We start from the raw sequence: 71500 nt of genomic DNA, 5'->3' as shown, positions 1-71500 counted from the left end.
TTTTTACCGGTTAGGAGTTCATAGGATGTCTTATTGAGGATTCAGTGTAGGTACAACCGGTTGATGGCGTAGCAGGCGGTGTTGACCGCCTCGGCCCAAAACCGATCCGACGTCTTGTACTCATCAAGCATGGTCCTTGCCATGTCCAATAGAGTTCGATTCTTCCTCTCCACTACACCATTTTGTTGTGGGGTGTAGGGAGAAGAGAACTCATGCTTGATGCCCTCCTCCTCAAGGAAGCCTTCAATTTGAGAATTCTTGAACTCCGTCCCATTGTCGCTTCTTATTTTCTTGATCCTTAAGCCGAACTCATTTTGAGTCCGTCTCAAGAATCCCTTTAAGGTCTCTTGGGTTTGTGATTTTTCCTGCAAAAAGAACACCCAAGTGAAGCGAGAATAATCATCCACAATAACTAGACAGTACTTACTCCCACCGATGCTTATGTAAGCAATCGGGCCGAATAAATCCATGTGTAGGAGCTCCAATGGCCTGTTAGTCGTCATGATGTTCTTGTGTGGATGATGAACACCATCTTGCTTCCCGGCTTGGCATGCGCTACAAATCCTGTCTTTCTCAAAATGAACATTTGTTAATCCTAAAATGTGCTCTCCCTTTAGAAGCTTATGAAGATTCTTCATTCCAACATGGGCTAGTCGGCGGTGCCAGAGCCAACCCATGTTAGTCTTAGCAATTAAGCAAGTGTCGAGTTCAGCTCTGTCAAAATCTACCAAGTATAGCTGACCCTCTAACACTCCCTTAAATGCTATTGAATCATCACTTCTTCTAAAGACAGTGACACCTACATCAGTAAATAGACAGTTGTAGCCCATTTGACATAATTGTGAAATGGAAAGCAAATTGTAATCTAAAGAATCTACAAGAAAAACATTGGAAATGGTATGGTCAGGAGATATAGCAATTTTACCCAACCCTTTGACCAAACCTTGATTTCCATCCCCGAATGTGATAGCTCGTTGGGGATCTTGGTTTTTCTCGTAGAAGGAGAACATCTTCTTCTCCCCTGTCATGTGGTTTGTGCACCCGCTGTCGATGATCCAACTTGAGCCCCTGGATGCATAAACCTACAAAACAAGTTTAGTTCTTGACTTTAGGTACCCAAACGGTTTTGGGTCCTTTGGCATTAGAAACAAGAACTTTGGGTACCCAAACACAAGTCTTGGAGCCCTTGTGTTTGCCCCCAACAAACTTGGAAACTACCTTGCCGGATTTATTAGTCAAAACATAAGATGCATCAAAAGTTTTAAATGAAATGTCATGATCATTTGATGCACTAGGAGTTTTCTTCTTAGGCAAATTAGCACGGGTTGGTTTCCTAGAGCTAGATGCCTCACCCTTATATATGAAAGCATGATTAGGGCCAGAGTGAGACTTCCTAGAGTGAATTTTCCTAATCTTGCTCTCGGGATAACTGACAGGGTACAAAATGTAACCCTCGTTATCCTGAGGCATGGGAGCCTTGCCCTTAACAAAATTAGACAATCTTTTAGGAGGGGCATTAAGTTTGACATTGTCTCCCCTTTGGAAGCCAATGCCATCCTTGATGCCAGGGTGTCTCCCACTATAGAGCATACTTCTAGCAAATTTAAACTTTTCATTCTCTAAGTTATGCTCGGCAATTTTAGCATCTAATTTTGCTATATGATCATTTTGTTGTTTAATTAAGACCATATGATCATGAATAGCATCAATATCAACATCTCTACATCTAGCACAAATAGACACATGCTCAATGGTAGATGTAGAGGGTTTGCAAGATTTTAATTCTATAACCTTAGCATGTAATATATCATTTTCACTTCTAAGGTTAGAAATAGTAACATTGCAAACATCAAAATCTTTAGCCTTAGCAACCAATTTTTTCATTTTCACATCTAAGGCTATCAAGAGAATTATTCAATTCTTCAATCTTAGCAAGTAAATCAACATTATCATCTCTAAGATTGGGAATTGAAACATTAGAAGCATGGGAATCAACCTTAGCATTTAAACTAGCATTTCCATTTCTAAGGTTGTCAATAGTCTCATGGCAAGTGCTTAGCTCCTTAGATAATTTTTCACATTTTTCTACTTCTAGAGCATAAGCATTTTTAACCTTAACATGCTTTTTGTTTTCTTTAATAAGGAAGTCCTCTTGGGAGTCCAAGAGATCATCCTTCTCATGAATAGCACTAATTAATTCATTTAACTTTTCTTTTTGTTGCATGTTTAGGTTGGCAAAAAGAATGCGCAAGTTATTCTCCTCATTACTAGCATTATCCTCATCACTAGAGGTTTCATGTTTAGTGGAGGATCTTGATTTTACCTTCTTCCTTTTGTCGTCCTTTGCCATGAGGCACTTGTGGCCGACGTTGGGGAAGAGAAGTCCCTTGGTGACGGCGATGTTTGCGGCGTCCTCGTCGGAGGAGGAGTCGGTGGAGCTCTCGTCGGAGTCCCATTCCCGGCAAACATGGGCATCGCCGCCCTTCTTCTTGTAGTACTTCTTTTTCTCCTTTCTTCTCCCCTTCTTGTCGTTGCCCCTGTCACTGTCACTTGAAATAGGACATTTTGCTATAAAGTGACCGGGCTTACCACACTTGTAGCAAACTCTTTTGGAGCGGGGCTTGTAATCTTTCCCCCTCCTTTGCTTGAGGATTTGACGGAAGCTCTTGATGATGAGCGTCATCTCCTCGTTGTCGAGCTTGGAGGCGTCGATGGGTGTTCGACTTGGAGTAGATTCCTCCTTCTTTTCTTCCGTCGCCTTGAATGCGACCGGTTGTGCTTCGGACGTGGAGGGGCCATCAAGCTCGTTGATCTTCTTTGAGCCTTTGATCATCAACTCAAAGCTCACAAAATTACCTATAACTTCCTCGGGGGTCATTTGTGTATATCTAGGATTACCACGAATTAATTGAACTTGAGTAGGGTTAAGGAAAACAAGTGATCTAAGAATAACCTTAACCACTTCGTGGTCATCCCATTTTTTGCTCCCGAGGTTGCGCACTTGATTCACCAAGGTTTTGAGCCGGTTGTACATGTCTTGTGGCTCCTCCCCTTGGCGAAGACGGAAGCGACCGAGCTCCCCCTCGATCGTTTCCCGCTTGGTGATCTTGGTCACCTCATCTCCTTCGTGCGCGGTCTTTAGCACGTCCCAAATTTCCTTAGCACTCTTCAACCCTTGCACCTTGTTATACTCCTCTCGACTTAAAGAGGCGAGGAGTATAGTTGTGGCTTGGGAGTTGAAGTGTTGGATTTGGGCCACTTCGTCCTCATCATAATCCTCATCCCCTACGGATGGTACCTGTACACCAAACTCAACAATATCCCATATACTTTTGTGGAGTGAGGTTAGTTGATATCGCATCATATCACTCCACCTAGCATAATCTTCACCATCAAATGTTGGTGGTTTGCCTAATGGGACGGAAAGTAAAGGTGTATGTTTAGGAATGCGAGGATAGCGTAGAGGGATCTTACTAAACTTCTTACGCTCATGGCGCTTAGAAGTTACGGACGGCGCGTCGGAGCCGGAGGTGGAATGTGATGAAGTATCGGTCTCGTAGACCTGGGCATCTAGAGACGACATAAGTAGTATACCGCTAGATACATATAGGGAGAGAGCACGCAAGCGGAGAAAAAAGCTCAGCTGGAGTAGCTCCAAACTGAGAGGCACCCGCACCAGGTGTCGTTCCGAGAAGGGCGAGAGAATGCGAGTGCCTTCCTAGCCCTAGACCCGCCGAGGCGACACACCACCAACTCCATAGCATATGCCGATTACTGCTGCGCCATGGGCTTTGGTTGTCCAATATCTCAGACAGGGACTGAAAGGGAAATGTGCCTTTGGGCCATTTCTAAGTATTTTGGTGATAGAGTGCAAACACAAGTGCTTAAATGTGAAAATATGCCCAAGGATGAACAAAGTGCAAATCACAAGTTAAGGTATGTTTCTAAGCCTTAGTACATTGGTTTTGTGTACTAATATATTTGTCTAAGTGTTAGAAACAGATAGAAGAAGAGAAGACTTGGCTGTGTACAGCCAAGGGGCTGCTTCGGTCTGGGGCACCGGACTGTCCGGTGGTGCACCGGACAGTGTCCGGTGGTGCACCGGACAGTGTCCGGTGCGCCAGGCTGCCTCGGCCGAAGAGGCCGCTCTCGGGTTTTTCTCCGGCGACTTCGGCTAAAATTCACCGGACTGTCCGGTGTGCACCGGACTGTCCGGTGAGCTAACGGTCGGCCGGGCCAACGGTCGGCCGCGCGATCGGCGCGCGACACGTGGCCGAGCCAACGGTCGGAAGGAAGCACCGGACTGTCCGGTGTGCACCGGACTGTCCGGTGCGCCAGATCTGCAACGGTCGGCAACGGTCGGCTTCGCCATTTAAGGAAACAAATCGGGCACCGGACAGTGTCCGGTGTGCACCGGACTGTCCGGTGCGCCACGAGACAGAAGGCAAAGATGGCCTTCCAGATTTGTTCCCAACGGCTCCTAGCTGCCTTGGGGCTATAAAAGGGACCCCTTGGCGCATGGAGGAATACACCAAGCATTCCTTGAGCACTCTTGATCACTCACACATCAATCTCGCGCACTTGTTCGACATTCTAGTGATTTGAGCTCCGTTCTAGTGTGCTAGTCTTTTGAGCTCAAGTCTGGGTCTTGTGTGTGCGTATTCGCTGTGGTCTTTGTGTCGTGTGTGAGTTGCTAATCCCTCCCTTGCTCTGTGATTCTCTGTGAACATCTTTTGTAAGGGCGAGAGGCTCCAAGTTGTGGAGATTCCTCGCAAACGGGATTGAGAAAAGAAAAGCAAGAACACCGTGGTATTCAAGTTGATCATTGGATCACTTGAGAGGAGTTGAGTGCAACTCTCGTCCGTTGGGACGCCACAACGTGGAGTAGGCAAGTTTTGTACTTGGCCGAACCACGGGATAACCACTGTGTCATCTCTGTGATTGGATTCTTGTGGTTATTGTGTTTTGACTCCTCTCTAGCCACTTGGCATAAACTGTGCTAACACCTAATCAAGTTTTGTGGCTATAAGTTTAAGTTTTTACAGGATCACCTATTCACCCCCCCCCCTCTAGGTGCTCTCAATTGGTATCAGAGGCGTTCTCTTCAAGAAAGGGACTAACCGCCCGAAGAGATGGATCCTAAGGGGAAGGGAATTGTGATCAACGACAAGGAGAAGGAGTCCTTCGTCAACGAGCCAAGGGATGACAAGTCCAATGACTCGGGCTCGGGCCACAAGCGAAGAGATGGGAAGAAGAAGAAGACAAGACGCATCAAGGAGATCGTCTACTACGACAGCGATGAGTCCTCTTCTTCCCAAAAGGACGACGACTACGACAAACAAAGGAAACCGGTTAATTCTAACTTTTCTTTTGACTACTCTCGTATTCCGCATAGTTCAAATTCACATTTGCTTTCCATTCCACTCGGCAAGCCCCCACACTTTGATGGGGAGGACTACGGATTTTGGAGCCACAAAATGCGTAGTCACCTATTCTCTCTCCATCCTAGCATATGGGAGATTGTAGATAGTGGAATGCACTTTAATAGTTCGGATAGTCCTATATTCATTAATGAGCAAATCCATAAGAATGCACAAGCTACTACTGTTCTTCTAGCCTCATTGTGCAGGGATGAATATAATAAAGTGAGTGGCTTGGATAACGCCAAGCAAATCTGGGATACCCTCAAGATCTCTCATGAGGGAAATGACGCTACCTTGCTCACCAAAATGGAGTTGGTGGAGGGCGAGCTTGGACGGTTCGCGATGATAAGGGGCGAGGAGCCAACTCAAACATACAACCGGCTCAAGACCCTTGTCAACAAAATAAGGAGCTACGGAAGCACGCGATGGACGGACCACGACGTCGTCCGACTAATGCTCAGGTCCTTTACCGTTCTTGATCCTCATTTGGTGAATAATATTCGTGAGAATCCCAGGTACACCAAAATGTCGCCCGAAGAAGTACTAGGAAAATTCGTCAGCGGGCGAATGATGATCAAGGAGGCAAGGTATGTGGACGACGCCTTGAATGGACCGATCAACGAGCCGCAACCTTTTGCTCTCAAAGCCACAGGGAACAAGGAGGCGCTACCCAGCAAGGTGGCGCAAATTGAGGCGGCCGGTCTTAATGAAGAAGAAATGGCCCTCATTATCAAGAGATTCAAGACGGTGCTAAAGGGTCGCAATGGACAGCCGAGCAAGACTAAGACCAAGGGGAAGCGATCATGCTTCAAATGCGGTAAGCTTGGTCATTTTATTGCTAACTGTCCTGATAATGATAGTGACCAGGAAAAGGGGAACAAGAGGGAAAAGAAGAAGCATTACAAGAAGGCAAAGGGCGAGGCGCATCTAGGCAAGGAGTGGGACTCGGATTGCTCCTCGTCCGACTCCGACAATGAAGGACTCGCCGCCACCGCCTTCAACAAATCAACCCTCTTCCCCAACGAGCGTCACACATGCCTTATGGCAAGAGAGAAGAAGGTATGTACTCGCAACTCTACCTATGCTTCTTCAAGTGAGGACGAATCTAGTGATGAGGATGAAGTAGATTATTCATGTTTGTTCAAGGGCTTAGATAGATCTAAGATAGACAAAATTAATGAATTAATTGATGCCTTGAATGAAAAGAATATACTTTTAGAAAAGCAAGAGGATTTGTTGTATGAAGAGCATGATAAATTTGTTGAGGCACAAAAATCCTATGCTTTAGAAGTTAAGAGAAATGAAATGCTTTCTTTTGAACTATCTACTTGTCATGAAACCATTTCTACTTTGAAAGGTGTCAACAATGATTTAAATGCTAAATTAGAAGTAGCAAACAAATCCCATTCTTGTGTAGAACATGTTGAAATTTGTACTAGGTGTAAAGACTTTGACATTAATGCTTGTAGTGAACACCTAGTTTCAATTTCCAAGCTTAATGATGAACTGGCTAGTCTTAATGCTCAACTTAAGACTAGCAAGAATGATTTCGATAAGCTAAAATTTGCAAGGGATGCCTACACAATTGGCAGACACCCCTCAATTAAGGATGGACTTGGCTTCAAGAGAGAAGCTAAGAACTTAACAAGCCATAAGGCTCCCATTCCCGCCAAGGAGAAAGGGAAGGCCCCTATGGCTACTAGTGCTAAAAGGAACCATGCATTTTTGTATCATGATAGAAGACAAACTAGAAATGTAAGTCATGATGCTTATGATTCATATGTTTATGATTCTCATGCCATGTTTGCTCCTAGTTCCTCTTATGTGTATGATAGAAATGTTACTAGGAGAAATGTTGTTCCTAAAAGAAATGCTATTCATCATGTGCCTAGAAGGAATGTTATTCATGCTCCTAGGAAAATAGCAAATGAACCTTCTACAATTTATTGTGCTTTGAATGCTTCATTTGCAATTTGTAGAAAGGATAGAAAAGTAATTGCTAGGAAGTTAGGGGCAAAATGCAAAGGTGATAAAACTTGCATTTGGGTCCCTAAGGAAATTGTGACTAACCTTGTAGGACCCAACAAGAGTTGGGTACCTAAGTCCCAAGCCTAAATTTGCCTTGCAGGTTTATGCATCCGGGGGTTCAAGCTGGATTATCGACAGCGGATGCACAAACCATATGACGGGGGAAAAGAAGATGTTCACCTCCTACGTCAAAAATAAGGATTCCCAAGATTCAATTGTATTCGGTGATGGGAATCAAGGCAAGGTAAAAGGGTTAGGTAAAATTGCGATTTCTAATGAGCATTCTATCTCTAATGTATTTTTAGTAGAGAGTCTTGGATATAATTTGCTATCTGTTAGTCAATTATGTCATATGGGGTATAACTGTCTATTTACAAACGTAGATGTGTCTGTCTTTAGAAGGAGTGATGGTTCACTAGCTTTTAAGGGTGTATTAGACGGCAAACTTTATTTAGTTGATTTTGCAAAAGAAGAGGCCGGTCTAGATGCATGCTTAATAGCTAAGACTAGCATGGGCTGGCTGTGGCATCGCCGCTTAGCACATGTGGGGATGAAGAACCTTCACAAGCTTCTAAAGGGAGAACACGTGATAGGTTTGACTAACGTTCAATTCGAAAAAGATAGACCTTGTGCAGCTTGTCAAGCAGGGAAACAGGTGGGAGGAGCACATCACAGCAAGAATGCGATGACCACTTCAAGACCCCTGGAGCTGCTGCATATGGACCTCTTCGGACCCGTCGCCTATCTAAGCATAGGGGGAAGTAAGTATGGTTTAGTTATTGTTGATGATTTTTCCCGCTTCACTTGGGTGTTCTTTTTGCAGGATAAGTCTGAAACCCAAGGGACCCTCAAGCGCTTCCTCAGGAGAGCTCAAAATGAGTTTGAGCTCAAAGTGAAAAAGATAAGGAGCGACAACGGGTCCGAGTTCAAGAACCTTCAAGTGGAGGAGTTCCTTGAAGAGGAAGGGATCAAGCACGAGTTCTCCGCTCCCTACACACCACAGCAAAATGGTGTGGTAGAGAGGAAGAACAGGACGCTCATTGACATGGCGAGGACGATGCTAGGAGAGTTCAAGACCCCCGAGTGCTTTTGGACGGAAGCCGTGAACACTGCTTGCCACGCCATCAACAGGGTCTACCTTCATCGCCTCCTCAAGAAGACGTCGTATGAGCTTCTAACCGGTAACAAACCCAATGTATCTTACTTTCGTGTATTTGGGAGCAAGTGCTACATTCTAGTGAAGAAAGGTAGAAATTCTAAGTTTGCTCCCAAAGCTGTAGAAGGGTTTTTGTTAGGTTATGACTCAAATACAAAGGCGTATAGAGTCTTCAACAAATCATCGGGTTTGGTTGAAGTCTCTAGCGACGTTGTATTTGATGAGACTAATGGCTCTCCAAGAGAGCAAGTTGTTGATTGTGATGATGTAGATGAAGAAGATGTTCCAACGGCCGCTATACGGACCATGGCGATTGGAGAAGTACGGCCACATGAACAAGATGAACGAGATCAACCTTCTTCCTCAACTATGGTGCATCCCCCAACCAAAGATGACGAACAGGTACCTCAAGTGGAGGCGCTTGATCAAGGGGGAGCACAAGATAATCAAGTGATGGAGGAAGAAGTGCAACCGGCACCTCCAACCCAAGTTCGAGCGATGATTCAAAGGGATCATCCCGTCGACCAAATTCTGGGTGACATTAGCAAGGGAGTAACTACTCGATCTCGATTAGTTAATTTTTGTGAGCATTACTCCTTTGTCTCTTCTATTGAGCCTTTCAGGGTAGAAGAGGCCTTGCTAGATCCGGACTGGGTGTTGGCCATGCAAGAGGAGTTAAACAACTTCAAACGCAATGAAGTTTGGACACTGGTGCCTCGTCCGAAGCAAAATGTTGTGGGAACCAAGTGGGTGTTCCGCAACAAACAGGACGAGCACGGGGTGGTGACGAGAAACAAGGCTCGACTTGTGGCAAAAGGTTATGCCCAAGTCGCAGGTTTGGATTTCGAGGAGACTTTTGCTCCTGTGGCTAGGCTAGAGTCAATTCGAATCTTGCTAGCATATGCCGCTCACCATTCTTTCAGGTTGTACCAAATGGATGTGAAGAGCGCTTTTCTCAACGGGCCAATCAAGGAGGAAGTGTACGTGGAGCAACCCCCTGGCTTCGAGGATGAACGGTTCCCCGACCATGTGTGTAAGCTCTCTAAGGCGCTCTATGGACTTAAGCAAGCCCCAAGAGCATGGTATGAATGCCTTAGAGACTTTTTACTTGCTAATACTTTCAAGGTTGGGAAGGCCGATCCAACTCTTTTTACAAAGACATGTGATGGTGATTTGTTTGTGTGCCAAATTTATGTCGATGACATAATATTTGGTTCTACTAACCAAAAGTCTTGTGAAGAGTTTAGCAGAGTGATGACGCAGAAATTCGAGATGTCGATGATGGGCGAGTTGAACTACTTCCTTGGGTTCCAAGTGAAGCAACTCAAGGACGGCACCTTCATCTCCCAAACGAAGTACACGCAAGATCTGCTAAAGCGGTTTGGGATGAAGGACGCCAAGCCCGCAAAGACTCCGATGGGGACCGACGGACACACCGACCTCAACAAAGGAGGTAAGTCCGTTGATCAAAAAGCATACCGGTCAATGATAGGTTCTTTGCTTTACTTATGTGCTAGTAGACCGGATATTATGCTTAGCGTATGCATGTGTGCTAGATTTCAATCCGATCCTAAGGAATGTCACTTAGTGGCAGTGAAGCGAATTCTTAGATATTTAGTTGCTACGCCTTGCTTCGGACTCTGGTATCCAAAGGGGTCTACCTTTGACTTAGTTGGATACTCAGACTCCGACTATGCTGGATGTAAGGTCGATAGGAAGAGTACATCGGGGACGTGCCAATTCTTAGGAAGGTCCCTGGTGTCATGGAACTCTAAGAAACAAACCTCTGTTGCCCTATCCACCGCTGAGGCCGAGTATGTTGCCGCAGGATAGTGTTGCGCGCAACTACTTTGGATGAGGCAAACCCTCAGGGACTTTGGCTACAATCTGAGCAAAGTCCCACTCCTATGTGACAATGAGAGTGCTATCCGCATGGCGGAAAATCCTGTTGAACACAGCCGCACAAAGCACATAGACATCCGGCATCACTTTTTGAGAGACCACCAGCAAAAGGGAGATATCGAAGTGTTTCATGTTAGCACCGAGAACCAGCTAGCCGATATCTTTACCAAGCCTCTAGATGAGAAGACCTTTTGCAGGCTGCGTAGTGAGCTAAATGTCTTAGATTCGCGGAACTTGGATTGAATTGTAGCATACATGTGTTTATGCATTTGATCAGGTTCATTCTGCATTTTGTTGCTTATTGTGGTGCTCAAGTTGTACCAACACTCCCTGGACCTCACAAGTCCGTTGCAAAGTGATGCACATGTTTAGGGGGAGATGTGTTACAACTTGACCCTTTGAGACTAACCATTTGCTTGAGTTTGCTTGATTTAGTCTCGAAGGAGGATTGAAAGGGAAAAGGTGGACTTGGACCATGAAAGACTTCCACTGCACTCCGATGAGAAGGTAACTAATTCCAAGTTCATCTCATGAAATCTTATTGCCATTTGCTCTTAATTGAAGACTTTGGTGAGGCAATGGGGTTAAAAGGCCAAGATTGATCCCGTTTTGGTGCTTGATGCCAAAGGGGGAGAAAATAAAGGCCAAAGCGATAAATGGATCAGCTACCACTTGAGAGATTTTGAAAATAGTAGGATAGAGTTTTTGTTTTGTCAAAAGCTTTTATTGTCTCTTATTGTCTCTATTGTCAAAAGTTGGCTTCTTGTGGGGAAAAGTATTGAGTATGGGAAATAGGGGGAGTTTTTGAAATCTTTGATCAATCTCTTTTGGAATGACTCTCTTTATACTTCAACATATGTGTTTGACTTAGAGATAGAGATTTGAGTTTGATTTGCAAAAACAAACCAAGTGGTGGCAAAGGATGATCCATATATGTCAAAATTGAATAAAACCAATTTGAGTTTTTATTTGAAGTGATTTTGCACTTGTGCTATCTACTTTATGTTGTGTTGGCATAAATCACCAAAAAGGGGGAGATTGAAAGGGAAATGTGCCTTTGGGCCATTTCTAAGTATTTTGGTGATAGAGTGCAAACACAAGTGCTTAAATGTGAAAATATGCCCAAGGATGAACAAAGTGCAAATCACAAGTTAAGGTATGTTTCTAAGCCTTAGTACATTGGTTTTGTGTACTAATATATTTGTCTAAGTGTTAGAAACAGATAGAAGAAGAGAAGAGAAGACTTGGCTGTGTACAGCCAAGGGGCTGCTTCGGTCTGGGGCACCGGACTGTCCGGTGGTGCACCGGACAGTGTCCGGTGGTGCACCGGACAGTGTCCGGTGCGCCAGGCTGCCTCGGCCGAAGAGGCCGCTCTCGGGTTTTTCTCCGGCGACTTCGGCTAAAATTCACCGGACTGTCCGGTGTGCACCGGACTGTCTGGTGAGCTAACGGTCGGCCGGGCCAACGGTCGGCCGCGCGATCGGCGCGCGACACGTGGCCGAGCCAACGGTCGGAAGGAAGCACCGGACTGTCCGGTGTGCACCGGACTGTCCGGTGCGCCAGATCTGCAACGGTCGGCAACGGTCGGCTTCGCCATTTAAGGAAACAAATCGGGCACCGGACAGTGTCCGGTGTGCACCGGACTGTCCGGTGCGCCACGAGACAGAAGGCAAAGATGGCCTTCCAGATTTGTTCCCAACGGCTCCTAGCTGCCTTGGGGCTATAAAAGGGACCCCTTGGCGCATGGAGGAATACACCAAGCATTCCTTGAGCACTCTTGATCACTCACACATCAATCTCGCGCACTTGTTCGACATTCTAGTGATTTGAGCTCCGTTCTAGTGTGCTAGTCTTTTGAGCTCAAGTCTGGGTCTTGTGTGTGCGTATTCGCTGTGGTCTTTGTGTCGTGTGTGAGTTGCTAATCCCTCCCTTGCTCTGTGATTCTCTGTGAACATCTTTTGTAAGGGCGAGAGGCTCCAAGTTGTGGAGATTCCTCGCAAACGGGATTGAGAAAAGAAAAGCAAGAACACCGTGGTATTCAAGTTGATCATTGGATCACTTGAGAGGAGTTGAGTGCAACTCTTGTCCGTTGGGACGCCACAACGTGGAGTAGGCAAGTTTTGTACTTGGCCGAACCACGGGATAACCACTGTGTCATCTCTGTGATTGGATTCTTGTGGTTATTGTGTTTTGACTCCTCTCTAGCCACTTGGCATAAACTGTGCTAACACCTAATCAAGTTTTGTGGCTATAAGTTTAAGTTTTTACAGGATCACCTATTCACCCCCCCCCTCTAGGTGCTCTCAGGGACTCCTCATCGCCAATATAAACTAAGTGTGGCAGGCGCCACCGTGTCCTCCTAGGCGGCATGCACGAAGAAAGGCCAGATTTAAGACTGACTCGCCCCGTACGCGTCGAAGAGCATTGGTCGGCTCGTGGCTGCGACCGTGGGCAGGGGCAGTAGGTTGGGGAGGAAGAACAGGACAAATGCTGGGAAGATGAATGGGACGTCCGACGACGGTGAAAACAATGGTGTGCGCATACCGTGAAACATCCTCGTGGACGTGCAATAGCCACTGCGTGGGTCGGTGTCGAAGCTGGTGTTGGACGAATACGGGGATGAGGCACCTGATCCCACGCCCTCTGCCAAGAATGGGGTGGTGCGGAGGCGGATGCATGAGGGGAGAGAGAAAAGAAGCAGGACGGCGAACGATGTGGCGGTAACTGAGGCGATGACCATCATTATCGTGCGGAAGTATAGATGGCTAAATAGGCCTTATCTGACTGGCTGGCCCGAGGCACGACCCATTTAATAGTGCCTGGGCCAGCCCCACATGAGCGACGTGTCGTGCTTGGGCTGTAGCCTCGGCCCATACTGCTGGCCCGACCCGACACGATTATATTTTTTTATTTTACAAAAAATGTATATACATATATACAATTTATATTCAATATTAAAAATTTAAAGTCGCCTAGAGAGGGGTGAATAGGGCGAAACTGAAATTTACAAAGTTAATCACAACTACAAGCCGGGTTAGCGTTAGAAATAATAATGAGTCCGAGAGAGAGGGCACAAAACAAATCACGAGCGAATAAAGAGTGAGACACGTGGATTTGTTTTACCGAGGTTCGGTTCTTCCAAACCTACTCCCCGTTGAGGTGGTCACAAAGACCGGGTCTCTTTCAACCCTTTCCCTCTCTCAAACGGTCCCTTGGACCGAGTGAGCTTCTTCTTCTCAATCACACGGGACACAAAGTCCCCGCAAGGACCACCACACAATTGGTGTCTCTTGCTTCGGTTACAAGTGAATGAATCTCAAGAAAGAGTGAGAAAGAAAGAAAGAAGCAATCCAAGCGCAAGAGCTCAAAAGAACACAACAAATCTCTCTCACTAGTCACTAAAGCCTTGTGTGGAATTGGGAGAGGATTTGATCACTTGGTGTGTCTTGTATTGAATGCCTAGCTCTTGTAAGTAGTTGGAAGGTTGAAAACTTGGATGACTTGAATGTGGGGTGGTTGGGGGTATTTATAGCCCCAACCACCAAACTAGCCGTTTGGTGAAGGATGCTGTCGACGGGCGCACCGGACAGTCCGGTGCGCCACTGGACAGTCCGGTGCGCCAGCCACGTCACCCGGCCGTTAGGGTTCGACCGTTGGAGCTCTGACGTGTGGGCCCTCCTGGCTGTCCGGTGGTGCACCGGACATGCCCTGTAGGCTGTGCGGTGTGCCACCCGCGCGTGCTCTGCTCCTCTGCGCGCGGTGGCGCGCATTTAATGCTGTAGCAGGTGACCGTTGTGCTGAAGTAGTCGTTGCTCCGCCGTTACACCGGACAGTCCGGTGTGCACCGGATATGTCCGGTGAATTATAGCGGAGCGAATTCCCGAAGCTGGCGAGTTCAGAGTCGCTTGATCTTGGGGCACCGGACAGTCCGGTGAATTATAGCGAAGCGCCTCTGAGAATTCCCGAAGGTGCGAAGTTTAGCTTGGAGTCCCCTGGTGCACCGGACACTGTCCGGTGGAACACCGGACACAGTCCGGTGGCACACCGGACAGTCCGGTGTGCCAGACCAGGGTGCCTTCGGTTGTCCCTTTGCTCTTTTGTTTGAACCCTTTTTCTTGATCTTTTTGTTGGCTTATTGTGAACCTTTGGCACCTGTAGAACTTATAAACTAGAGCAAACTAGTTAGTCCAATTATTTGTGTTGGGCAATTCAACCACAAAAATCAATTTAGGAATATAGGTGTAAGCCTAATTCCCTTTCAAAAACACCTGAGCATGATGTTCTACTGGTTAGACAGCTTCACCTAGTGTCTCCCGCCCTTCTTCTATCATGGCGTGGGTTCGAACCACACCTTCTGCACCGTTTTTTAATATTTTATGCTGATTTAACCAAATCACCCGACGGGCTAACGGGCTGACCCGACACAGTCAGTAGGCCGGCATGTCGTGCCTAGGCCAGAGTTGTGGCCCACGGGCGTCGGGCTCGTGCCGGACCGTCGTTTGGCCATCTATATGCGGAGGTGTATTTTGGGACGTGGAAGTTGGTTGAGTGCAGCGGATGACGTGCATCGGGTTAATTTCAAATAGATGCGAGGAGTTATTTGTAAAAATATGACGCGGGACGACCATTGAAACTGGTGCTTTAATATAGTATAGACATCACAACTATATATTTTCTTTGGTAATGGAAAACAAGATTATCACAACTATATATTTTCTTTGGTAATGGAAAACAAGATTCTTATTGGGTAATATAACTTATTGGTTATCCAACTTCAATGGAAAAATTGTGCGCCGCTCGCTCTTTAGCTCTATATACACCTTGACATGCAGTCATCATCTCTACAATATGCTCCACTTCATAGAATGATAACATAATGACTTTTTGCTTCTAGAATGCCATGTCATAGGATAGGAGTCAAGGAAGAATCGCATATCAATGGTGCTCTTCCTTGTATCAACGTCGCTGCCCATGTCAGCGTCACTGTACCCGAGCAACTTCAAGTCTTTCTTGTTGCACTTGTAGAGTAGTCGTAGACAATCATGTCCCTGATACCATGTTGAGGTGCTCAGTGGTGGAGTTCTCCATGACCGTCTAACATAGCCGACAACAAAGGTGATGTTTGATCGGGTATGCACTGAGTGCTGGAGGCAGTCGATAAGGCATAGGTACTCAGTGGTATCACTGTAGGAAAACCAAGCATTTTCGGCGGATGACCTAATTTATGGTGTCCATACAGATAGCCACCGAAAAAGTGTGTAATTTTGGCGACCAACTCCCTAGTCGCCGACTTAGTTATTTTCGGCGGCTACCCTCCCCAACTGTCGATTGTCAGTTATTTTTGTCAGCCCATGTGTCTAGCCATCGAAAATTAGGCAACCTTTGGTAGCCATAGTGTCCAATGGTGTTGTTGAACTGGACTTTGATAGTTGTATGTGGGGTGCCATAGGAGTATGACACAAGCTCTATTTGACATACCCACACGCTTAAGAATCTTGCACATACACTACCTAGAATAGTTTGATGTCGTTGTCTCTCTGACGTACCTCAATGCCAAGGTATGACACACCTTAATATCAAGATAAATGCTAAGTAAGCCCAGATCGAAGTGTGTTAAACATGTGATGGATGATATTACAAGCCTGGCTAAGTGTGTTGATACACAACTTAGGTTGTAGGATGCTCGAGACCACTACATAGTACATGCATTGATCTTGTAGCCACACGTGAGTATAGGGGGATACACTAGTTACTGATTACATTAGGTGATGGATTGTGTCCTACTGTCTCTATATGAAGATACCATTCCTATCAATGTGTCTTGTATGGTAATTATCTCGATAAGCGATGAATGCGAACAGAGCCCAAGTACCACAATAAATATGACCTTTTGATCACACCTTCGCATTGACACTCTCATAGGGGGCGGTGTATCCAATGCTACTATGCATGCATGTCCCCGTATATAAGACTATATCCGATCAAGCAATTGTGGTAGCTACTAGGGAATGGTAAAATCACCATAGCCATAACTATGTAGTAAAAAAACTCGGTCGGGGAGGGAAAGATCGTCCTCTCGGTATTATATTAAGAAGAGACCGAAACACAATCTCGGCCGAGAAAACCCTCGAACTCTAGCCCTCCGTCACTAGCGGATTGTCACCGTCCCCTCTGCAACGGCCTAGCCGGAGGGTGGCGTGCATTACGTAAGCGGGGAGAGGGTGGGGCACAGCGAGGGGATTTTTTAACCAAGCCAGAAATTCACCACCGAGGGGGATCGAACCTAGGACATGGAAATGCTACTTAGAAGTCTTAACCATTACGCTAGAGGCCCTTTTACAACCATGACTAGGTAGTATTGATGTACTTTCATGTATTAAACCCTAGTGCTCCTATTATGGTGCACTAATGCCATTAAGGTATTTGTCCCTACTCTGGGTATGATCTTCATCGATCACCTCAACAAGTATGATTACACAACCACACACCCAACATGTGCTACATGTTTTCGAGGCAGAGGACCTAGTATTGTATAAGGCCAAGACAGGATAGGGCACTTGGCCTAATGACAAGTAGGGTCCATAGATAGAATTTACATGTAAGGTCACCACCCTCTTGGACTACATATGTGATGGACAACATTACAAGCTTGATGGGCATGTTGTCGTCACAACTTAGACTACATGTCAGTGAAGATCACTATGTGAGATGTGGATTGATCATATAGCCATGTGTGCACACATGAAGTGTATGTACCATGAAAACAATCAAGTACAAAAGGCTACACCGACTACCAACTACATCGTACTAAATGGCATAGGACTCATAAACGCGACATATCATACCTACCTCGTAATTGTCTTAGTAAGAATATCTTTAACACTATGCCACAACCAGGGATGGGCCCTACTATAACTCTAAGAACAATGTAAGAATGAGGTAGTACATGAGCATGTGGAGGAGTAAGATCAATGATGTCACCCTCTTCCTGAATCAGAGGAGCATCATTAGCTCGTTGCCCTAGACGCGAGCGAGAGGCTGACACTTTCTGTCTGCTAAAAGGAGAGGGGTGAGAGGGTCCCTAACCCTCAACCCTTCTCGACCTGCGACCTCTCTTAGAGAGAGATCGACAAGGGGGAGGAGAAGGAAACTCCTCCTGGATTTTAGCTTCATCACTGTCACTGCTCTCCACCACGGAGGGGTTTCAGCGGCGCACCATTCTTGAAAGGATAAAAAACAAGGAATGAGATATAATAGATCAACAAGGAATGATACATTAGATGAGAAGAAGAAGTGGTGAAAGGATCGTGTGCAGTTCAACCGTTCATATGAGCGGTTTAACTGTACATGAACATTTCACACAATCTTTCTTAATAAATGTCTACAAATTTGACCAAATCCCTTTAAGTGAGTGTTCCAAACATACTTACAATCCTTGTCCTCAAGGGGTTTTACAAGATAATGGCTAAAAATATAGATCGAGGCAAACGGATGAACCACAAGAGAGTTACCTTGATCTAAAGATTTAGCCAACGAAACTTCAGATCGATCGAAGGAGAGCATGCAGAAACTCGAAATGATCAAATTCTCCAAGTTTCAATAGATTTGGACAAGTATTTTGGTGGGATTTGAAGTGCAGAAGAGAGAAGGAGAGAGAGAAAGGGAGGCATCGGCGGCTGGGAGACTTAGAGAGGTTGAAATGAAGTTGAGGAAGAAAAGGGCGAAGCTCAAACGAATAACACTTAGCTAGCTCTGCAAAAAACCGGTTGAATTGGGGTTCATAGCCGGTTCAATTGACCCTGGTCAGAAAAGCCTGACACCCAAGCAGACGGCTGAGCAGTCTGAAAGGTCAGAGCAAGGTGTGTTAGAGAAGAGTTGACTGATACGCCCAGCCCAGGTGGGGTTGGCCGAGGCCCAACAAGTTAGGGTTGCCCCGAGCCCAATAGTTCATTAAGCACACCCAACTCAGGGAAAGACCCAATCGCCCCAAAAGACTAGTCTAATGGGGGAAGGGTGGCTCTCCCTTTTAAAGTGGCTTCCTCCTCCCAAGTTAAGCAAGGTGGGATAATTCTGAGGCTCACACGGTCACCGTCGGACTACAATTGGGCCAACTGGGCCAATTGCGTCTTTGCCAACGGGTAATAGTGGAGGATGTCCTCATTGTTGACCCTAGACCGACCTCAGTTGAACGGGTCCCTAGGGGCATGATGAGGACATCACTCCCATACAAACAATGCATGGATCGACAACACGAGTATGTGCACGACAGCTAAATCTCCAGGTTCGTTCTAACCTAGTCAATTATGTTCTAGAGCTTACGCTTGGTGTCATGGATGTTTTGATGATTAGGAACCTTGGAGAGGACCAATAAGGACTTAATAAAGGCCAAGATATTGAGGAGGAGAAGCTAGGACGTTCACAACAAGAGAAAGCCAAGTTCGACTCAACTTCGTCTCCACATCGGAGTTCAGGACCAGTCTGCACTAAAATGAACGCCTAGGATGCATCCGAACTCCGATTAGGTTTGGCTTTATGTGGATGGAAAGCTAAGAAGATAAACTTTCCAACCCAACTAAAACCACCTTAAAATTCATCCGGAGTCAATGGGAATCATCGAAACAAGTCAGGGTTCAGATTATGTTTTGGTGCTGTGACACTATATGTTGGGTTGTTGGGTCGTGTATCATCTTGGAGCCATTAGGGGTATAACCAGGGGTCACGCACGCTCCTAGCCTCTATTTTACCAGCAGTCGCTGCCATATTAGGGTTTGAGTTTTGCTTAGATCATATCTGCCATAGAACAATATCGCAGTTCATCGGTTTGTGGAACCCCACCTCGTAACCAATGCAGTTTTGATTATGTTTTCCTGTTCTTGCTTGTGTTATTGATTGCGTTTGTAGGAATAAGAATTCATGGTGAGGTCACTCGTGTGTCACGGGTGATAACCAGCAGAGCAGTGGTATAGTGATTGCGAGGATCCGTTCGCTCGGTGCCTTGCATCATCAACGTCGAGATATCCATCCAATAAAGTTATCATACCTCACAGAAGATCGGTCATTGCCTTCTATCAAGTGGTATCAAGATTTAGATTGCCCATGAGGTATAATCCTACCTTTAGATTCATTTTATTCGTCCCATAACCCACAAAAAAGCCAAAAAAACATCAGTGTTGACCTACAAACTTCGTTGGCGTACAACATTCGCCTTAGCCTTTGCACAATTTGGTTTCAGATTCCGCCGTATTGAGTTTGTGTCCTAGGTCAAGGTCTTATTGCTAGTTTAGATTTATTTTGGTTCCGTTTGATCCTTTTCATCCGCTTCCATCCTACAAAGTTGATCTCCAAAATAGATCCCATCTACAAATCGATCCTATTTTATCTCATCGTCACGTCCTTATCAGATTAGTTTCTGTCCAATTCGATATTTCGAGCATAAATCTCGCATACAAACTCGTAATTTAGTGTTCTCATACTTTCTAAAAAGCTTAGAAAATTATATACAAGTTTAGTGTTTATGAGTTTTCCAGAAAAATGTCATTATCAAGGACTTATTTGTATTGGAATTAAATCAGTTTGGGATCCTGAAATTCCGGACTAGACTGTTTTCGTGGTCCTTATCTCCCACTTCCTTTATCCAAAACAGGCGATCCATATTTCTAAAAGAAAGAGCAAAAAAAGATCTACAACTTTTGTGTTGTGAGTTTTTGCATTTGAGGTCGCTATATTTGTCAAACAGTCTATTGAAGTTAGAGCAGAAAATATGTAACAGACATACGAGAATTTTTTTTGATTCTCTTGAGTTGTATCTTGTTTTTGCGGTACTTTGTAAAAAAAGAGAATATAAAAGACATGTGCACAAAAAAGCCACACAAAATAAATAAAAAGGAAAAATCATAAGAAAGAGAAAAAGTGTGCGCATAAGCAGGAAGACCATTGATTTGTGCACCTCCATGATCCGTCTTATTTCCATCTTGTTTCCTAGTTGTTCCTAGATCTTGTCACCTTCTTCGTGTCTTCCTCCAACTATGCTAATACATTCTCTAGGCCAGCAAGTAGGACGAGTACTTAGAACACTTATTCAACATTGCCATCTGTTATTACTGACTTGTGTGCCACACACACACACACACACACACACACACACACACACACATATATATATATATATAGTGAGCCTTCCCAAAGCTGCACCTTTCTCTCGAGCAGAATAGGTACTCCTTTGCAATCACACCCACGCTCTAAGTGTTGTCACACCGGCCACCGTTTGTCACCTGCGGTGCTAGTAAGAACTTTGTAAGAGCAGGGTAAGACGCTTCATAACTTGTGTTCTACTATCACCCCTAAGAGTAGTTGTAGGGTTTATAATGTTTGTTTGTTGCTTTTGTTTTTGTTTTGTACTAACAATGACAAGACCAAAGACCCAATCGTACAAGGATAAGGGCGCTAAGCCTACTAATGATGAGTGTGTCTCCCATCTAGAATTGAAGGAGATGATGCGCGCATTGACTAAAGCTTTTCAGAGTCACACCATTGATGTTGATTTGTCTCCCTCGGGTTCCATATATCCATCTTTCTCTTCTATGGATGATACTAAAAATAATTTGAGTAATTCTACTGATATCATGTTGTCAGATAAATCTGAGTTGCCTTTGTTACAAGAAGATTGTCTTGTTGTCCCTTGTGATAAAGAAGAGTTATGTGATGATACTACTATTATTTCAATGCCACAACTAGAGAACAAACTTGATGTTGTTGCTTCTGATCCTATTAATTGTGTCTTTGGAGAATAAGTTTGATTTTTATTTGAGTTCTTGAGTTTAGGAACCATTGTACTATTAAGAGGGATCCACAAGTGAGTATTGGTACTTGCACTAAAAGCTCAAAATCCTTGTTATTGAAAAGTTGCGAGTTTACCCATTGGTTTCTCCTTTGGTTTCTATCTTGTTTCTGTTCAAAATCTGTTTTTACTGTTCATTGCGATTCAGCCGGGATTTGTGTAGTCGCCCAAAATTAGCTAGATCTGATTTGTGGGGGCTATAAAAACCTTCCTCCCTCACTTATAAACCCTAAGGCTCTCGAACCTAAACCTTGTGACGGCTACTCTCCTTCGATTCAAAGCGATTCAACTCTGATCTCACGCCCCAAGTCTTCCTCCTTCGATCGGTGGGAAGTGTCTTCGATGTGAGATAAGTTTTTAGATCTCAAACGCGATTTCAACTCTTATTGTCTGATATCTCTCTTTTGAACTTTGGTGCAGGAACAAATTCTTTGTGGATTCATTTTTCTTGGAGCTCCAAGCTCCTAGACGGCTAGGCGTCACCTTTGAGTCTCCAAAGCTTGTGGAAGACCGCAATAAGCTTGTATTACCGCTCTTTTGAGCAATCTCTAGTAAGTGACCTCACTTGGATCTTTGTGGCCGGTGAGGGGAGGATTAGGGTTGAAAGAGACCTGGCTCTTTGTGGGCGCCTCAACGAGTAAGTAGGGCACATTGGTGATGTGACTGAACCTCGGTAAAAATCGTGTGTCTTGTGTGCTTCTGTGGGTGTGATTTTGTCTCTCATCATCTCAGATCTTTGATCTATCTAGTTGGTTTTAGTTCAACTCTTATGCTACATTTATTGTTGGTAGATCTGAGTAGTTTCATTTAAGTTTGCAGTTGAACAAGTGAATTACGGTTGAACCGTCCTCTCTTGTTGAACTATTGTTTCTCACAAAACTTTGAAGTTTGTGTTGAGAATTTTAGGTGTGTCCTATTCACCCCCCTCTAGGCCACTTTCAGAAACCTACGATTCAAGGAGTATAAAATTTTAAGCAATCGTCGCATGTATTCATATCTAGGTGCCATATGATGTATGCATGTTGTCCTTTGCACTTCCTTTTTCTTTCATCATTAGAGTTGATACTCCTCCTGTCTTAACAATAATTGAAGAAACACTAGGAGCAAACTTTGTTAGAAACTTTGTTTGTTTTGTCATTTGATCTCCAAAACCCTCAATTAGGGGTCGATTGCACTTACAGTGAGGTCAAATCTAAAGAAAACTAGGTTTTGATCTAGCTTTTTTCGGTGCTCCACTATTAAGCTCACTCCCCACTTGAGTCATTTGATTCCCTCCCCTAGCGAAGACCCACTAGTGCCTCGCTCACTCCTTTGATCATCGACTGATAGGTTAGTGGGTGACCTAACCCGCCCACTGTCGGCACCACATTGCATGCTCGTCATCTCGTGAGGATCCCACATGCAACACTGCTACTTTACCTCAGAGTTTGCACCGACAGACAGTCAGGCTATCGATGGGATCCTGTCTGTCAGTAGCATCACCTTCCCTCGCTCCTCACTAGGGTCCCTTCATGCCATCACAATGCGACAATCGTTGCCGCTTGGCACCATCACCTTGCTGCATCGCCACTGTCGCCTATCACCACCTGCATTCGCTACCCCATCCCCCTCGCCATTTGTCGTCGCTTCATCGTCACCTTTTTATGGTAGACTCGCCGACTCGCCACATCGACTCTCTGATGTGGCTGCTTTGCCCCAACGCCATACCCCCAGCCCCTTCCCCTCTCCAACTCCCCCTAGGGCAGCCAAAAACGCTTTATGGTATTCGTATCTTTTTGGAACACTCTTGGTATTATCGCTTAACCTACATGTTATTTTAAAACTTCTTTTATCTAGTAGTATAGTCTAGTGATTTGTAACTTACAGTGTCGTCCACCTAAAATTTTGTCTTGTGTCCCATGTTCACTTTAGAGTATCTCCAAGTTTGATCTGGGTGACATCTCGGATCCATGGTTTTGTCACCAAAAAACAGGGTGCACATTCATGTCATCAATAACATCGTCACCCAGATCACATCTACTCCGATTCCGAAACTCAAATGAGGCTATATGTTTGTTGTACTGCTCGGACAAATGCCTCCACTAGGTTTTGAAGTGATGACAACTTACCACTAGAAGTGGGTCAATATGCCATCGAGTTTGTGTGCTATTCATCCCTAGTGGTGGACATAGGAGGCCACGAGCTTTAAAAAGTGTTATTAACATGCTAGCAACCAGGGGCGCTCCTGATTTATCAATAAAACCCTACACCACTACGATTTCCTTGGTAAGAGGGTACCTCTATTGGCGCGATGCCAACAGGGTCCTTCTAAAGTGTATATCCATGGAAGAAGACATCAAGCTCATCACCGATGTCCACAAGGCCATGGGCGGATCCATGGCCCGAGCAGGGTGGGTTGTTGCCTAGGCTTGGTCTCTAGCAGGCCCATTATATAGGGGTATTTTATCTTTTTGTCACGCTAGATTTAGTCCTACACCTGAACCCTAGTGTAGCGCTAGATAGTTACACGTGCCGCCACATCTGCTCATCCACAAAAAACACAACATATGTCATCCACTAGACCCCTGGTGGCCTAGTATTCTAGCAGTAGCGGATGTGGGGAGCACTAGAGCATGTGGCCTTGCTTGCGACGGTGAGTGAATAGATCAGTATAAACCTGCAACATCCGTGCACCCCACCACAAAAAGGCACTACTGCTCCTGACATGAATAGTAGATTAGTATTCATAGTAGTACCAGGCGATCATTCATCTCACCGATAAACTGTTCAACATTTTTGGTGTGGTCAGCGCAACCTTACTGGTCCTAAGATGTATTTCAAATCATATCAGTTTAATTATATACTTATTGAGATGGTTGAAATTGAAAAGCATATGGTTTTTCCTTTAGTCTACAAGCTTATTGAATTGTCATTAATAGTGCCAGTTTCAATAGCATCGGTTGAAAGACCCTTCTCTGCAATGAAAATAATTAAGAACAAACTGTGCAACAAGATTTCAGATGAATGGTCCAATCACTTGATGGTGTGTTACACTAAGTGGGAGTTATTCAAAGCACTTGATAGTTCTACCATAACACGATGCTTTCAGAGTATAAAGACTCAAAAAATGAGTATACCTCATGTTATACAAGACTAGCACATTATATACATGTAAGCAATTATTTAAGCCTTTTGTAGTATATGTATTTTTTTGTATCATATGATCTTTTAAAGTTGCCTAGGCTTCTAAAATTTTCTAGCTCCGCCACTACACGACGTTGAGTGCGGCAGCCACTACAGAGCCCAGACGTTGGTTTGGAAGGCCTTCTGTCATGGCTTCTACTAGCCTACAACCCTCGAGGATGCCACAAAGCTAGTGAAAAGATGTAAGGCATGACACTTTACTCCAAGCAGATCCACACCCTTGCTTAGGCTTTACAATTTATAGTAGAAAGCCTACATTTTGTAGTATGAATGGACATCTTACCACCGTTAAGGATGGTCATACATGTAGAATCCATATGTACATATATATATCATATATTCCATTTTAAAATGTGGCCATGATAAAATTGGGATTGCATATATAGGAGATACATAGACAATACAATATTCGTGTTGTTGTTTGTCACACTCCTTATATCCTTTTATTAAATAAAAAATAAAAAATAAAGGTCTATCAAGTGTGCCATTTGATACTTATTATTATTTGGTTAGTTTATTTGGCGGTGTAGGCAGTGTTGGGCTTCCAGCCGGCGGGGATGACATCGTCGTAGACGGTCTTAGTGCCTCCCTCGGTGGTGAGTTGGACGGTGATGGGTCCCTTGATCGGCTTGTCGCTGTCCTTCCTCCAGATGGCGCCCCAGGAGTGCTTTAGAGGCTCGTACGTGTCGGAGCCCTTCTCCTTGATGTCCACCGCCACAATGTCGCCATCGCCGTCGACGTACTTGACCAACAGGGCCAGGTAGTTGGGGTTGCACCCCTTCTCCAAGTGGAAGGTGACCTTAGATCCATACTTGCACTTGACCCTTCGAAATTGCATGTCAATGATGCCCGCCTTGCGCAACTTCTCCTCCTCACCCTTCTTAGCCATGGCACCGAACGCCGTGCCCGCTAGGTCGAAGTGGTATGCCGCAATGGGCTCGTAGTTCATGTCCGTAATGTACACCACCACGGGCTTGCCAGAGCACTCCGCTGGCTTGTCACACTTGATCTCGAAGCAGGATCCACAACCTAGACCGTCCTTGAAGATGGGGACGTTGCCACACGCGCCCATGCTATTGAAAGGGGCCTTATTCACGTCCTTGTACCCGCAGCCGCCACCATTGTCGTCGGGGCCAGCACCTGTCGGCTTGCCATACCATGTCGCCTTGGCATCTAGCCAATCACTACCATATTTGGCTGTGATGTTCTTACCCGGGGGAACCTTGGGAGGACCACACCAGGCACCGCCTACCAGAAATGCTAATGCCACCGCCACCAGCACCTGCACCTGCACTAACGACCACATGATACTCACAACAGTCATCTCCGGTGAATGGTACCGTGATGTGATGAATGAGTAGGCAGAGGTCATATTTATATCAGGCCTAGTCGGGATAGCGATCGATCGAGAGAACTTTCTACGTAACAGCGCATGCACAAGTGAGGTTGAGCATGCATGCATCATGCCCGAGCGGTCTTTGCTCTTGGCCACCAGTTAATTAGCTCCATATGTCGGAGCCAGGTGACCACCAGTAGCCCTACAACATTGTTGGTCTCACCGTGATTGGAGGCAACCAATTTCGTGCCTCGCTCTCCAAAAAAAAACTCTAGATGTTGTCGTTCTCATCGTGTATGAGAATGTCGTCGTCCTTACATGCATGGTCGGCTCTAGCCCTAAGCGGGAGGGGTGACCGCCTAGGGCCCAAGAAACGAGGGGGCCTTCTCGATATCGAATTCATTATACAATTTTTAAAAATACCATATCAATTTTTGTCTATAAAATCATATACCATGAGTTTCATCTCTCTATCTCTCTTCTTATTAAATTCTTGTCGTGTCATCAAATTTGCTTATATGGCGAGCTATTTAATGAAGATGGAACTTAAATAAAATCTCCACTTGGAAAATCCTAATACAAAACTAGAATGTCCGACCTTCTTCTCCTGAAGGTATATTTGTATATATGCATCTCTAATTAAGTATCGTGCATCATCTGTATACTTTTTTTATTATGAATTGGCGCTCAAAAGAAGAATAAAAGAAGGGAACGTGTCAGGAGGAACCTAACCAATTGGTGCAACCAATACAACCAAGACCTAAGGATGGAGGTGGGATGGTCTTTTTAAAATATCTAGGGTGAGGTGGGTGGATTGTTTTGAAGAATGATATTTTTAGAAAAAAAAAACCCTCTCAACTTTATCCTTGTGTCTTGGTTGCATAGTTGCACGTGATACGTTCCCATAAAAGAAAGAGATATCAGCGATGTTAGAAAATAAAAAATAGTATAATGTTAGAAAATATTTTCCTTTTGTTTTTTTTATTTGATTTGAAGGTTCTGGAAGCGCTTAGCCACGATATACTTGGTACTTGCGTTATAAATAAAATAATAATAATGTGTGCATGAAGAGGTGTCCAAGCTTTGATCTTACCTAAGGGACTAAGATACTTTAGCTCTATATATCGTTTCCTTGAATAGCATACCTTTTGTTCTTTCGGCGTTTATTCTATCACATTTCCTCGAAACCAGATTAAATTATACCATGCTATCTCCAGCACAAAAGGAAAGGATAGATCGCGCTAAGCAGAAGACAAGAGGGTCGATCGAATCGGTGACGCATGCGCTAGCTAGTAAGCTAGCTATCCAGTATTCCTCCGCTCCGTTTCTAACTTTTGTCAAAATCAGTACTAACAGAATGACACATTATATTATTATACAACCAGTACTTTATTAGCAGTATATCTTCAGCTGCATATGCTGGCCGGCTGCCACCTGTCGACACTGTACTGCCTTTCGTTTCGTGTACTAGGATTGCATACCCATCTTTTAGCAATGTGATGTGCATGTGTATTCGGTATTCCCAGAGCGGGTGCTAGCTAGTTCTTTCATATACGCCTGCAGAGATTAAGAAAACAAAGCACAAATGCCATCATGAAGTATAAGTAATTAACAATGGCATTAGCACGAGCACCCTAAATAAACCAGTCGAGAGCCACACATATACGATACGACAGGGACCGGTCGGGAGCTGTGTATATATGCATGCACGTGGTGCGACATCATAGGCTATGTGGCCGCTGTCAAGCCACCACTTAGCAGGATGTGTTGCGTGCATGCATCAGGATGACTTTGCAAGCAGCTTGGACAAGACAAGATCTCCCCTGCTGATGCTGCTGCATCGATCTGCATATTTTATACTACTACTCTGGATCTGGGTCTGGGCTGGCTGCTATAGACAGGTGCCATCTGGAGCTAGCCTGGTGAGTGATGAAACGGTGTGGCCACATGCATGTTGAGATCGATATTTTTTTTAAAAAAATAATCAACAGGCGGATTTGATCACATCGATCTCCAGTTTGTTTTATGCTGGGGTTTCTTGCGCTCTATCTCTTCCTCTTCGGGAATAAAGTGGGCCATCAAAAGGCACACTTTACAGCAGGTCGATCACCTCGAACGGGGAACGAAATCTCGAGAACCAATAGTTTACTATTGAAGCTAGGACTGGACGGCGTGTGTTAATTAACTGTCGTGTAGAAGCAAATTAATCTACTCAAGCCTTTACTTTCATGTTTACTCCATATCTCTAGATTTATGATATATATAGTCTGACAAAATAAGTATGGATGGAGTATACTAGACGAGACGATCTGTGATGGTATATATATCAAATATGCAAGTGTACAAATACTTATTTTAAAAATTACTACTATAATATTAAAATAATATATTAGAAATTCATTTTTAAAAAAAGAAGTTCACGTAGTAATAAGATTTAGAATGCCTTAAAATAACTATATAAATATATTAAAACTGGCAAATAAATATAGAGAATGACGTTAGCTGTGGCTTACAAAAAAGCTGGTTAAAGTTGCCATTGCTAGCCTAGTTACCTTACAAAAAAAAAAGCTGATAGCTAGGGTTGACGCCGCCGCTGACCCGAGCACCAAACAGATTAAAATTAAGAAACATCAGCAGCATGGAAGAGCAGGACAGGACAGTGTAGCGATCGAGCTACGACATCAAATAGAGATGGTCTGATTATTACAAGATAATTAATAGACCGATCGAGCTACATCAAATAAAGGAGTTAGGCCTGGCTCCGGCCTGTGAACCGCGGCCAGGTGTGCGCGGTCAAACGACAACAGTGGCAAGCTAGGAACGAACACGCTTTATTTCCAGTTTCGACGACGGATCGAGAGTTCAATGCAGTCCCTCGATCGATCCCCTTTGCGTCCGCATGCCTTTGCTTTCGGGGGATGTGGACGCGCACAACTAGTATAGTAGCCTGTACGAGCGCGCCATTTCGCTAAAGCGAGCGAGCGGATGCCGTGTTTCGCTGGACACCATTCGCCGGCGGCGGCGGCCTAACACTGCGATGGAGCAAGAGCTGCACTGCTGCATGCATGCCTTGCTCGTCGTCGTCAGCAGGCAGCCAAAGCAAGCCTCACTGCCTCACACTCTCTTTCTGTTTGAATAATCGGGTCCATATTCGACTGTCTGGGAGGAGGCCCTTTTTCGCTGTACGTTTACGTCCACCTGACCTGATCATCTCGATATGCAAGCAGCTAGCAGAAGGGGGTACGGTGTGCGTGCGTGTACGATAGATTTGGTCCGGATCATGCATCTTGCATATCTTCTGCACATGACGTTCGAGAGAACCTAGCTGTAACCTGCGCTACGTGGCACTTAATTAAGCTGGATGCATGAACTTTACCTTCGAATCAGCTTCGTCTTCCTCAAATGCAAACTGACAAAAGAGAAATCGGAGTGGTTAGCTTATATATTCCCTCTGCCTAGCAAGTCTACTTAAGTATATGGCAACATTAATTTCTAGGGATGATTGCATTCAGTCGTAGATGATAGATTTGATGTCAACATGTTAGTACCCTAACCATTTTTACACGAGATATATTGCTATTAATCTTATTATATATATGCATGTAGCAAAAAAGATATGATGCTGGCTTGCATTGGCCCGAATTGGTTTACACTGTGCACTACTGCACACATGTTCAGCTTCTTGTCAAAACCAAATAAATAAAGCCCGTCAACAAGCAGGTCCTTTAATTTTCAGTTGATCCAACTCCTACTTTTTCACACTACAGTATATGGACTAGCTATAGTAGTGTCCGATTCCAGACTACTCTGGACTACCGACTGTGTTCGTTCCATCGATCACTTAACTAGTATTTTAGGCCACCAGCGACGCCATATCTAAATACGGTCTACCCTTAGACCTTGTATAGTTTATACAGCCATTCATTGTATATACACGAGGATGATTAGAAGAGAGAGAGAGAGAGAGAGAGAGAGAGAGAGAGAGATTTGATAGATTTGATGTCAACATGTTAGTACCCTAACCATTTTTACACGAGATATATTGCTATTAATCTTATTATATATATGTAGCAAAAAAGATATGATGCTGGCTTGCATTGGCCCGAATTGGTTTACACTGTGCACTACTGCACACATGTTCAGCTTCTTGTCAAAACCAAATAAATAAAGCCCGTCAACAAGCAGGTCCTTTAATTTTCAGTTGATCCAACTCCTACTTTTTTCACACTACAGTATATGGACTAGCTATAGCTAGTGTCATTCCAGACTACTCTGGACTACCGACTGTGTTCGTTCCATCACTTTAACTAGTATTTTAGGCCACCAGCGACGCCATATCTAAATACGGTCTACCCTAGCTTAGACCTTGTATAGTTTATACAACCATTCATTGTACACGAGGATGATTAGAAGAGAGAGAGAGAGAGAGAGAGAGATCGTAAGGGGATGATTGATATCAGGTACTTTGCGATAGAATATTAAGCTAGCTGATGAGGCAACACGCTAAAGATGCTTTTCAGCAAGACTAGCTATCTAGCTAGCTGCCTCGCTCTCGCGTTGCATTGCATCATCATCTATCACCGCACAACATTCTAGTAGCTAGACAATATTATAATATGATACGGTACCCTGAGGAAGCTTAGCCAAGTGGGAGTGGAATTGTGACTCTTTAATTCCTCCCCCTCCGCCGAAAACGACGTGACGTCCATCGCCTCCGCCCCCCGCAGGCCGCAGCGCGAGAGAGCTCCCAAGCCCCCAACTTGCGAGCTCGTATAAATGGCGAGCATGGCCGCCCAGATTCTAGCTGTCATACAAGCCGGGAACCAGACCCCACCAGCAGCACTCCATATACTGCATGCATAGAGATAGATAGATATATATAGAGCTTAATTACTATAGTCGTCGTCGTCGATCGTAACTGCAATAGCTTTAGTTTTTGCAGTCATCAGATAAATATAGGGTCCATAAATATATCCATCAGCTAGCTGTAACTGCAACTGCAGTCGCAATAGCTATAGTTTTCAGTTGATTAGCTAGCTACTAACTACAACAAGCTAGGCAAATCGATCAAACTAAGGCTCGGCAGCGGCAGCGGCATGGACGCGATCAGCAGCCTGTTGCTGCAGCAGGGATGGAGGAAGGGCCCCTGGACGGCGCTGGAGGACAGGCTGCTCACCGAGTACGTGCAGCAGCACGGCGAGGGCTGCTGGAACTCCGTCGCCAAGCTCACAGGTATGTATGTATCATGTATGTACCACGTTTTGTGTATATGCATGCATGCGTCACCACTCACCATATGGCAAATGTCGTGTGCTCGCCGCCGCGGGCGCTAGCTGTTGCTGACGACGATGCATGGCACGGCAGGGCTGCGGCGGAGCGGGAAGAGCTGCCGGCTGCGGTGGGTGAACTACCTCCGGCCGGACCTCAAGCGGGGCAAGATCACCCCCGACGAGGAGACCGTCATCCTCCACCTGCACGCCATGCTCGGCAACAGGTACGTACGTACCCGTACGCGTACGATACGACGACGTACACAATGATGGTTGATGAGTAATAAATACATGCGAACTAGATAGATATAGCATAGAGTGTGTGGAGCACACTGTATCAGATTAGATTATTCCTCTCCGGCACTGTTGGTTTTCGCCACCTCAGCGTGTGCGCTCGTTGGTGTTGGTGTTGGTGGGCGGCGCCTAACCTTGCTGGGGAAACTGAAGCGGTGTCGCCGTCGTGTGACGCGTGCGTGCAGGTGGTCGGCGATCGCGCGGTGCCTGCCGGGGAGGACGGACAACGAGATCAAGAACTACTGGCGGACGCACTTCAAGAAGGCCCGGCCGTCGCGGCGCGCCCGGGCGCAGCTGCTGCACCAGTACCAGCTGCAGCAGCAGGAGCAGCGCCGCCAGTACCTGCAGCTCCTGCAGCCGCAGCAGCTGCAGCAGCAGCAGCTGGGGGTGGTGAAACAACAGCAGCTGGAGCAGCAGAGCCCGCCGGAGCCTCATCACCAGGCCATGATGGACAGCCTGCAAAGCACGGCGGCGTGCTACTGCAGCCCGGTGCCGGAGGAATGCTGCCCGCTCCCGGCCGACGACGACGCGGTGCTGTGGGATAGCCTGTGGAGGCTGGTGGACGGGGATGGATGCGGCGACGGCGACGGCGATGGCTCCAGCGGAGGCGACTACTAGCCGGCTAGCACGTACGTGTGCGTGTGTATGCCAGGCTGCCAGCCAGCCAGTGTAAAGAAATAAAGCGGAAGAGGAGGTTCTCTTCAGGTTTCAGCTGCTGCAAGCCAAGGATCCTGCTAGTGGTAGTAGAGACATGCTAATTTTCCTACGAGAATAGACGATCATGCTTCATGCTTTTTTCCCCTTTATCCATGAACCATGAGCAAGTGACATTGTGTATCGAAGGGCCCTCTGTTTATGTTATTATGGCCTGATTACAAGGTTGGAATACCTTCATGTTCCTTTTGGTTTCAAGAATCAAGATCATGTTTTAGCATTCCTGATCGTTTGGTTTTAATCTGTACTAACTTTTATTACACAATATTTTGTATCTATGTATTGCAGCTGTAATAGTCTAAACAGCTGACTTAAAGCCATAACGAATAGGCTTTGTCGAGAAAGAAAAGAATACCAACTGCTAAGCGCATAGCTACTACTACAGTACTACTTGACAAAAATTGCATGGGAAGGTGTTACTTTTACGCACCACAATAGCTTGACAGAATCTGTGTTGCCATTAGCTTACACGCAGTGGTAGAAGTAGAACTGGGACGCCACGCCGCATTCAGTTGGATCAAACCCGGTTATGGACGTTTCAGGCGTGGATTCAGAATGTATTTTGTTAGCACTAAAATGAGTTGATGATACTATATCTTAATGGAGATGACACCAATAGTTATTTTGTCTAAATCCATTTCTGGGACGTTTTGAATAGGCCGTCAAGTTCCGGCACCTTTTTTACGAGTTCGAGTAACTAAGTGTCACATCTTGTCAAGTTAGAACACCGACCTGCACATTGATTACTGCATAATGATTAGGATGCATCACAGGAGTTGCTCATAGAAGGATTTTGTTGTCCTGGCTGGACATGGATGGCCGGCTACTGAACCTACGTAGAGACCTCTGCGAAGGCGCCGCCACAGTTGGGAAGCGGTTCAGCTTGTCAGTAATGGTTGGCACAAGAATCCGAGAGCGCTGCAGCATGTCAACAATGGATGGCTGGCGTCTGGTAGGTGGTGGCGATCTCCGTTGAGCCCTGCCCGATTCTTCGTGCCTCCGACGGTTCTCCACTCTCTTCCTGCATCTCCCCATTGTGCCGCTTGTGACTCACAGTATCCTCCTACGGGACTCGAGGATTTCCAACCTCAGCAGCCGCAGCCTGTGCAGCAGACATGTCTGTGGCAGCCTGTGCGAACCATTGTCAACACACTCAATGCCCAACCGCATCCGCTTGACCACAGCACTCAGGAAGCCACCAATACACTGATCAAATCCATCTTGGATTGAGCCTCGGCATCGGTAAATGAAAATGCAGACGGATCTCAGTAAAATCTACAAACTCAAAACAGAAGGTAAAATAACAGGTTGCAATCAACCATGGCAATAAAAAAAATCTTTTGACGCCAACAGCAATAGCCACATGAGTTCATAACACCAGAACAGAAGAACTAGCCAATTATCAAAAAGATTCAGATAAGTTTGCCAGCTCGTTTGAACTGCTGAAGGTACAAAAATTCTCTCTAGTAACCGCCCTTGAGATCGTTGACCACATCATAAGGAATAGGAGTGACTGTCTCGAGTGTAGCACCCTCAACCATGAAGCCAGGTTTGGGTCCCACAGGCTGCCTCTTGGTGCTGATCACCTCACCGCGGGCCTTGGCATCCGCCTTGAGCTGGTCATTCTTGGCTTTCCTCAAGCGGAACTCCTCCGTGCAACGGGAGGGCTGCACATGCTCCACGCGGACATGGATCCGCTTCCTGATGATGCGGCCATTAACCTAGAGACACCAGAATAGGTCAAGTGTTAACATGGCAGTTCAGTCTAATTAGATGCACTTAACTCATGCCACAAAAAATACGCATGTCAAGGGTTGTTTCTATCCAAAAAAGAATAGTAGGGCGTATGCAGCTTTGCAAACACTGGCTCTACAATAAACCATATAACTTTAAAGGAATTAAATCACATATCCAACAGTTCAGGAATGGGAGACATGTTTTACTATGAAGCAAACTTGAACAAAACAAGGCTTGAGAATAACTGTATTGATCAATATTAACACGAAACTTGTACTGTGTAAATAAACAGGAAAAGCGATTGCAGAAAAACATTACATATGTATCATCCAAATAGCACCCCCCATAACTGTACTAGTGGTACAGAAGAGGTGCCAGAATGACAGATTTTGATGTATGCCCATCACACGTAGGACGTGTGCCACAATACCCTCTCTCGTGGAATACCACGCCACCCCATGACTTAAGAGGTAAGCGCTCGGCCTAGGGCAAAGAGAACATGAAAAATGAAACAGTTGACACATCAACACTCGATGTTATGGAACACTTGTCAAAACGAGCACATTTTCACCACACCAGGACTTAGCAATTTCAAGTTCAACTTCGAGTCAATGACATGTGGAGCCAATGGTATATATCTAAAGTTGTGATCTTTTAATAGTAAGTATATGTATCCTATTATTCCAACTAAATAACGACTTTCTAAAGAGAAATATGAACTTTTAAGGACAACTACAACATGCCAGTACTAGTCTCAACATGGCTTAAATGGCAGACCCAGTGCCGGAGGCTAGCATCAGTGGGGTCTACACGGGCATAAACCGAGGCAATACTTCTCCACAAGGGCGGATAGGCTGCTTCAACCCGCGACCTGACACGATATGGAGAATTTCCAAGAGAAGTTCATCCCAGCCCTCTGAAGTTCCCTATGCTACCAAAATCACAAGCCAAAACTCTGCACAGTCTAAAATACCATAATTACGAGCGAATTTATGTGATATAGTACAACATTAGCCTACATACATTCACTAACGAACGAAATGGTCTCAGGCGCACGACCATAATGTATCTCTGTATTATTAAAAAAAAACTACCTATGCATCCGTGTATTAGCATCAGCAGCATAGATCTAACAAAACGAATGCTGATACGGAACGAACGACAGCATGGTAGCTGGTGCGGGAGTTATACCTGCTTGTTGATCTCGACGCCGATGGCGCGCTTGGTGACGTTCCAGACGCTCCCGGTGCGGCCGTGGTAGAACTTGTGCGGCATGCCCTTGTGCACGGCGCCGTTAACCTTGACGTCGACGTAGTCGCCGATCTTGTAGGTGCGCAGGTACGTGGTGAGTGGGATGTACCCCTTCTTGCGGAAGGGCCGCGCGAACAGGTCGCGGGTCCGCGACCGCAGCCCGTGCCCCGCCGGCATCTTCCTGCTCCTTCCTCCTTACTGCGGTTGGGCGGCGACGGCGGTGGGCGGGAGGGTGCGGCGCTAGGGTTCGCAAGGGCCTGGAGGTCGCCCTTATCTATAGGTGAAGTTTGGGCCGTGGCCTGGTAGCGATGTCTCTATGCTAGTTTTACAATGGGCCGTAATGGGCTAAACGTTACTTGGCTGGTGAGTCCATGCTTTTTTTTTAAGGTGGTGGTGGCGGCGGTGGGGTGGGGCGGGGCGGGGGATCGCTTTGTTTTTGGGTTGGTGCCCCTGGACCTAGTAACCTCCATTCATAAATATATGACTAGGTAAGTGCCCGTGCGTTGCAACAGGAACACATAATACCATGGTACTGTTATGAGAAAAGGTTTCTTAATACATTTGTGATCATATCCATACATAATTTTTGTTATTTTAATCTGGTTGTTTCACCACTACATTGTAATCATCAGTACCATGCAAACTTTTATATATGATATTTAGGTACACGTGTGTTACTACGGTTTTTAAATGAATTACCTTGTAATTGATTCAAAAGGATCCATAGCAAAAGTACGTAAGCTTACCAAAGTTTAAGAGAATATTAATATGGTTAGATAGATCTTTGAATCTCTTTTATAATAAATTTATAGGTATATGCCCGTACGTTGTCATGGAAGTTAAAAATTGGTATGAAACATATATACGAAACGAGAAACATCACTATAATATAAGTATGTGTCCGTGCGTTGCCACGAGAGTTAAAAATTAATATAAAACATAGATAGAGAATAACAACATCACTATGATATGATATGCAAGGAACAGAATACTAATAGTACGATGATGTTGTCAGCTTAAAAACATAGAAGCTAGTTTCATCACCGATAAGATCATTGTGGTCCAGTGTTCTTAAGTCGGTAAGGCGAGCAAGTAAACATGACCATCGTCTTAATGCCTAGGCGGGCAAGGTGCCTAGAATTATCCAAGCGCTTGGAGGCCTACAAGACACCTTAAAAACACTGTTGTGGTCCCAGACAATAAAATGTGGTTGCCTTAAAAACTGAGAGCATTGACGAAGGGAGCTCACCTCCATCAAACTGCAGCGTGGCGTCACAAATGTGCCTAAAATTCTTGCATGAACAAGAATAAAGATCAAGTTAGTCCTTTTTTACTGAGGACACAATTAAAGTCCTAGCAATACAGTAGACTTGTTTTCTGCATGAACAAAGCTAAAGATCAATTTCGTCGCCCACGATAATAACTCGAGTTTCCCTCACGGCTGCTTTCACTTGATTCACTATGAAATATAGCAGTAACAACAATATGCTAAGCAATGTCTGCTGCTCATTATGATTTGCATGAATCGAGTATAGGAAGAAAGGTTAATCTAATCACTACAAAAAGACTTGAGTTTTTTTTTATATAAAACTGCTACCGGAAATTGCAGTTGTATACCCAGTATTATGCTTGTGTTATTCAAAGTGTTGTGTTTTTTAATGTTAATGACAACAGCTCTGCATATCAACTAAGCGAGAGTTCTATATATAAGGAAACATCACACTCAAACTGTCTATGGAGTATTTACACTATTTACTGTGCATACATGTCCTTCTGTGGTTTTCGTTACTCTTAATCTCTTTGATCCTATTCTTACCCACAACTTGGAGGGTCGTGGCATGTGTATTCTCAGTATTGTATACCTCATTGTGCTCTGTTTAACATTAATTTTACATTTCAAGAATTGCCACAGATATCTCGAAGTTATGTGTACCTTCTTTGATCCTATTCTTACCCATGACTTGAAGGGTCGTGGCATGTTACGATATGTTTTCTTTTCCGGCCATTTCCATGTTGTGCCATTTTATTTCTTTTGAATCATGAACATTTCCTTTTTTTCCTGCCATGTAACATTATAGTTCTTGCAAGTAGTGAACCCAATAACTTATTCTCATTGATATAAGTAAAAGATGCTTAAAAAGAACTGGTTATAAAACAGCAGAAGACAGCTTCATGTTTATATCACCAGAATGTATATGTACAACAATCTGGCAGAGGATACATAGCCTGTCCTTATTAACACCAAACATTTGATGTGCAACGCTGCCAGCAGATAGGGCACACCACTTACAAAGCACACATTAACGTCCAAATCAAGCCCAGTGTTTTTAAGTCTTACAAACCAGTATACAATCATACAACAACGGTTCTATGTCGCAAAGAACCGCTTGTGCTGATATAGTAGGGTTCCTTATCTGAAGCGCTTCCCATATTTCAGGCTGCAACTGGCTCGCGCAGCTTGCTGCTGCCCTCGGATGGCACCAAGCTGTCATAGTATTCAACGAGCACTTTCTAGCCACCCGGGCACATAAAACCATCCGGGGGACTCTCGCGGTTCTTGGCAAGAGTGCACATCTGAATAAGGCATGATTAGTTAGGATTTGACGAGTGACGACAAAGGATTGGTGCTGAAAATCACAACATCCCAGCAGTTGTGAAAACTTACCTTTGTGCCAGAGATGAAGAGGAAATCATCTTTCCTTGATGGATCGAAGAAATCCATTTTCTTTTGCTTTGTGTCATATGCAGCCACCTGATCCGGAATAAGAGACAAGAAAAATGTCAAGAAAGCAGACAAACAATAAATCTTTCTATTTTCTTGATAACTAAAAACATCAAAGATTGACATGTGTATAGATGTGAAGAAAATGCTAATTGCAATACATTCTTTTACTCACTGGATGTGCATGGAAGGAAGAGATCTGGTCAGGAAGGATGGCATACCTTGAAAGGAAGGATGTTGAGCCTCTCGAGGCCAGGAGCCATGCTCAAAACCTTCTTCCCGTGGTCAGCATCATAGAGGTCCCTTTTCTCCGTGGGATGGCTCATACCAGCAGGATCCCTTCCAACAATATAGAAATTTGCACCAGCATTAATACGAGCCTTAGCATGCCACTGCACCTCAGTTGGCCCAGCATAATGCATTGGAGAGGGAAAGATCGCAACAACAGTTGATTCTGGGTTGAGGACGCCTTCCTCAAGAACCTAGTAGAAATCAACAGTGTTAGAACAGTACAAGAATCAGAACTTGAACATAGTATAGTCCACCAAACCACCTGTTTCATTACAGAAAAAGCTATCATTCAATTCGCACTGGAGTTTTAAGTAATTGTTGTCTTACAGTGTAATTGATATTTTACTGGAATTTAGATAACTTTGGGTACACTTCTCTGGAAGCTTAGGCATATTTCTCTGCGCCAATAGCAATTTCCATCGTTTCTCAAAAAAGTTCCAGCAAAGCGCCTGATTCAAAACGTGCATCCTTGGCGCAGCGCCGAGACACCAAAACCATGAACCAAACAAATTGCTTCAGAAAACATCACATCACTGCATTGTGAATTCACCAACATATGCATGCTTCACGGAGGCGGTTATTCCTCACCGGCCATACAGTCAGCTTGAGGTCTAAATTTTCATCAGTTCCTGAAAAGAATCCAGGCAGTTCTGATTCACTTTCTGAGGGCTCTTTAATGGTTAACCCAAGAATACTGCGAGTTCTTGTTCTAGCATCAAGCATAGTTATTTTTATTCAGAAGCTCAGTTTGATATGTGCCTATTACCTCGCCTCAGGTTATAGCGTATAACCAGCAAACACTACATCTTGTTAGACAAAAAGTCAACAAATAGATCAAAAAAGTACCTATTCCTTCTGCTTCTGGATGGATTCGATCTTTTTCATGTAGTCGTCTAGGACTTTCTGCAGAATTTGTACGAGAAAGTTAGCTCCCACTGCATCTAACAGTAAAAAGCTTTCCAAGAGATATAAGCATATCCTTGAGGACCTATGTGCAACTACAGGAAGAAAAAAATAGAAAATTCATCCTCACTTGTAGATCAGCTGATAAATCTTTCACGTTGTCCTCAGAAAGCTTCTTTTCCTACATAAGCAAGTGCAATTTTTTTGAACAAAAATAAGCAAGTGTGGTATATGAGTTTTATTACAAAGCTATGATGGCCCACAAGGACAAGTGACAAATGAGAAGAGCAACCTTCTCTAGTTTATCATAAGCTTTGATTGCATCTCTTCTTATGTTCCTTATAGCAACCTGCAAAAAAACACTTACTGATATCATATTCATTATAGTCCAAACAGGATAAGATAACAAAGTGGAACTTATGTGTAAAAAACAGAAATGCTTAGTTAAAAAATCTCCAAGTAAGAAGATAAAAAGGTAATGTTGGAAATGGAAGCAAAAACATAGTGAGAAAGGTGGAAAGATAAAATTTGGGATAATACCTTGCCATCTTCAGCTAATTTAGCTACTGTCTTTGATAATTCCTGCAGAAACATCAATAATTTCAGAAGGCACCAAATTGCTAAAAATTTAAGAATCAGCGAGGACATAAGAAGTTATAGGTGAGTGCATGTGCGTTGCATTAGATGTCCCCTGTGCAGTTTGATTCCTGACATGCAAATGGTAGGCTAGTAGTTGGTTTACTTTGGTCTTATTTCCAGGTCTACCCCAGCAAAAATGAGATTTTTCTCAAAAACGCCTTTTGCTTCATCTTCTTCTGAAAATTCAACTAACGCAGTGCCACAGAAATGCCTTTTGTCAGAAACATGCCGCGGTAGCCTCACACTATTTACCTGTAATGCAAATAGTACAAATACAAATACTATTAGCAGTATTTACTATTCACATTGCAAGATCAATGAACATCTAGTATTCGAATGGTAATGGCCTAAGACACCAATTTATCATATTAACCTCGGATGCATAACGTCAAGGATGTGAGTTCATACAGTACATTTCCAGCTCAAAGAATTGTTCTCTACATTACTTTTATGGAAAGACATAAGTTAGGTTAGGTAAGTTATCTAGTCAGTTCGTATTAGGAAAATCTAGAGGTCAGTTTCCTAGTTCCCAAAGTTAGCTAGATGACCTCTCTTATAAACGCAGCCGAGTCTTTGTTTAGGGATCAACCAAGAACAAATCAAAGTTCTCAAAAGACCAGCATGGTCAAAGCCTGCTACCACAGAAACAACCCCTGGTTGATGAGGGAACCTATCGCTATTATCAATCATAACAATATTGAATGTCTAATAGCAATAGGAAACTTTATCTATCTTATATATCAGTTTCCTATTTGCATAAGTTCTGCTGACACCTGTGATGGTTGTAGTTTTTTACCCCTTACTTTTAGGTGCAACAATCAGTGCTAAAAGACATGTAGCATACCTTGCCACACTGAGCAAAAAAAGATTCGACTTCCTCCAGTTTTACATGAAGTGATAAACTGCTCATGAAGTGATAAACAACTATATAGCAAATCTTGGATGGCTAGTAAAAATAGAAAGGGAGTTTGACCGAAAATGATTTCGTACGATTAGCAAACGCAGCATCCTGTAACACCACAATTAGCTCTGTTCATGAATAAAGAAAGGATGCGTAGTTGCGGGCTTTAGAGAAGTCATGGGGAAAAAAAGAGGACAAGATTTTTCTGTGGACAAAGGGGCAAAGATGGAACTGACAATCCGCAATGCAAGTCCTAAGGCAAAGAAAAGGAATTGCCCTAGTTTTCTGTTTGCAAACCCCAGAAGGCAGAACAAGCAAGAAGACGACCAGAGAGCTAAGAGAGTACCAATTGGTTTTGCGCGCAGCTGCGTTGACCGACCTGCAATGGTGCCCTCGTGCTCGGTGAGGATGCGATGCATCTCAACAAGCTGCTCGCAGATGGTGGCATAGATGGAGATCTGCTTGCGGAGCACCTCCATCTGTTTGTCGATCATGACCTTGACATATCCTCTGAGCTTCCATGAGAGGCGTTTGGCAAGGTTGAGATCTTGTAGAATGGCACACCAGTCTCATTAGCAATGGTATGTGCAAGGTGGTCTTTCCACAGCTAGGTGGGCCACGTGCGCGCAACCAATCGACAAAGCTTGTGTATTCCTGAGAGATCCCAACAAACCAATAAAGCATGTGTCTGTAGAAACCAATTTAATATGCACATGTTGAATGTCTAACAATTCAACTGAAAAATAATCCCATTGTATTTCATTCATGACATGCATTTTGTACTGTTCAGCCATCTCCCCAACACTATGGCAAATTACTACCTAAACAATAGCCTATAAAAATCAGGAAACCAAATCTAGTTACGGAAAAATTTGAAACCAAACATAGAGCGTTCAGAGTTTATGGTGATGGTACTTATACTATATAGTAGTGTGAGTGCATCATGCAATAGAGCTGAAATAAAATCTGCATAGTACTTTGATATTTCAATGTAAAAAAAGGATATACCTCTTTCACTTGCTTTCCAATGCACAAGTTGAGATTTGCTCTAGCTAGTTGCCGCGCTTCCGGTACTGGTAGAAGCAGGCGCTTTTGGCGCATTATTTGTCACAAAAAAGAACACAATGAATTCCTTAGATTAAGTCTTTATCCCACCTTTCAGATGTAAGGTCAATGAGATCAACGACCTTGTTGAGTAATCCTCTAGATATGGTAGTTTAAAGAATTTAAAACATGTATTTATCGAAACTGCCGATTGATTCTTGTCGTCCAACTTTTTTTAAGGCGACCATGGCAGGCACATGCACGGTAAAGGTCCACAACGTCTCACTTAAAGCATCAGAGCAAGATATTAGTGAGTTCTTCTCATTTTCTGGTGAGATTGTGCATGTAAAATTGAAAAGGTTAGTGCCAATATCATCTCCATGATATATTTCGGTAGCATAAGCGCATGCATGATTTGACCTAGAATGCTTTTGCAGTTGTGATGAGCGGTTGCAATTTGCCTACATCACGTTCAGAGATAATCAAGGAGCAGAGAGGGCTATGCTTCTTACGGTATAGGTTTTTGCGTTGGTTTCTACGGTCTGCTACAAATTATTTATGACGATGATCATCTTCATACATTTTGCCAATGAAATAAGGGCCTGCAAATTTAGTATTATAAACATACCTTGGGGCATCTTTGTGCATATCGGGATTGTGAATCTCAAGAGTAGGCTGTGGTTTGCAGGCATTGTACATTTCGACCGAGGAATACTAGAACATTGCAACTTTGGAGCCCAACCTGAAGTTGACACATCCCAAATAAATGAACAGAAAAGGTAGTACAATACAATGGAAGCGAAATAATTTATGAAATGCAGCTAATGTTTTGAGCTTACCCAAAAAAAAGCGCAGACAATCCGTATTGAGTGAATGCCCACATATTGGCAGCCTTCTAGCGGTTGAGTGGCTTGAATACTAATTCCAGCATCGAGCGCCTTCCCAAATAGCTCGTCCACTCGATCGATGTCTTCTTGCAATTGCTCCTATGTAATGACCATTTTTTAGAACATTATTGATGAGAACTTTAGAAGCCTCGTGCAGTAGAAGTTTGTCAGAACAAGTACCCTACAAAAGGATTCAGCAGAATATTGTGGATTTGCTCCAAGGGTCACGGTACAGAAAGGAAAGCTGACTGAAATCTTGTTTAACAGATATGCTAAGTCAACCGTCCAAATGCTGCAAACAAAAGTGTTAAAGGGCGTCAGTTTTCCAAACAAAAAAATGGAGCCTGCGTTCTTTAAGTATACCTGCATTTTTTGGATGAAGCAACTATTGCATTTTTCTGAACTTATGACTACTCTAACCAAATATTCTCTTATGATCATTGAACAACAGTCATTTAGCTCTGTACTACTACTTTCCTTTTTTTGTTCCTTCTACTTTCTGGATGTGCCATGGTTAGGGCCACAAAATCAAGGTGACAATCATTTCTTTAGTTCTGTTGTACAGCTAATTGTACTTAAAATTGTAAAGTTCCAGTCCTAGAGAGAACCTCGTGGTGCGGCAGAGCCTCTCGAGATCGGCAATGTCATCGCAGCAATCAATCCCTAGCGTCCTGAGCACCATGAGCACGCAAGCGAGGCCGTAGTCCCAGGTGAAGGCCTGCTGCACATGCGGAACCTGCCAGCACGAGAAGTCCATGACAGGAGCCAAATTTTGTCAAGCAAACAGATTTACACTATTTACCTCATCCTAGTCTCCAAATTTTGTCAAGCAAACAGATTACACTATTTACATCGGCCCCAACTTTCTCTGTTAGCCCCTACTCCTCTGTAATCGAACCTCAGCATCATGTGGTAGTCGTCATGCTTGTCGGGGAGGAGGCGGTGCGAGGCGAGATGGTCGCGGAAGGCGGCAACGACTCGCTCATCCTCGGGTGTCCAATATCATCATCAGGTGCATCACCATATTAGGGTAGCATACTACCTTAAAAACAAGTCATTACCTTCATCCCAACTATTTGCACCAAGTTGACAGCATTTCCAGTCGCCTTGAACATGAACTTTGCCAATGACTGTAAATCCTATACTGTTGAGGTCACAAGGGCCTTGCTGCAACATGAAAGATTAGAATAACGGCAGGTTACAAAGAAGGCATGAAGTCTTCGAAGGCCTTCCACAGTCAAAAGAGTTGAGAGAATCAATATGGCAATACCTTGTGTTTGTAAAAGCATGAGATGGCAAGTGGGAGCCCATAACATAATTGAATAAATGTATAAATTTTGAGATGGCAAATAATGGAATAGTGCACATGTTTGTAAAGACATAAAGAATGCTAGTAGCATATGCTTCAACTTCTAACCTTCAACTTCTCAGTCGCAACTGCAAGCTGCTTCTGAAATGTTTGAATCTGTTCTTGCTGTGTATTGCACGTTTCCTAAAAATAGAGAACAATTTATGTCCAATAGTTACACACAGGAGACTGGAAGCATCAGCTAACCCTCGAGTGTGTTCTTGTTCAACAAGTGTACGTAAAGGGCAGCCAGAAGCTACAGCAGGTGCTTGTTCGTAGTCCCCTTCTTGACCTGAGATAGTGCGCTCGTCTGCTGAGAGCACCAGAAAATGTGGGTGGCTACTTGCTCCTGATATGCTCTGGTGCCCATCTCTTCTATTATGATGACAGTGTGACCTACGCACTGCAGCTGCGGCAGCCAAGTGCTGATTAATGGTTCCTTTATGGAACTAACACATAAAATATACACCTGAAGAGGAAAACAGCATACGAGTGTTCATTTGTGTCTCCAACCAGAGTATATAGGTTTTTCCCTGAAGGTACATACCATTTGAGAGATCATATGGAGGTCCAGTTGCTTCAACATTAGCGTGGTTTGATGCATCCCTTGGAAAATGTTCATTGTCCAAGTTAGAAGTTCTTGATTGGTTCTGCAGATCTGCAAAAGCCATAACCATTTTTTTGTAAATTACAAGATATACATTTGCTATTCAGTGAGCAATGAAAAAGTTAACAACAATTCAGTTTCATCTACAACCGCCTTTGTATATCTCATCGTTGCTAAACAATTCATATCGGCTAGCTTCTGCGTGATCAATCATTTGTTCTCCTTCATTCAGCTCCATGTTAACTTCCATATGGCACTCCAAATGCTCCACATGGGAGTAGTTTGACTTTGACCAAAATTCTGTGTTCTCAAGCATTTCTGCTGATCTCACAAAGCGACAACATTAGCAATAAATCAACGGTTATAGGGAAGAAAATTTGTGCATCCTGCAAAATCATATGCTAAAATGGCCACATCATTATACCTTCATGGCTTTGGAATAAATCTTCAGAACAATCAATGTTGGCAGGCATCTCGAAACAACCTTGATTGACCTGTATTCAGCAACATAAGAAATACAACAGTCTAAGGTTATACAAGACTCGAAACACAAAAGAAAATATTATATATGATATTTTTCTCACAAAGTCACAACATTTAGAACCTGTTTTCTTTGCTCCCAGGCAGCTTTGACAGGCACTGTGGGCGTCTCCAGGCATCCGATTTTGGGCACCTGGGGATGACATCCTTGCCTGGCAACGAAGCTGCCTAGGAAGCTCTGAACCAAACGGTCCGTTACTGCATGAGTGCTCAGTGGTGGACTGGAGGTATACCCTGTATACTGAGTGCTGGCTGATAATAACCCCCCAACCCCAAGAATGACCAATTTTATCAAACAAACAAAGAAATATGTAATGCAAGATATGCAAGAAAAATTGAAAAAAAATGACAACTCTTAAATTTCTTTATGTTCCATTCCTAGTACAAAAAATAAGGTCATTGGTTCAACAATACAAATATCACCATCTCAAGTTGAATGAGCCATCCAAAGACCAATGCATCGTTGAAAGTACAGAAATCTGAACTGCCTTCATATTTGCAACATATAACTAAAATATATGTTGGCAAATGTTCCTAACGATACTACGAACCTAAAAGGCAATAAAATTAATTAGGATAATAAGTTGAGTATCATTACAAATAAAATCATATCTATCTGATGTGCCTAATAATTTCTTGTATTTCTTCTGGAATGTTGTCTTTGGATTCATTGTCCTTGTACTTCAATAATTCTACTAAGAATTTGGTCCTCAGGTCATTCCCATTCTGCACATTCATTATTACATATCATAGAACATGATTAATAATCAACTATAGAAGAACAATATTGACAAAGTATTAGAACAAATAGGGTACTCACAGTGCAAATGCAGGGTAACCTTATACCATTCCAATCGTGCATAAAGTTGATAACAAGAAAGCCAGATAAATCCCTACAAATTAAAATAATACGTTGTTACATATATGTAGACAAAATTAATAAGTTGTTCGGGTTAAAAAAAATTACCAGTTTAATGTTCTTGGAACCCATGTTGGTACTATACGACGCCACATATAAATATCGTCTTTCCATGTAGGATTGACCAATTCCATGGCAGCATTCATATTATTGGCAATATAATGTATATTATGTATATAATGCATGCTAGGATGATCACCCTTAAACCATGATGGTATAGGCATGGAGTCCATTACATAGATGCTTCTCGTGTCCATGTTAAGTACATATAAGGTGAAGTGACCCATGAAAGAAAAGGGCAATAGAATCTTCAAGTTAAAAAAATAGTTCAAGTAAGAGAAAAAACAAGATTACAAAAATGATGAAGAGTATAGCTTACTTGTTTGCAATCTGAAACATCGTACTCCATGTCAGGCCAACATTCTAATAATTTTGCCAACATGTTGATATCTGGCTTTGCACGAAGGCGAGGGTCTCGACCAAATTTAGTTATGGACTACTTTTTGTTAGTAAAATAATTATATAATGAACACACTTATATGAATAAAGACTAATTACTTGAACTTACACAGAACTGTAGATCCATGTAGTGGTATTTGTCTTCCAACAAGAACAAGGCATCATTGCATGCGATCATCCGAACAGCCATGTTAAAACAATCTGTATCTATCGGCTTATTTACATCCAATATATCTTTAAGTTTTTGAAGACTTAAAGAAATTGGATAAGGTTTAGTGCTCTGAATCCAATGTTTCCTATTCAATGAACAATTGTTTTTATAGTTAAAGCAAGAACATATGTGTTGAATATTTACCATGCATATACTATATTAAATGAGAATTAACTTACTTTAAATATTTGGCGTTGTCTATCCCCATGATATATGTGCATAATACAAACATCAGTTCTTGCGTGTTTGTTGATGTTACTTTAGCAGGCAGAACATATGGAGATATATATGGTTCAATCTGATGTGATGTATTTGACGATTTAGATAACTCACATGGAGTATCGATTATTTGAACATCACTTGAACTCTCTCCATCTTCATCCACATTGTGGTCAAGATTTTGATGCCCTTTCTTTGTGTTTAATCTCGAGTCCCATAATATTGCAGGTAACTTAAACCTAAACATTGTTATATCATCCTGCAAGTATATAAATTAGAACAAAAGAAACATTGTTCCTATAAATAAATATACGTCCTCTACCTGAGTTACGTTATCAGATAGGGAGGATCCTGTCCAGTATTCCATATAGTTTATCATCCATAGCCCGCAAGATACCCTAATATGAAATTTAACAGATCAGGTGAGTTTCTATGTATATATGAAAATAAATATAACCAATTTTGTAGAGTTGTGGTCACATGAATTTTACCCATCCGTTTGCATTTGTGTTGTGATCTTCTCTATAACTGGCCATGATGCAACATCAAGGTTCGACCACTTGCCTTGGTAAAGCTCTTTATGTTCTGCTGCAAGTTTAATCTGTCTTTCTATACCTTTTAACTATGTGTATATATAAAACATATCAAGATTTATAGATAACAAATAATGTAATGATGAAATAATCATAATATAAAAGAAATGATTACTCACTGTAGTATAAAGGTCTCGGCGATCCGTTATTTGTTGTCCCATAGAATCGAGTACATGTACCTCATTTTTTTTTGCATTCAGAACTGCCAGGTACCAGTGAAAATTTTCTATATTCATTGGAATGAACACCTTCATAGAACATACATTAACATTAATTTGTAAATATTGTGCACCAATATATTACATATTACATATATTAAAAATGAGATGAGTTTTAGGTCAACCATGTCAGACTGTAAATAGTCGTCCACCCTTTTTTCAATTGTGTCTTCCTTACAATTTAAGAGCATTTTAGGGTCGCCATCACGCTTAAGCAGACTGGAAATGAATGTGTTCTCCAAAAAGACCTTTCCACCTTCTCTATGAAGTAAATGCTCTTCATTCCTAATACAGTGTATATATGCACTGAGGGCCTGTACACCAAAAGAATACAATTAACAGATCAAATATACATGCTAGCTTTAAATATGTATACCATACTGTATAATATGATAATTATAAATATATATACTTTATATTATTGTATATAATATGGACATACAGATGTACTTACTTCGCCAGACACTTGGATGTCACCATGAAAAAGACATTCCATATCATTTCTATTTAACCATGCGCTGTCGATGTCCACCACAACTTGTTTCCCCGGTAATGTTTTAATGTATTCAATAAGCTGAACATCTTCTGGGGTGCACTTATAATCTATACAATGAAAAATATTATACGTAATAAGCAAATGATATATGCGAAAACCAATAAGATGCAATAAGACAAGAACAAAAAATTACCTTCAGAGACAACTCGAGCTACATTCAATTTCTTTGGTTTCTTATGTTGTGATATTCTAATAAGTGTGTCCAAAGCATCTTGTTTGTTCTGCTCAGAACTTATTTGACTTGATTCATTTGGAACATCCAAAGATGTCAGGTGTATCACATCTGTATGAGGAGTGAATGAAACATAAGTCTCTTGACAAAAGCATTTTTAGGAGTACTTATAAGACAATATTTACATTTAGGAGTGTAGATAAGAGAGCCTACCCGGTTGTGTCCCAAGATCGGCTTCAGTTGACACTTTTACATGATTGAAAATACAGTCAATGCCTACTCCCACAACATCGTGTGATTGTTTTGCAGCATTACCAACACTGACCTTACTATCCTCGCTCTCTATATCTATGGCGCACAAGAGAAAAATTAAGTGTCAAAAAAATATTTAATATGCAGACCTTAGTTTTTTTGTAATTGATAATAGCACTTACCCAATTCATGTTCATTAGTGTCATTAGTTGACAATTGTGCTGAACAACCACTTCTAGCCACAACCTCATACGATGGTTCAACAGTATTGCCAACATCGGTATTTCCTTCCTCCACCACTATATCCATTGTAATTTGGTATGTACCCATCAGATTGAAAGTGTCAAACATAATTTTATTGACAAAAGTATTTTAAGTATATAAAGTACATCGTCAAATAGCACGAAACTAAATAAAACACGAACTTTAGCTTAAGTTCTTCATTCATATAGATGTGACAAGTGAACTTGTATAAACTTACGGAGGAAAGGGACACAGGCCTGCCACCATCCTATTTTGATTAAGTATACCCGATGCCATTGATCTTATAGGATGTATATCATGGCAGTATTGCAAAGATACAACATTGCTCCTTATAAAAATGCTAAAATAATATGAACAATATATTGTTGTATTATTATGACTGAATTTAGAGGTATCAGAATTTAGCAACAAACAAAGTCACTATCAATTTAAAGGTCTCAGAATTTAGCAGCAAACATGTAACTTGGAGTTTAGAAAAAAAAGATAGCAGCAAACATGTAACTTGGAGTTTAGAAAAAAGAGATAGCAGCAAACAAAGATCTTGTTTGCTTGCGCTAAATGGTAGATCCAAAAAAGATGTTGCTCATCAATATTATTGCATTGAAACAAACAAAATAACAAGAGGGAAAATAGGTTTATACTTTGTTTGATTTGCGGTACCACATAGATAACGATTCCATGTGTTTACTCATAGCACCGCACGGGCATAAACCTATGAATACATAATTATCGTGATATTATAGGTCCCCGTTGCAACGCACACACAATAATGGTGTGAAATAGGACATACAAAGATAAATTAACCCTTCGGTCGTAATTGTGATTTTGTCCCTCCTTTGAAAAAGCAGGGATAAATCACAATTACGACTGAAGGGTAAGTTTGTCTTTGTATGTCCTATTTCACACCGTTACTGTCATCTAACTGAAGCAGGGACGGGCTTGTTTTGTTTGTTTTCAAAAAAAGAGGCCCGAAATCACAAAGTCGAATTTTGAGGGGCAAAATTACAGTTGCACTTCCATCTAGGGACAGAAAAACAATTGCCTATATTTGCTGATATGAGCCTCTGAGGTTCCTTTAGTCAAACAAATAACTAAAAACCATGTGAAAAATGTCTATAGCAGCCCACATGCAACAGCATCCCATGCTTCACGTGCATTTGACCATTTCCTAATCACGCAGCCCCATTCTCTCTCAGCCTTTTCTGGCATGCATGTGCTAAGCTCATGTGTCCAAACCCTTATGTAGTCTGGGCTGTTGTCACTATATTCACCCATTGGCATGTTAATAAACATTTGTGCATCATCTAATTATGGCATATGCATCCTCAGGACAAGTTGCGGTGCTGCCAATAACATAATTAGTAAGTTTTACCTTTTTTTCTTCCTCTTACTTCAGAGATCTTCTAAAGATAGGAACTGGAGCAGCAAACCATGTAGACAGAAGAAAAGCTAAAGGACTACATGTTGAAGTAGTAATAGTTACTGCAGTACTGCACACACTGCATCTGATTTGACTTGTTGTATGGTAAATTGCCCGTCCACGCAGGTTTGAACCACAAAGGTTTCAGCCATACATTTCATTTCCTGAATAGCTGTTTCTTCTAGATCCTAGCGCATGGCTGGGTACCAAATTCAGGCTGAAGGCGGCACATTCCCCATGCCAAGACAATCTTTATTATGCCATGACAATGGAAATGATTTGTTCATTTGACTTATAACTTGCTTACTGACAATATTATGAACACTTTTGCTTCACAGGAAGCATAGCTGATGAACTCATGGAAGAAATAAAGAAGGAAGTTGAAGAATAATGCTGCTCCAAGTTAGTTGTGCTTTGCTGTTTATTTATATAATAGGCTGTTTTCTTGAACTGAAATTGCATGTACTATTACTGAGTTCTCTTTACTCTGGTTGGCAGAGTATTCATATATGGTTCCAACTTTGTAAAAATGGGGCATGCTTGTTTTATGTTATACAAGAGAAACCTGAGAATATGGTATTATTTGTTTGTATATTTTGTTCTGACATATATGTGACTGGACGACCGGTGCAGCACTCCTCAATCTGCTCTGAAGATTATAGAAACTGAACAACAAAAAATGAAAATATAACAATTGTATGCCCTTCTCTTAACCTTTAGCATCACTGCATAACTACTCTAGCAGTTAAAGCTTCTTAGACTGTCTCCAGTAGAGCTTGTAAATTAGGGGACACAGTATTATAGATGACAATGTTTAATACTGTTTACGGAGAGAAGTTTGAAATAGGTGATAAGATAGAGGATATAATAGGAGATCTGTTGGAGATAGCCTATGAAGCTGTTTACATCTGGGAAGGCCTTTTTTTTACCTGTGGCTTTGTGAGGAGCAGCTTTAGTCATGTTGTGTTTCCCAGTGCTAAGCCATATCTGTTGACTGTTGTTTCTATACTCAAGTCTGCTCTATCTCACTTGAAAGCAGACCATGCAGGAGATTTTCTTAGTTGCCATGGCCAGAGAGTATGTGCCTTCTACATATATTTTTTTAGTTTTTTTACTACTACCACTCCCTGTCCCAAATTATAGACTGCTTTGGTTTTCTAGTTATATATAGCTTTGTTGTGAACTCTGTCACTTTCATTCAAACTGTGAATCCCAGTTCTGTGCATTTTGGGCTGCTCGAGACCTGTATTATAGAGTTGCAGCTTCCTAGGCCGTGGAAGCTCGCTGGCCACCGGTTTCCTGCCCGTGGTGGATGGTGGCAAGGTAGATAGCAGGGAGATGAGATAACAAAGATTTTTTTTGGGAAAACGCAGGAGAACTGCGCCTCAATATATTAAGAAGAAGAGATAAATCCAGATCAAAGAGATCTGGACAGATTACAAGGCCTCCTCAGGGAGGCCAGAAACACAGGAAACTGAAAAAATCCATCAAACTAAACAACTCCCTAGTCTCCATGAGATAACAGAGAAAGGAGGTGAAAATGGGATTGGCTGTAATTGCTTGTTCAAACCAAATACCCCTCCTTTTGCCTAATTAGCCCCTGTTACGAGCGCCTATAAATGTTCCCGACCGTAACAATATCTCAAGGTTACACCTGGAAACTGGGGAGAAAAGGAAGATGTAATTCAGTCTGAGTTTTATAATATGTTATTTAGGTGATCATTAAGATAGATGGAAATCACAACTTGCTTGTCAGATCATTTCAAATTCAAATGTGCAGTTTCAAATTCGAATGTGTCTATTCAATAACATCTATTCAATGCTCATCTGCTTTCTTTGTTGTATCAACCAAATGACCACTAAACAATAGGAAGCTAAAAAGGAGCCAAAATAGAGAAATAAAAGGCAAAAATACATCTTCACCTAAAAACCAAAATAATTAAGTGCATTACAAGTTGTTAATTGCCATTCATTCATCAATGTCAGTTACGGCGTAAGGACCTCCTTATAAACGATATTCTTTGTGTATGTTGCGCCATTTATCGCTGAGTTCCTTTCAACCCCCTTCTTCTTCTTTTTCTCATCGTGGACTGGAATGGCAAGTATCTTCACTTTCGATCGAGCGGTGGCCCTTGATAGAGCAACATAAAGTTGACCATGAGAGAACACTGGTTCCGGCAAGTACACACCAACATTAGGAATCGTCTGGCCCTGGGCCTTGTTAACTGTCATGGCAAAACTTAGTCTTATCGGAAACTGCTTCCTTTTAAACTGGAAAGGGAACATCTCATCATCAGAGGGGCACAGGGGTATACGAGGCAAGAAAATTCGCATTCCAGCATGTTGACCAAGGACAATTTCAGCATCAATACTGTTTTTTTGGAAACCACGAACCACCAACCTCGTGCCATTGCAAAGTCCATTAGCAGGGTCTATATTCCTAAGCAACATGATTGGGCATCCAACTTTGAGCTTCAGAACATGCGGGGGTAGTCCATTAGGAGTCAGCGTGTTTAGAAACTCTGATGGGTAATAGTTATTAGGATCATCCACCGCGGTGTCAAAACTATGGTACATCATCTGCTCCCCTTGGAAACGATCAATCATCCTCATATTTATCATATCCACCCAGTCATTCCGTGTAGACAATATTGCTCTTGAAGTGATGTAGCTTGTGTTAGACATGTTTTCATTTAGATTGGGGTAAATGTCATCTATCAGTCTATCAAGGTCGCGGTCATTACCAGTATATGGCACACATACCTCATCTGGAAGACGAACATCACCATCGTTGTTCGCTTCCTCAGTTCCACCACCGACGCGCAACAAATATTCTGCAAACCATGGGTCGCTCTGTGCCCTCATGTTTTGAAACAGCTTTAGGTGGCACATGGATTCCCAGAGGTAAGAACTCCGTAGAGAGGCAGCAACTATCTGAGCCCTTGACCCCTTGCGTACAACAGGAAGTACTTGTCTGAAATCACCCCCGAACACAACAGTCTTCCCACCAAAGGGCAACCTAGACTGTCCCATTATATCACGCATGCTATTGTCTAGCGCCTCAATTGCTTGTCTCTTAGTCATTGATGCCTCGTCCCAGATAATGAGCGATGCTTTTTGTAGCAACTTTGATGTCCCGCTTTGTTTCGTGAAGCTACATACAGCACCATCATCAATAGTAAGTGGTATCTTGAAGCGCGAATGGGCAGTCCTCCCCCCAGGCAATATAGAAGCCGCAACACCAGATGTAGCTGTTGCAACTGCAATCTTGTCCTGACTGCGTAGTGCTGCAAGCAATGCCTTATACAGATAGGTCTTTCCAGTCCCACCAGGCCCATCCACAAAGAACACTCCACCGTTATTGGTGTCAACGACAGATAGGATCTTATCATAAGCAGACCTCTACTCCTCGTTTAGGGTTTCTTTCAGAGCAACGTCTTCTATCGTCGGCACTATACTTTCCTCCTCATAAATCTCTCTATCAGTACCATGTAAATCGTCATATCTATCAATGATAGCAGGGAGAGGGAATGTCTTTATGTCTTTACCCATTGACTGCAAAATGTTTCTAATGTCAATCAAGACCATCTGCTGCACATGGATTTTGCTTTGAGTACTACGGTGATAGTCCTCTGACATTGAGTCAAGGTGTCTCTGCCATAATTCTGCCACATCGTTCGGCTCGCAGTATACCAGTATTGTTGCAAACAACCTTCGTAGTGCTGACGGCATTTGGTAAATAGCGGCTTCGTTGAGACACTCATCTATTGTGTCGTCTGCTTCAAACAGTCCCCTCCTTTGTGCTGCCTCACGAAAAGTTGGTAGTGTGTCACCATCTACTGTCCTTAGATCCGCATAGGAGGTAGCACCCGTCACATGGTTTAAGAGAAGTCGAAGATAAAAGCGCTCCCTCTCAGCTGGATGAGCAGAGACTATTCTACCAACCTGTCCACCCGTGTTTCGTTTCCTCCTTTGCCACACCTTGCCCTGCTGCAAAGTGTACCACTCAGGAAAATCACGGTAAAGGATGCCCCGAGCCTCTTCGTGTAGCCTATTTGCCTCAAAATATGCCGTAAGCATTGACCTATCGGCACCTGGACGTTGGACAACATGATTTACTTTAGCACGCTCGTGAAATGACACCATATGCATGTTTTCAAGATGGAGCTGCAGTTGCATCACTGGTGGAGAGTTTTGACTTAGATCAAAGCTGAATATCCTCCAAAGGGCTTCTGGAGGGGTCACCCACCTAGCATCTCTATACTGCTTGATCTCATCAACGTCACCATCAGCCTTGTTTGCGTCTGTCACAGCCACAGACGCACGATCGTGGCCTTTGTATATGTATTTGAACAAGTATTTGACAGCCTTGATGCTCCCGCACGCCTCAACATTGATGTGACAGTTGAAGAGCTGGAGGAGGTAAGGGTTGTAAGGGACGACCCATCTGTTGTCCAATTCACAACCTCGAACCGTTTCCTTACGCCCATCATCACGACGCCTATAAATAGGATATGAATCCTTTCCTTGAGACGTTGCATTGCTAAAAGCTCTAGGATAATGGTTTTTGCATGAAGCACGACCCTTAGTGCATGGGCATTTAGGATTTAGCAACCCGCACGGTCCATGCATCATATGCTTGATAACCATCTTGTATAGTTCAGGGTACTTCTTCTTGTCAGGGATCTCAGCGGAGATAAGGTGATCATACTGATCAGGACAAGTTAGCTTGTACTTTCTCTGCATGATGAGTAGGAAATGGACATGAGGCAAACCTCGCTTCTGGAACTCCACGACATAGACATAAGCTCGGATTTTTCCAAGAATATGATGCTTAGTCAATCGCTTCTTCAGTTCCTCTAGTTTTGCACGGAATATGCGAACAACAAGGTCCGGACGATCCTGTGGTGACTGCATAGGGAGAAGCTCTCTGGTTATTTCATCCCAATTGGGGTTGCACGTCATAGTGAGGAATATGTCTGGCTTCCCAAACTTCCGCACAAGGGCCATAGCATCCATATACCGACGTCTCATGTCACGAGGACCACCGATAAATGATGTAGACAGCACGGTTCGCTTTCCAATTTTGTCTGCTCTGTTCTCGCCTTCATGCAAGCTATCTACCAAACCCTTGTATAGATCCGCCCTTAATCTGTCTTGGTTTTTACGTATGAAATCCAAACGAGAGCTCATAATCTTGATGTAGGTGTCAACCGCGAACTGTTGGAAAAGCCGCTTCCCATGAAGTATTGGATTGAATATACTTGGACGAATTTGGAATCTGTAGCAGTAATAGTCACGTACAGACACGCATAGATGGCTAGGTCGTTCTGCAACAGCAAGGTTTATTAATTAGTGTTGCTAAAAACATATTTAACAAAGGATTATATAAGAATCACAAAGAAAGAACTAACCTGTATCATCATTGTTTGCATCACTTCTCCTATGTTGATCGCGGTACGCGTCTACTTCGTCCATGGAAACATTGGACTTAGGAATATTGGCATGCCATCCAAGTTCACCTTTAGGGAAGAACAATGGATATGATAGTGCATCATAGCATCCATGATATGAACGGATGCCGTGGCTTGATCTATCCTTCCCATGTAGCATAACACTATTACTGAATTGACCTCGACGTTCACTCCCCTCAATCCAAATTGCAGCTACCTCCGAAGTAATGGGTGAATTATATAACTTTTGGTTCAGCGTTTGGTCAAGGTTCAAGGCGATGTGGTAGTCTTCAATGTTATCAACGTGCCCCATACTCCTAAGGTGCTCAGAGTATGGATTTCCCTTAAGTATTTCAACCAATTGTTTAATAACTGCCTTATCTTTCTCAAATTGTTGTTGACGACATTTACGATATCTATGCTCGAGGCTGGGATCATCATCATAGAAGTAGAGTTCAAGGTGTTTATGTTCTGCCCCAACTTCCCTACCGAACGACCTTACGTTGTGGTACATCATGCCATGTGCACGAAACGTATAGATACCACAATCCATGTTTGTAGTCATACTGTCAAGGCAACAGTACAGAGAAGTGAACGAGAAATGGCCGTTAAAAAATCGAATGTTATCACGAAAGTGCCTCGCATCAGCATCTGCAGACTCCCACAACCTCCTAAGCTGGAGCGGTGTCTCGAATGCGGCTAAATTAATCTGTCCATTACGACAACAAAATCCAGGTGGTTCATACTGAAACTTCTTCGCTTTGCAGTAATCGCAGTCAGCAACAGTGCTCAGCAAATGTGTTTCTTCAGGTATGTTACTATACACCTTGTCGTACAAGTCAGGTACGTCAGGGTTGACAGTAAAGGCATCTTGGGTTTCATCAATCTCAATATCCTCACCGGATTCACCATCTAAATTTGTTTTGAAAGAACAAGGGATAAGACATACAACTTTAGAAACTTTTAAATCATATATCCTATATTAAAAACATTACGTAAGTACCTTGCCCAGCGAATAGGTATCCTTCTTCATCATCATCATCTTCTTTAAAAAGTACAGTCTCATCAGCATCCTCTGTAAAGAGCACACCTTAATCATATTAACCACTAAGAATAATTAGGGAACTAATGATGGAATGAGCTTGTAATTACCATTGGTGGTAATAGTCGAAGATGTCAAGTGCTGCTTCCCAACGTCTACTCCTTCGGTCATTTTGTCACTATTTGTGGCAGGGACTGTACACGGATGTCTTTGTCGTCTAGGAGACTTTGTCAGTATCTTTGTCTCAACATCCTCAGTCACCGATGGAGTAGGAACAAATGGAGTTGGGATCAATTCAGGAATAGCCATGAGCTCGGAGCTAAATAGAGACCCAGTAGGTGCTTGAGCATCTGTTGAACTCCACACAAGCTCCGGGGTAAAAGTAGGGTTCTCAATGGCGATTGAGTCCTGACTTAGCATAACTTGTTGTCTTATTCTATAGTTTCCCCTTGCTCTCTTTTGACATGGTTTCATATTACGCAACGTCCTTTGTTCCTTAGTTTGAGTTGCACATCGAGCTCTTTCTCGGATTCTCTTACGTTCCTTGGGATCTAACACTTTTGAATACTCATGGTGTACAACATTTTCTTTGTTGCGTGACGCACGACGTTTCTTCAATTCATTTTTTGTTTCATCACTCATCGCCGCGTATCGTGCTCTTTCCTTTTCCCGTTTACATTGCCTTGCATCCGCACATCCTACTAAACCATTATAGGTTTTATTTTTTACAACCTTATTGAAATGTCAAATAAGGCATCTTATATTATTAGTAGACATACCTTCAACAGTGATGTTGGACAGTTCTTTTAATGGAGAACGAACATCATTAGTTTGGAGCGGATCCATTTACGTATTTCAGGCAGCCACAAAACCTATATGAGAGGATGAATCACCTTATCATGCTTCACCAAAGGATAAGATACGCTCAATTTCTAATCTAATCAGATAACATTGATTCTTAGAGATAGGGAAAGTACTAACGAGCAAATTGGTACGTTCAGTTAAATGGTAGAAATCAATGAGAATCAAAGTCAACATATAAGACTAACTCCAACACGGACCTCTAAAGGGTCCTATACCCTAAATTTAGAGGATGAGGTCATCCTCTACTCCCTCCGGCAGCGTCCTTTAAATGGTCTACTAAATTTACAGGACAAATTAAAAATGTCTCTAATATAGGTATTTGTGTATAAAAGACATGATTTAGAGAATGTTGTTGAAGAGGAAAAAAATATAGAGAATGTAATCTTTTAGGATGTCTCCGACAAGGGAATGCTTAGGATGGTGGTACATGTTGTGTAGTTGCGTTATAATTACTTCTTTCATTGTAAGGAATATAGATGTTTTACATCAACCCGAAATGTACTCCACATGCCATGGATATTCGTTTATGTACTGCTAAGGAAATCCTCCTCCATGAGGATTTTTTGTTCCTCCAGAAGGAACTTAAGTTTTCAAGAGTGCACTTATTCATGTATCAAGACTAAATTCTGTTTATGTTACAAGTTTTCAGTTGTCCTTTCTTCACATGCCAGCATGTTAAATCTGCTGATCTTGATTCATTAAGATAGTAGGATGGATGGAGTCACACAAGCTGTTGAAAATCTTCCAAGGTTGAATGGTTCTGCACAGGATGCTCTGCAGTTGCTGAAGTCACTGCAGTTCCAGCTTGATCTTCTAGCACAGCAGCTTCCCACTTTTGATGAGGTGCAATCTGGTCAAGCAACCTTGAAGTCATGGGATGAACAATACAAGAAGTAAGATATTCTTGGAGACTTGGAGTTTGTTTACTTTTGTTATCCTTTTTAGCCTTCTTTTTTATATAAACCTTGAACATTTTAGCAGGCTTCGTATTAGCCTGAGGAATGCTAACTTATAAGCAAAAGACAACATTAGACAAGCTGCTGAAGAGGAGGTACGTGATTATGCCTGGACTTTGATGATATTAATCCAAATGATGCGTTGTCTGAGTGGTACATGCTTCTAGGGCTTATTTGGATGGCTCCTGGACGGAGCTGCCTAGCCCAGGAATCCATCCCAGGCGTCCGATTTTGGTCGCATGGGGCTAGGATGATTGCCTGGCCGGCGAGCTGCCTGGCAAGGTAGCAACCAAACAGGCCCCTAGAGTGTCACCAATCACCAATGCAATGTGAAAGATTAAGAATTCATGTTAAATTTTAAGGACATATTCTTTATATGCAGTATGTCTTCTCAGAGGTTTTTTATGTACTCATTTAAGTTCAAAAGCACCATTGAAACTAATGCTGCTTTAGTTTTTTGCAATTTCCCTGGCAAAATTAGCAAGAAAATGACCTGTAGGCACCCTACCACATTTTTAAAGCATCGCAGGTGCCATTATAACTTGGCTATCAGTTTCTAATTGACTTTTCTCTAGAGGACACTTCTTCTAGGCGATGGTGAAGAGTCTACCATCCGTAGGCGTAATCTCCAGTAAGTTGATTTCAATTAGGTCTCTTTCCCTTAAGACAATATATATGGGATATTTAAGGAGCTTTTATAATTTAATCAGTTACATGTGTATCCCATCCATCTGGTTTGATCAAATTCAGGTTACCTGAAATTTAATGTGGGCTGTCATTTGTGAATTCTAGAACATAAAAAACTGATCAAGCCTCCTATTACATGATATTGTGTTAAACATAAAACACTGATGCTCTTTCTTTCACAACAAGCTGGCCAAGTTTATGGAGTTCCTCTTTATGGATCTCTACTGATCAAGCCTGGAGTTTAACCAGAGCAAAGACCATGTAATGAGGACACCCGCAGAAAATGGATTGAGGTCGAGCAGACTAACCTGTCATTTGTTGTTATAATAATATAATGTTTTGTTCAATAGAACCTCGGTAAATATTTCATGTTTGTTATCTAAGTTTGCAAATTTTTAAGCTTGCTTTCGCTTGATAGTTAGATGTTTGGCTTCCTTTTGAGTATTTGATTGATAGTGTACTGCTAGAATAACAGCTAAGGACATATGACCATTCTTACTGTGAGGTTGCTTTTGGCATTTAAATCTTGAACAGCATTGTTACTTGGGACAACGAGCATTAGCCTTTTTCACATGTTTCATCTGTGGAATTCAAAGTTATTCAGCTTGGAATATTCGATTTATGGTGCTGAATGTTGTTGTTTACTTTGTTATGCTGGTGCTGCAGCAATGAGCTCAGTTTGCTTACATTCATTAGTTTTATTTCTTTACATCCATTATTGCCTTGCAGGCCCTTGCTCAGCCAAACAAGCGACTGTGTTCATTGTCTGAGCACGTTCCTCATTGTTACCGTAGGAAATCACTTTCTGAAGATCAAGGGCCACATTGCACCATTGTGATGATGTGTATTCAATTTTATATAGCTACAGACCCGACAGACACCTAACAGTATTTCAGTAGCAGGTTCTGATAACCAACGCTCTCAGTGGACAAAGGATGTTGTTGACTATTTACAACATATGTTGGACGAATTTTGTTCTAAAGAGGGTGCATTCGTGCATCCATCTTTTAGAGAGCAGTCATCACCAGGACCTACTGCTGGAACCAATCAGATAAAAATGAAAACTGAAGCATCTCCAGCTGCTGGAGACATTGAAGAACACTTGGTGCACTTCAAATGGAGGTATATGGTTCGTCTCATCCAATGGGATCTCACAGAAGAATTGCTTGTTCCCTCAGTACTTATCGAATGACTATCTAACCAACTCCAGGTACTTCTGTCGAGAATTCAATCGACGTGAAAGTTTATGTTTCAGTTCCTATTCATCTAAGGAATACCCACTTTTCTAGGAATATGTTTCGGTTTAACTTCAATCTATAGATTCTTTTGTCTAAAAGCATGCTGCTACAATGGATCCTAAACAGGTAAGAAAACACATGAAGGCAGTCCATTAGTCGTAGAACAAAAGAATTTACTGTTTGGTAACTTCTGTTTACTGTGGGTTCTTTTTTTTGCTTCTAGGACAGCATCCATGTGATTGATCCTTTTTGAAACTGAATTTAATTAGATTACAGCCTAAATGCCTAATAGCATGTTGCTAGTTGCTACAGTGGATACTAAAACAAATTCTAAGGAATACTCACTTTTCTAGGAATATGTTTCAGTTTACCTTCAATCTGTAAGATTAAAGCCTAAAAGCATGCTGCTACAATGGATCCTAATTAGCTAAGAAAAAAATGAAGACATACCATTAGTCGTAGAACAAAAGAAAACATCATAAAATTTAGGGTATGAAATCCACACAAACAAGTGGTACGGGCGTGTTTTTCCCAAATATATTTTGGGTACTTCAAATGACATTGATCTTGGTAAAGCTGACAATATTCGTATCTTGAAATTACATTGCTTACTTAGCATGATGTATAAGTTTTAGTGCACAATTTAGGTACTTGAATTTTCAGAGATGCTCTGAATGTAATTACTCAAATTTTCTAATTGAGACACTGATGGGTTAGCACTGCAGGGGAGTCAATTTAATTTACCAAACTTGCATGCTCAGCGGATTCCCTATTTTAGTAACATCTAGAATCAATTTTGATTTACCAAAACTGCATGCTCAGTGGTTTTTTGTAACTGGAATTTACATTATTTTACAGAATTCCATAATTCTTTAGTGCTTATTTGTGTTTTATTTTCAGGTTACAAAGTAGACATCCCCTATTTCTATAGTTCATGCTTCATGGATATGATGATCACACTTCATGATCTCCGGTGCTGAGGGAACAGTGATAGATTGATATGAGGTTTGCAGGTGTAATCATGTGCATAATAACCCCTTTTTATTTTCCTCTGTCCCTGTGGTGTAGTACCTGATTTTTCTAATTCTAACAGGTCAGAGCCTTGCTTCCTAGCTGTAGCTAGAATGCATAGCGTTATGCTCTTGCTTCCTAGCTGTAGCTAGAATACATAGCGTTATGCTCTTATCAGCTTTGCTTGGCCTCTACATCACACAAGTTGTCTGCCTTGAGGGCATTCATTCATGTGGCCAAGTGTTGGTTTGTGATCTCCCTTGCTGGTGAATTCCTGGAGACCCTCCGCCACAGAAGAAGTCCCTATCTAAAGCTTATTGTATATACAAAATTAAAGTACTTCTGATTTATTATAGTATAATTATTTGCTCGTGCAAAGACAATTTGGTCATTTGTTCTCTCTCTCTTAAGCTTAGTTCTTGTCAACAATTAGTCCTTATGGATGAAGCATTGTCAATCTGCCCGTCAAATGAGTCTTCTCTTTGTTTTCATGATACAAGAGTTCAGTTAGACATGTCAATCTGCAAGTACTGAGGCAATGATATGATTCAATAAATTGAGGACCTGCGCAAACAACACTCAATAATAATATTGTTCTTCTATGCTCATTATTTGTTCTCATATCCTCCTTTTCTTGTTTTCGGCCCTTTTGACACCACTATACTCTGGTTTGACATGTGGAAGCGTGGATCATGCAATTCTTGTCATGTGCTGCAGATGATACTTTAATGTCGTGTCATGTTGTTGTTGTTATCAAGATTCATGAACATGGCATTATCTGTCATTTGACATTATATGTTATCTGAAATTTCTTTCTCCCCTTGTGCTTATGATATATGTCTCGTGTGTGGAATTTGGATATGGATTATGGAAGTATCATTAACAATGTAATTATAGAACGACTTTTGTGCTTATGAAATATGACTCGTGGGTGGAATTTGGATATGGATTATGGGAGTACTGACTAATATATTGTCAAAGCTGAAGTCAAGTAAAACAGGGTTGAGGAGGGGCCAAGGCAGCAACCAAGAGTGTGAAGAGGAAAATGCCTTTCGTACTACTATCTAGAACTGGTTTATGGGGATGACAGACTGACTGAACAACAGAGCAAGAAGAAAGAAAAATAAAACGAAGAGGAAAACAATAAAACAATATATTTATCCAGTAAGATTATGTTCTATGCCTACCAAGAATGTTATCTTACTCTGAATCTTCTTGCCAGTCCTTTTGTGATTATGTTCAATTGATGCTGCTAAGAATATTAGTGCAGTGGAGTGTGGTGTATACTTGAATCTCTTAATTGATGATTGCAGGAAGTTGTTTTCCATTTAAATGCTCGGATAGGTTGAGCAATCCCATATGTAGTAGATGTCCATAAATTCAACATGTAAAAGCCAGAATGCATATGTTATTATCAAACCAAGTCCATCCTCAGTTGTGTGTTAATAACCATGCTACAGCCTACAACTCTTGTAATGAGAGATTTTTCATATTTTTAACTGGTTTGTGTATTGTTTACTGTCGTTTAAGTGTTATCTTGCTTCTGCCTCCCCCCTCGAAGAGGTGCCGGCGAGTTTCGTAAAAAAAGGGAAGAGGTGATATTTGCTGGTTTAGTTTTTGGAAAGGTTTCATTTTTTTCCAAGAGTGTCGTATGATCTGAGTGCCTTCAGTTAAAGAAGGAAACACCCGTCTCAAGTGTTACTACTGTTGCAAGGTTCAAGTTTTTGTTCCAAAACTGCTGCATCGTCTGGAGTGTTTTGAGATGAAGAATGAAGTGATCCTCTTCGGTGAGCAATTTTTTTGTTCTTTCAATTTGCAAAAATGCTATCATCATTATGTCGTTCCTACCGCATTTTCCACATATCTTTCGTAAGCGGATATTGTTTTCAATAGTTTTGTGATTACCAGGCCAAGGATTACAGTGGACTAAATACAAATGACATAGGCTTGTATAGATCAAGAACCATGCTAACAGTGATGAAGAAAGATGAATGAAGAATAATGATGGTGAACTTATTTATAAGCTCATAGAAAGGTCACATAGTTTTATACAAAGTGATCACCATTGAGACCGAACACACGACTAATACAAAATAGAGAACAAATCATTACTACTAAGTTTCATCTAAATCATAACTAACAAAGTATCTACTATAACAAGCTAGAATACGTCTCAATCAGATATCACAGTTGTGAGATGTGCCCGTCTGTTCTCAAGAAATTTGTCGACGATACGACGCCTTGGATTTTGAATCAACGAACGTCGAATAGCTGCAATTTAGAACATAATTTGTAAGAAGATGATTATTTTAAATTATTAGCATTTTAATTTTAGCTATAGTTTATAAATCTATTATAAGAACCACTCACTCTTCAAGTGGTATGTAGTGTGATGATCTGGGTTGAAATGAACGGTGCTATAATCCGAGGTTTCCAAGCATCCTATTGTTAGGATAATAAATAAGCATAAGAATTGAGTTCAAGTTGAAAGAATTTAGGTACAAGAGAAATTACTGTGTTTATTGTTACGACGCAACATAGTTCCAATAATGATGTTATTGTCAACTCTAGCTAACGACCATCGTAGAGCATTTCTTTGCAAGAGGTCAGTCCATACCCCCACGACGATTAGATCCCACCTATAAAAACATTAATGTTGTCTGAATAAGACCTAACAATTACTTAATACTTTCAAAAAATAATGTAGCTATAAATTAGTGTCACCTGGAATCCATTAGTACAGCCTCTCTATACGGCCTTCCACCGATATGCTTTAATGGCTCTAAATGAAGAACTATGCCAATAATGTCTGAGCAATTCACATGTGATTAGTTATCTTTGAATAACTTATACATCAGCCATTAGTACTATATATATATAAACCATATGGAAGGAATGATCATTACCTACGAACGACTTATGCGGTTGTTGATACACCTTATGGAATGGCATAAGATACTTTGGAAATGGAGGAAATTGGATTGGCTTAATGAATGGCTCCACAATAGTATGTGTTATCAGTCCGATCTCTAGCCCATGTCCAATATTCCGAAATTGAATCCCCTCCCTATTTAGACAGAATCCCACTCTATACAATGTATATGTGCATCCTTGTGTGAGTAAGGCATCGAAACGTGGAACATTATTGCGACTTGAAATTGCTTCCATTTTGGATCCCTAGATATATGGGAATACAGGTCGTATGAGTCAAAGAATTTTATTATAACATGACTATATGGACTCTATTTTAAAGCTTGAAGTAACTCACTGTGATATCCTGTAGGATGAAGTGTTGACTATCATGACGCCTAGGAAACTTAACAACTACCCTCGCAAAGATACTCTTTACGTGTGGTAAGTTATTGAAATCTTGAATATCATCAAATAACACGAAACTATATAAAACACAAACTGTAGCTTAAGTTTGTAATTCATATATAAATGTGACAAGTGAACTATATACTTACGGAGGAAAGGGACGAATGTCTGGAACTGTCCTATTTTGGTTTATTCTACCGGATCCTGCCATTGATCTTGTAGGACCAATCATGACATTATTGCAAAGAAAACATCATTAAAAGGATTAAATGACAAAGTCCCTCTGTCAAACAAATAGATTTCTTTTACATCATAATGAAATTACAAGAAACTATTTTGTAGAAAGTGTAGACTCTATCTACGTCTTTGTTCTTTAAGAAACCTAGCATCAAATTGAAGATTTTTCATATAACAAAATTTAAAGTTAAATCATAAAATGTAACATAATATGTCTCATATGTTTATCTACATATTGTGACAGTTGCTGGTGAATAATAGGACAGCAAGCGCCAGTGAAATAGTAAGTACACATTTGCGTCCACCGACAGTAATGAAATGGCATGTAGTCAAAGCTCACGCACCAATAATTTTTTAGGTTGCTTCAGCACTTCATGACAATTGCAAAGCTGTTCTTGTTGGCGAAAGGACTTTTGGCAAGGTTTGAACCACCCAAAAGAGGATATTGTGACGTTTTCTTTCCCTATGATCAACAGGATTATATTATGCCCTTTTTGTGTCTGGTAACTCATGTCTAGGGTGATGCAGGGCTTAATCCAATCTGTATTTGAACTTCATGATGGTTCTGGTATTGTCGTCACAGTTGGCAAATACATGACACCAAACCACAAGGATATCAATGGGAATGGAATAGAACCGGATTACAATCGTCTTCCTGGTACTCTAAGAAAACGCCAGATTTCTTTTGTGGCAATTGAATTCTGCAATGTAATTCCCGTTTGCTGGTTTCCCTTTTGTGGCAGATTTCAATGAAGCCAGAGGTTACCTTTCACGATGCGGAACAAATAAAGCGGATGCTCTGCCTGACTACTACACGACCCTCCATGTCGCGCGCGCTGATACGATAAGCAGCGTATCGGCGAGCGTCGATACAGCCTCTACAGCACAGGGCGAGCATGTTGCTGGTGGCCTCTGCGGCATGGTGCAAGAAATATAGTACACGTGGCGCTCACCATATAGTGTATTGCAATTTAATGGAACATCGGTGCTAATAATAAATCAAAAGATACTTTGCTTGCAATTTATGGTCTTTTCTGACTATCAGTACACACAAACGTTTATATGGTGCATTTTGTCACCAAGCATTGCCTTAAATTAGTTCGATGTTTTTCCTCACAAAGTAATGCACCATTTTCTATGGAATGGATCAGTGCTACCTAGATTTGGATAAGAAATACGAAACAATGTATTGGTTAATATGATAATAATATAGATTAGATAAAAATAAATATCAATACATTCACTTTCTACAATCAGTTTTCTACTTTTATTTTTGTATGGCTGGAAAGCAACTGAAGATTTTTCAATTTATATTCCACAGTATCATTTACTGAACGTCATACTGACGTGTTCGTTATTTCCAGAACAAGGCCATCTCAGATAAAAGTAGATGTAGCTTTCATAGGACTTAGTTCCAGCAAAGCAAAGGTTGGCAGTGCACCAAACAATAGCGTTTATACTTCATTCTTATGGATTGGAGAAGCCTATGCAACATGTCAAGCCAGATGACATGCAGATGAGAAGGTTCTGCATCAATAGAAACCAGAGAAAAATCTGTATGTGTCTGTATGACATCTCAGATAAAGCCTGATGATCAGCATGATGAAAGGTGGGGAGTTCTATAGCTGGTTTAAGCTGGAGCTAGCTTCTGAAGTCCGGTCAGGTGTTTGTATGTGTTGCCCTTTTGTATTTCATTTCATGTTATTTGTTCCTTGAACTGTACTTGGTCGTACTTGTGAATAAATATTTTAGCATGGTTGTTCGACTTCTTATAATGTTTATTCGACATCAGTTCATGATATTAGTGTTACATGATATTTTATCATATGAATTTTGAATATCATAGTGATGTTTATCGTTCCGTATCTATATTTTATACTAATCTTTAACTCTCGTGGCAACGCACGAGCACACACCTAGTCTCACTTAAGGGTGTTTCACTTTGTATTGAACTGTAGACATAGAAGAATTAAGAGAAGCGAAGAAGAATGAAGTTGCGCAGGTGCAAGTGCACCGTACAGAAAGCATACTACCAGCTAATCCTTTCAACTATCATTTAGCATCAACCTCTATATACCGGAAGCATGCTTGTATATAAACTTCATACCCCAATAAATACCCCTAATACACACAAATTTGTCATGTCCATATATATTAGTTGGAATTTTAATTTAAATTTGTTCTCAATACAATTCATTCGCTTTTACAATTTGGTAATAGACATGACATAACAAAACATGTTCAAACTGTAATAGTAGAACAGGTCATTCAAATATTCAATATAATAAAAGAAATAGTATTAAGAACACAAAATGAAAGCATGAAAGCACTAACCAAAGTTTTGTTGGACAATACAGAGCTGCAAAGATGGGTACAGAAATTGAGGCGAACACAATTCCGAATTTCCCTGGATAGTCACAACGACCCATGATTATTATAGAAAACATAAGTATTCACATTCTGAGAAAAGAAACTGGTATTCTCTATCAGAATTTTCATAGCAACGCCAAACTAAGATGACAGAACTGCTATACAATGATGACAGAACTGCTATACAATGTTAAATGTTGATGAGAAAACACAATGGTAAGTAGGTAAAAACTATAGGAACATATTCAAAGATCCTTCTCAATTCGGATGCAGCGACACAACACACTACATGTTTTGAGAAACTAATCATTGCTATTTGCTAGCTCGGTAATGAACAAAATATTTGAAATAAACACAAACTGACCAGGTGAGCAGAAAGGCAAGTCGAAGAGAACATCATATTAAGGTTACTGAATCAATGACAATCCCACTCGCTCCCATAATAATCTTAGATTAGGTTACATAATAAGATGTTTCATAGTTTTGCTCATCAATATTTAACATTCATCAAAGCTGATAATACTTGTTATTTTGCTAATGGACAAAGAAAACTACAGAAGCATTTTGTTTGTCCACCTAAATTTAGTAAACAGTACAAAGAAGATTGTGTGCCAAGCAAAGAACTACATATCCATAAATGGACCACCTAGATGTCTGGGATCAGCAATAAAGTATATTACTCTATAATTTCCAAAATTCAAAGGTAGACATAATTCATGGAAAGACAGTATACTGGAAGCAACACGAGGTTGTAAAAGACAGATGCTCCATACTTGTGTGCACAAGAAGAAAAAGGCAACACGGATGCTTGAGAGTCTGCACTGCTTGGGATTAACTCTGAGAAAAACAAAATGGTAATTAGAGAAGCAAAGATTAACTATAAGAAAACACAATGGTAAGTAGGTAACAACTATAGGAACATATTCAAAGATCCTTCTCAATTCGGATGCAACGACACAACACACTACATGTTTTGAGAAACTAATCATTGCTATTTGCTAGCTCGGTAATGAACAAAATATTTGAAATAAACACAAACTGACCAGGAAAGCACGTAGTTTAAGTATGGCGTTGAAAGCAAATAAAACTGGATAACTTAAATTGTTCAATCATGATATATTGCATTGGTGCCTAGTTTTGAATGGTCAGCTTCTTACCAAACAAAGTCTGCTGATATGGAGTAGTGCAACAGTACAAGTAACCCTGACCGCGGTAAGCAGCCAAGTTACCACTAAGAAACAACGAAAATGATACTCCAAAGACCATGCATTAGATTTTAGGACAATTGGTTGCTGGATCCAAAGGCCATACACCAGATTTCCAGGAAAGCACGTAGTTTAAGTATGGCGTTGAAAGCAAATAAAACTGGAATGTGCTGAAGTTTACCTTTTTTTTAATTCATCGCTAAAAAGTAGTGCATCGATAGAATTTCGCATGTGCAGTTTGAATTAGACACCAATAATTGTGCACCAAAGCAAGTAGAGGCACACAGAGATGACGAAATGTGCTGAAGAAGAAAAAAGAAAGATAGCACTTGTTGAACTCTGTAATTTCGTTACTTTGGTAATGAAATACGGTTTTGATCGGTCTTAAAAAAGAGTCTTTTTGCAATTGTGAGCTCATGAAACATTAACTCAGATTGCTGATTTATACCAGTAGACAGTTTGACAGGTCAAGCTATCAAGAGCAGTGATCACTTCCACAGTTTGAAAAGGTAAGACTTGACCGAGCCAACTAACTCTAGGAGTGAGTCGAATTAGTAAAAATGACTTAAAAATCAAGATATCCCCTTTCCTACATCTAGTAACCTAAACTAAAGCATGAAACACAATTTATGAAAGGGTCAAACATTATATATCACCACTCAGAAACAGGGGCACAGGACTAAGGAAATATAGTACGAGGATGCTAAACAAAGTAATAAGCATGGAAAAATAAGCAAGCAACAGCCTAGAGAACTATATGACCTGCAATGCAAGGCGCAGAGTGGTTCTTTCATCGTGTGGTTTGTATATCGTACCACCAAATGCAGGAATGATGGAATTACCATACACAGCCTAGAGAATCGCTCTACCAGTCTTGATTCTAAATAAAAAAACTACCTTACTCCTCAAGCGGGAGAGACCGGTCGTGGAGCAACTCGCCGTCGATCTTCACTACTCCCCTTGTAGCCTGCGCAGTCCCGGTTGTCGGCCGAGCAAGCCCCTCCTCGCCTCTGCTGAGCGCCCCCTCGGTCCACTGCAGGCGCGCTCGGACACTGTAGAGGCCCGGCGCGGCGGCGTGGTACAGGAACCCGACTCTGGTGAAAACGCGTGCTCGGACGAGATAGAGTCCACACATGCTCCCGGTTTATCTTCATCGAGCTCTATAAGGTGTCTGAGGAAGTGGAGGTCGTGGGGAGGAAGCATGCAGTAGTGGACGACGTGGGGACTGTAGAGGGGGAGACGGTTGCACGAACTGTGCGGGGGTGGGGACGGTAGAGGCCGCACAAATGGGGATGGCGCAGGGCTGGAGGTTGCCGGCGGGATAGAAGATGGAACGGCGGTGGTAGAGCGGCGGTGGTGAAGCGGCGGTGGTGGAGCGGCGGTTGCGCTGGACACTGGAGGCCGCGTCCGCAACGAAGGCGAACAAGAGGGCGGCGGCGCAAGGCGAGCATGCGGGGGCGGCGACGCAAGGTGAGCATGCGGGCGGGGGCGCAGCCGCGCAGGGCTGGAGGCCGCGGGCGTGGGCAGGGTTTCACGGAGATGGGCCTCGCAGAACACAAATCGATAGATGGGCCTCGCAAACACAAATCGGCAGATGGGCCTCACACGGCGTATATGGCTGTATTAATAAATTTAGTACCATATTGCTCACCAATTGGTGTTGTAACCTGCTTATATGTGCTCCTGTGCATGTAACAGCACAATTGTTATCACATGGTGCTTGTATCGTCCTGTGCGCGTGACATGTGCAGTAATTCTATTTTTTGGAGCATGCACGCAGGAGCAAGCGGGCCCTACCTGTCAGAGACTACGCGGCAGAACACAAAAAGGCAGGCTACTATTGCTAACTTAATAAGTAGTAGAGATATCGTTGATTTTTTCAAAAAAAAAATTACTTAATCTATTTAAAATATTTATTGAAAAATATAAAATTTTAAATTAAACATAAATTACCTTAAATGATAAAACAAATTACAGACAATTTTTTTTAAAAAGTAACGATGTCATATATTTATGAACGTAGTGAGTATAAAATATTATATGTTAGTGGGTATAAAATCTTACTCATACTCATACGCACGACTAATTTTACCAGTCGGGTAACCCGTACTAACTAAGAATGTCTCAAATCCTAATTCTAATATTCTGATCGCTCAAAATGTTAAATAAATACATAAAAAAAGTTTAACTTGAAATACAAGAAGCTATATGATTACATAACTTGATACTTAAATAAACTACAACAGAAGAAATGTTTTATTTTAATTATGATAGACTTTATTTGATAATAGTATAAGTATGATATGAGTATATTTTATCCATATGTATGCAAGTATGGGTACTACTCACCCGTACTATCTACCCAATTGATAGAGGTTGTTGCCTATTAATATATCTGTGGGTATACAAATAATCTTATATCCGCCTATATATTAGTTAAACCTATTGGGTATTTGGATTTTAGGTAACTAGAATAGGGCAGCGCCCTACCGGGCGCTACAGTTATTGTAGCACAGTCGTACACTAAAAAATCGTTCGAGTGGCATATGTTGCTGCAAAACAAGCTACATATATATGATAGTCAAGTTCACAGTTACAAAATATAATATACATCAAAGTCGTTATAGGTTACTGGTTACATAAATGTATGAGCATCACAGTTTGCAGCCTTGTAGCATGTAACACCCACTTTGTAATTTGCTAGAAATAATACCAATAGAGAAACAATTTCTCTTTATGTGAGTTTGATCTTTATGCATCATCATATGTGAACATCATGCCCAAAAACAATTAATAAAGATATGCTATTAAATCATTGCATCA

General features: G+C 42.1%; 4 protein-coding genes and 5 long non-coding RNA genes across 10 annotated transcripts; 3 read left to right on the top strand and 6 right to left on the bottom strand.

Annotated features, from left to right (window-relative positions):
• Positions 1-24850: 24850 nt before the first annotated feature.
• Positions 24851-25877, bottom strand: LOC100382762 (Expansin-B11). Its single transcript, NM_001175474.2, has one exon. The coding sequence runs from the start codon at positions 25851-25853 to the stop codon at positions 25044-25046; it is 810 nt and encodes a 269-aa protein (NP_001168945.2). The 5' UTR covers positions 25854-25877; the 3' UTR covers positions 24851-25043.
• A 4436-nt stretch (positions 25878-30313) lies between these two features.
• Positions 30314-32363, top strand: LOC100282313 (uncharacterized). 2 transcript variants are annotated; one of them, XM_035962259.1, is made up of 3 exons: positions 30314-31097; positions 31199-31359; positions 31615-32363. In XM_035962259.1, the coding sequence occupies exons 2-3, from the start codon at positions 31214-31216 to the stop codon at positions 32045-32047; spliced, it is 579 nt and encodes a 192-aa protein (XP_035818152.1). In that variant the 5' UTR covers positions 30314-31097; positions 31199-31213; the 3' UTR covers positions 32048-32363. The 2 variants fall into 2 exon arrangements, with proteins under 2 accessions (XP_035818152.1, NP_001148697.1); NM_001155225.2 differs by having other exon boundaries at positions 30675-31097; positions 31230-31359.
• Positions 32364-33439: 1076 nt separating this feature from the next.
• LOC100281780 (60S ribosomal protein L21-like) lies at positions 33440-35409 on the bottom strand. Its single transcript, NM_001154700.2, has 2 exons — positions 35072-35409; positions 33440-33864 (listed from the first exon to the last, which is right to left on the bottom strand). Exons 1-2 carry the CDS (start codon positions 35306-35308, stop codon positions 33607-33609), a joined length of 495 nt encoding a protein of 164 aa, NP_001148172.2. The 5' UTR covers positions 35309-35409; the 3' UTR covers positions 33440-33606.
• Positions 35410-37710: 2301 nt separating this feature from the next.
• LOC103640445 (ATP sulfurylase 1, chloroplastic) lies at positions 37711-38348 on the bottom strand. The gene is made up of 2 exons (XM_023301033.1): positions 38075-38348; positions 37711-37883 (listed from the first exon to the last, which is right to left on the bottom strand). Exons 1-2 carry the CDS (start codon positions 38273-38275, stop codon positions 37725-37727), a joined length of 360 nt encoding a protein of 119 aa, XP_023156801.1. The 5' UTR covers positions 38276-38348; the 3' UTR covers positions 37711-37724.
• Positions 38349-39177: 829 nt separating this feature from the next.
• LOC103641687 (uncharacterized) lies at positions 39178-39698 on the bottom strand. Its single transcript, XR_560446.2, has 3 exons — positions 39588-39698; positions 39340-39396; positions 39178-39228 (listed from the first exon to the last, which is right to left on the bottom strand). It is a non-coding gene; the product is annotated as an uncharacterized lncRNA (long non-coding RNA).
• Positions 39699-45482: 5784 nt separating this feature from the next.
• LOC109942450 (uncharacterized) lies at positions 45483-46071 on the bottom strand. The gene is made up of 3 exons (XR_002265302.1): positions 45981-46071; positions 45834-45906; positions 45483-45739 (listed from the first exon to the last, which is right to left on the bottom strand). It is a non-coding gene; the product is annotated as an uncharacterized lncRNA (long non-coding RNA).
• Positions 46072-50293: 4222 nt separating this feature from the next.
• On the top strand, positions 50294-50890 carry LOC103641684 (uncharacterized). The gene is made up of 2 exons (XR_002265058.2): positions 50294-50422; positions 50635-50890. It is a non-coding gene; the product is annotated as an uncharacterized lncRNA (long non-coding RNA).
• Positions 50891-64072: 13182 nt separating this feature from the next.
• On the bottom strand, positions 64073-65030 carry LOC103639555 (uncharacterized). The gene is made up of 4 exons (XR_559512.4): positions 64816-65030; positions 64454-64724; positions 64272-64356; positions 64073-64186 (listed from the first exon to the last, which is right to left on the bottom strand). It is a non-coding gene; the product is annotated as an uncharacterized lncRNA (long non-coding RNA).
• Positions 65031-65338: 308 nt separating this feature from the next.
• On the top strand, positions 65339-65860 carry LOC118473419 (uncharacterized). The gene is made up of 4 exons (XR_004852868.1): positions 65339-65385; positions 65461-65523; positions 65631-65760; positions 65846-65860. It is a non-coding gene; the product is annotated as an uncharacterized lncRNA (long non-coding RNA).
• The last annotated feature ends 5640 nt before the right edge of the window (positions 65861-71500 follow it).

The sequence above is a fragment of the Zea mays genome, chromosome 9 (genome assembly GCF_902167145.1).
Source record: "Zea mays cultivar B73 chromosome 9, Zm-B73-REFERENCE-NAM-5.0, whole genome shotgun sequence".
In the NCBI taxonomy this organism is placed as follows: Eukaryota; Viridiplantae; Streptophyta; class Magnoliopsida; order Poales; family Poaceae; genus Zea; species Zea mays.
Note: the sequence above shows the minus strand (reverse complement) of the source record. Positions and strands in the feature narration are given on the sequence as shown.

Excerpts from the sequence above, each read along its gene's own strand:
- LOC100281780 (NM_001154700.2), bottom strand. The coding sequence starts at position 35,308 with ATGCCGGCGGGGCACGGGCTGCGGTCGCGGACCCGCGACCTGTTCGCG. Across the intron at positions 33,865-35,071 it reads GCGTCGAGATCAACAAGCAG|GTTAATGGCCGCATCATCAG; the intron begins GTATAACTCCCG and ends TGGTGTCTCTAG.
- LOC103640445 (XM_023301033.1), bottom strand. The coding sequence starts at position 38,275 with ATGCATTATGCTGGGCCAACTGAGGTGCAGTGGCATGCTAAGGCTCGT. Across the intron at positions 37,884-38,074 it reads TCAACATCCTTCCTTTCAAG|GTGGCTGCATATGACACAAA; the intron begins GTATGCCATCCT and ends ATTCCGGATCAG.
- LOC100282313 (NM_001155225.2), top strand. The coding sequence starts at position 30,962 with ATGGACGCGATCAGCAGCCTGTTGCTGCAGCAGGGATGGAGGAAGGGC. Across the intron at positions 31,098-31,229 it reads CTCCGTCGCCAAGCTCACAG|GGCTGCGGCGGAGCGGGAAG; the intron begins GTATGTATGTAT and ends ATGGCACGGCAG. Across the intron at positions 31,360-31,614 it reads CACGCCATGCTCGGCAACAG|GTGGTCGGCGATCGCGCGGT; the intron begins GTACGTACGTAC and ends GCGTGCGTGCAG.
- LOC100382762 (NM_001175474.2), bottom strand. The coding sequence starts at position 25,853 with ATGACTGTTGTGAGTATCATGTGGTCGTTAGTGCAGGTGCAGGTGCTG.